This window comes from Vitis riparia, chromosome 9 (assembly GCF_004353265.1).
Source record: "Vitis riparia cultivar Riparia Gloire de Montpellier isolate 1030 chromosome 9, EGFV_Vit.rip_1.0, whole genome shotgun sequence".
In the NCBI taxonomy this organism is placed as follows: domain Eukaryota; kingdom Viridiplantae; phylum Streptophyta; class Magnoliopsida; order Vitales; family Vitaceae; genus Vitis; species Vitis riparia.
The window spans coordinates 8,595,780-8,667,868 of NC_048439.1; the positions used below are offsets into that span (position 1 = coordinate 8,595,780).

Consider the following 72,089-nt stretch of genomic DNA (forward strand, 5'->3'; position numbering starts at 1 on the left):
ATCATTTTGCATTCCATCCATCCTTTTGTTCAGAGTACTCTCTACTCTGTCAATTCTTTGATTAAGTTGAGCATTGATGCCTTTTTGTTCTCCAACAAAATCTCCCACTACCTTGCTGAGATTCAAAATTGCTTGTTCAAGACTTGAAGATTGCTGAGATGGTTGATCTGGCTGTTGGTACTGAGGTGCTCTAGGCTTCCATGAAAAATTTGGATGATTCCTCCAACTTGAGTTGTAAGTATTTCCATAGGGCGCATTGTTATTGGGCTTGAATTGTCCAACAACATTTGCTTGATCTCCAAATCTTTCTCTTTCAGCTGAAATTGTAGGGCATTCCTCCACCAAGTGTTCATAGGATTGACAATTAGGACAAAGCTTCACTTGCACTGGTGTTTCAGCAACAGCTTGCACTTCATGCATCTTTTTCAATTCCAGCTCCTCCAATCTTCTTGTCACAGCTGCAAACTTTGCTTTCGTATCATCCTCTTCTTTCAAGGTATACATCCCAGCCTTAGCATTGAAAGCACTAAGTTGAGACTTCATATTTCCCACTTCTCCTTTGATCGGTTCATCCCATCCCCGTGAAACTTCAGCCACATAATTCAAGAAATCCATAGCTTCCTCTGGATTTTTGCTCATAAAATCTCCTCCACACATTGTTTCCAGGAGTTGCTTCATTGAGGACGACATCCCATCATAAAAATAGCTCACCAATAGCCAAGTATCAAAACCATGGTGAGGACAAGCATTTATAGCTTCCATATATCTTTCCCAACACTCATAGAATTTCTCATCCTCTTTAGTTGAGAAGTTTGAAATTTGCCTTTTCAAGCCATTTGTTCTATGAGTGGGAAAAAATTTCTTAAGGAATTCAGCTTGTAAGTCAGTCCAAGTACGGATACTCCTTGGCCTTAAAGAATTAAGCCAAATTTTGGCTTTATCCTTTAAAGTAAAAGGAAATAACTTAAGCCTCATCAAATCGATGGAAGTTCCTCCCTCTTGGAATGTATTACAAACATCTTCAAATTCCTTGATATGTGCATAGGGATTCTCACTTTCCATCCCATGGAAAGTTGGTAGAAGTGGAACAATATACGGTCTGATCACTAGCTGCTCTGTAGGAGGCACTACACATGATGGTGCACTTATACGAGGTGGATGCATGCGGTCCCTCATTGATCTAAATTCATTGAGATTGTCTTGGCGACCTTGGTGACTATGCTGATCTTCAAGTGTAGCTTCTATGATATTCAAGCTCAATTCCAATTCCTTAGTATGAGGTGTATCACTTTTAACAAGCCTTCCTCCACTGCCACGTATCCACTTTGGCATATACAACTAGTATCTATCTGTAACTAAAATGAAAATAAAGGACAACAAAAGAAAACAGGGCTACAAAAACAAAATAAAACTAAGCTGAATTTAAAAGCTAAATTTAAATTATGAGTAAGTAGAAAAGAAAGAAAAAGAATTAATAAAGCAAAAGAAACGTTATCAAACTTGTGATGAAAATCACAAGTACTCTGAAATAGTATCACTATAAACTTGACACCTTCCCCGGCAACGGCGCCATTTGATTCATGCCTAATTGGTGTCTCAGCTGATTCGTGTCCAGCTGATGCTCCTTGATTGAGGGAGTAATCAACAAAATTTATAACCTATTACACCATGAACTAGGGTAGCAAAGAAAAAGCTACTATAGCATAGTGGCTCTAGGATCGTTCACTGGGAAGGGTATTCAAACTGAAAATGATACCAATTCAAAGTGAATTGGTGCTGTTTCATTTCAAGATTAGCTTAAGAAATAAAACACAAACTTTGATTGAAAAAGGTTTGGACTTAGATTAACAACACAGCAAGTAATGAAAATTACTTATGAAGAAAAACATTCCTTGGAGATTTAGGTTCACAGGGGAGGTTCTTCATGCAAAAACATAGCTCCGGTCAGTTGGTTCATTTCCTCGTATTAGAGAATTAACATAAAGTCAATTCTCTAACAGGTGCTTGTACAAATGCATCCCTTAATTGGATTTCAGCTCTAAATTTCTCTCACTGATGCAACTTGCAATGGTTCGAGCCTCTCACTTAGCCTTTACCATTCAAGGTGATCTTTAACCTTGGATTACCCGTCAAAAGCTCGCAAGAGATAACTAATGGATGTCTCCTTGGAGTCCAAAAGCTTACCAAGTGTTGGCTATTCTAGAAAATCCTACCTTCAAGTCACCTCCCAGAGGCTCGCAAGGGGTAAACTAGTGCATCTCCATGTATAGAGATCACTTGCCTTACCAATGTTGGCCCAGGTGACTCCAAGGCGTTTTAAGTTAACTAAAAATATAGAAACCATTCATGGGACACACTTTCTCTTCATTCATAGCTGAAACCACAAAGCTACTAATTCTTGCACTTGGAACCTTTCCCGGCAACCTTAGCTCCAAGGAACTAAAGGTTTAGTTACTCATTCTCTGGGGAAAGCTCCTCAGAGAGTGCATAACTTAGTAAATGAAAAATACAATCAAAGTGAGAAGGTAAGGCAGAGCTCAAGCTCTGTATTTTACTTCCTTTGAAACTTTTACAAAAGGTTCATCACCCTCAGAACAGGCTCCTCGGGCTCTATTTATATCAAAATTACATTAATAGCTATTACATGGATATTTAGCTTTTTTCCTAACTTAAAAGCTAAGGAATCCTATAATTGGTAGCTTACAAGGAGAATTTGGGAATTTAGACAACAAAAATCTGAAGAAAAATATCTCCAAGTGTCGGTTACAAATATCGGGAAGCACTAAGGACCATTTCGCAAGTGAAAATGAGGTCTGCAAAATTTCGCAAACACACAAAAAGGGCTGCGAAATCATTTCGCAGCAAATGGTTGATTCCGCACCGCTGCGAAGTTGGCTTTCATCTTGTGGTGTTTGGCTTCCATCGCGTCGTGAAACTTCAGGAGGAATTCCATAGCACTGTGCAAAAAGGCTGCGAAATCATTCCGCAACAAAAAGGTGATTTCGTAACACTTTGCAAAATTCTTCCTTCAGCTTGGAGTGATCAGCTTCCAATGGCTGTAACTCCATTTCAACTCCGAATTGCACACCATTTGAAGCATTGAATTGTTGACTTCCTAAGCTTTAAAATGACATATACCATACATAAATTGGACTTCGGGAAGTGCTCCAAAAGTGGCTGACATGACTGTCATCAAGAATGCTTCATGGCTGGTTTCTCTTTGCTTCCCTTCCTTGCATTCCGGATTTGCTTATGGCAAAGGACTTCAAAGCTTTGGTTCTTCATGCTTCTGAGTTTTCCATTGCTTTGCCAAGGATTCCAAATAACTCTCCTCAACCTCATATTGCTTTGGTGATCAAAAAGCTAACAAAAACACCAAAACTTACACAATTTGATTAGAATTGATTGCAAGGGGCCTTAACATGTTAATTGGGTTAAAAGGCACTAACTACTACTCAAAAGTGTTTAAAAGGATTAATTACAAGCTATCAAATAGCACTTTTTGAGTAGTAATCATTAATCAATGGCTTAAAATGACTTATTCCCAAATGACTTTGATCACAGTTCAAAAGTAGTCCATAAAAGTATTTTCTTGATTTTGAAAGTCAATCAAGAGCTTAAAGTGGCTTATTGTCGAATGATTTTGTCGAAATGCGAAGAACATGTGTGGTGTTAATTCTTTTGTGATTTTGTGATTTTTTGAACTTCTAGGAGATTTTGTGAAACTTTTTCTTCTTTGTGAAACCTTTTTTCCTCATGTGGAGTTGTTTTGTGGACCTTGTTTTCCTAATCTAGTTTTTTTGATCTCTTTTTTTTATTTGGATTTTCTGATTTCCCTCCCCTTTTTTCTTGAAGGAAGTCACCTCTATTTATAGGTGAAGATATGAAATTGAATTTTGAATTCCCAACATTTAGTTGCTTAATCCAAGGGATTTAGTTTCATGATTTTCACAACTTTTCTCCTTTGAGAGGTTTTACCAATAAGATAATAGTATTATTATTATTTTTTTAGTTGGAGATTAGTTTCCCTAGTTTTTTTAAAAACTTATCAATAAGAGAATATCGATTTTTTTTTTTTTAATTCTCTATTGATTTTAAGACCTAATTTCATAGTCTTCCAAAGTTGTGCCTTGTGTCCAATGAGCCATATATATATATGCCCCCACTTCATGGTGCACTACGTACATGTATCGTCATGTGTATGGGGTGGGTCTTGAAGTTAACTTTCATTTTTTTTTTCCAAAGAAATATTTTAATAGGAAGTCACTTTTTCTAAACACTATTATGTTTTCCTTCTTTCTTTATACTTTGTATCCTCTTTTAATTTGTCCTCCCTAGAGAAACTTGACTTGAACTCTCTTGGAGAACTCTTTCAATCTTTGGACGATTTTCCAAATTGTAAGTCTCACTCTATAATTTTTTTTGGTATGAAAATTATGTCATGGAGACCTATGATATGGATTGTGCCACAATGTTGAGTCCTATGGGATGTAAGCCATCCATGAAAATTTTACTATATATATATATATATATATATATCACTTGTATGGCCTCCATATATATATTTTTTTAAAACCTCATGAAAAGATCTTGCCATCCCTAAACATGTGTTGAACTTTATTACTTTTATGTCATATGCAGTTTAAGCTCATTCTAGCCAAGAGTGTCACTTGTCTTGATTTTGATCAAAGGGTGGTAAATGCATGGTCTTGAAACAAACTTTAATTGATGGTTGAAGATGACTTATTTTTAACCAAACTTGTAAAGATATTTCTTAAGTATTTTGAAGAACAAAAGAAGATATTTTGAATTCGTTTTGATTTTCAACCTTGAGGGTAAATAAATGACACTTTGTATTATGTTCTATATTCTTCTATAGACTTGTTACATAATTTACCATGCTTAGACTTGACTTCAATCCAAGGATGGTAAACACATGTTCTTGGAGAAAAGTTTAATTGAGAGTCAATAATGATTAGATCCTAATTAAACTTATAAATAATTTCCTTTAGTGTTTTGAAGAACTCGACTTTGTCTTCTTTGGCTTTGAAGGTGGATGAATGATACTTTTGTATTGTGTTTGATTTTTTCCATGGGCTTGGTGAAGAATGTTTGGAGTATGATCCTTTTTTTGAAGCTTGATTTTTTGGATTTGATTTTGATTTAAGGGTGATAAACACATGTTCTTGGAACAAAGTTTAATTAATAGTCAATGATGATTTGATTTTAAGTAAACTTATAAATAATTTCCTCGAGTGTTTTGAAGAACTCAACTTTGTCTTCTTTGACTTTGAAGGTAGATGAATGACACTTATGTATCATGTTTGATATTTTTCCACGAGCTTGGTGAAGAATATTTGAAGTTTAATCCTTGGTTTAAGAAGTTTGCCAACAAAGATTTTTTTTTTTCTTCATTTGGATTAAGTTCGATTTTTTGTTTTTGTTACTACAATTTAAGCTCTTGTAGGCTAGGAGCAATATTCACATTAGGCTCATGTTTTAAGGAGCATCACTACTTTTCAAACTTTTGTTGTATTAAACAATTGAAGTGTATCCATATGCTTCACCTTGTTTTCTGTTTGAACATTTGTAGTGATGCCTTGTTTGAATGATTTAGAATCCAACTTATGAGTGACTTTTGTCTAGTCTTGCTTACTTGAAAGAAAATTCTTTTTGTTTTTTGTTTTTTGGAGCATTATAGAGTGCTGAGGTTTGAAAATAACTGTAGTGAAATTTGATGTCACACTTTCTTCATCCTCATCGATGATGCTTTTGCACCCAATGCTATCTTCAATTTCTTCCATAAACATGTTTTTACTTTCATTTGTTTTTATAACAAGCTCTATGTCATGTGCTCATGTAGTCAACTCTTTGAAGGTATGGGGTTGTATCCCTTGGAAGATGTATAGAAGATCCCAATGCATGCCTTATATGCACATCTCCACAACCAACACCTCGAATAATCTATTCTTCCAATTAAGATTTAAGGAACGCTAATGATTGATATAGTAAACAATTGTCTCATCTTTCCATTGCTTGGTATTGGTAAGCTCCAGCATGCTTATAATTCGCCTAGTGCTATAGAAGCGATTGAGGAATTTGAGCTCCATTTGGTCCCAACTGTCAATGCACTTGGGTGCAAGGTCGATATACAAATCAAAGGCATTCCCTTAGAGGGATTAAATAAATTGTTTGACTAAGAGGTCACCCTCTGTACTTGCATTGTTGTAAGTTTCAATGAAATGGACAATGAGTTGCTTTAAATTTCCTTTTCCATTGAATGACTGGAACTTTGAAGGTTAATAATCCATAGGAATACGTAGGTTATCAATCCTCTTGGTGTAAGACTTAGAGTACATGGGTGTACTTTGTGAGGGTTTGCCATACTGTGCTTTAATGGTATTAGTGATCATGTCTTGAAGTTGTTGGACATATAACGACGCCATTAAGGTAGATTCAATAGTTTTCCCTTTGATTTGCACTAACTTAGATGCATGTGGTGCATCACTTAGAGACATAATTTTTGGAGAGTGAGTAAGTCCTTGGCATGACTCAACCATATTTTAAGCTTGTGCTTCAACCTTGTTCATGAAGGATGTTATTTGCAGATCTTTCTCCTTGATGGTCTTGATGAGTTTGGCGATTGCACGAGCTATATCAATTAATTGTTCTCTATAGATGTAGTGCCTATTGTCATTACTGGTATAGTCATTGTGAAGAAATAAGTAAAAGAGTCGGAATCATTAGAGGAGTTGTCTTTCTTTGACATCCTAGTTGGTGATCTAGAGTGTGAGTTAGTGCTGGAGTTGACATCGACAACAAAGTAGGGGGACTTATCCTTAGAGTCCTTTAGTGTTGAAAGATGTTTTTCCCAACTATGAGGACTTTGGCCTTTTTCCCCTAAAGAGGCTAAGGCGATGAACGGTTGGTAATTATTGCATGTCTCTTTTATCAAACAAGTGTGCTTGTAGCACGCTAGTTTTGCTGAAGGTGCAGTAGTTGATTTTGCTTTGCTATGAGTTGTGGGGCCTGTAGAGGTATTATGTGTCGTTTGAGTAATGACAATCTTGTTATCACTTTTGTTGACATACATAACTTGAGTATTTTTAGATGTCATCATTTTAGTAGTGATCAATTTCTTAGAGAAAGAAATGAGAGGCAAATAGGTCTCATTGGGTGTGCCAGAAATTTATATGCATAAATTTCGTGAAGTCCTGTAATGTAAACAAAACAATAAAAAAATATGTGAAACAAAAATTTATTAAAAGTAATAATTGTGGGGATATAATCTTTGTGGTAATATTTTTTTACAAAATAATATTTTCCTCTGATTTTTTTCACCTTGATCACAATTTGAAATATGACAATGAAAATGTTTCTTGATTTTGAAAGTCAATCGAGGGTCTAAATTGACTTATTCTTGAATGACTGTGATCATAATTTGAAAGTTGACGACGAAAGTGTTTTCTTGATTTTGAAAGTCAGTCGAGGGTTTAAAGTGACTTATTATTGAATGACTTTGTTGAAAGGCAAAGAATAAGTGTGTTGTTTTTATGTGATTTCTCGAGCTTGCTAGGAGATTTTGTGAAATTTTTTCTTCTTTGTGAAACCTCATTTCGTGCGTGGAGTGCTTTTGTGGAACTCATTTTCTTGATTCGCATTTTCTGATCATGTCTTTCTAATTTGGATTTTTTGATCTCCTTCTCCCATTTTCTTGAAGGAAGTCACCTTTATTTATAGGTGAAGATAGGAAATTGAATTTTGAATTCCTGATATTTTAGTTCCTTGACTTTCACAACTTTTCTTGTTCAGGAGGTTTTACCGACAAAATAATAGTAATATAATTATTTTATTATTATATATATATATTTTTAGTTGGAGATTAATTTCCCTTGTTTTTAAGGAAACTTATCAGTAAGAGAATAACTATTTTTTTAAAAAATTCCCTTTTGATTTGAAAACTTAATTTCATAGTCTTCCAAAATTGTGCCATGTGTCCAATGAGCCCAAATTTTGTTGAACCATGAAATTACAATTTTTGAAGACCAAGTTTAGTGGTAATTTAATCCCCTATTTTTATTTTTTATTTTTTATTTTATTTTATGCCTACAAAGATGTCTAAGTCCCTAAAAGCAAAAACATTGATTTAGTATTTAAGAGTACTAGGTAGCATTTTCCACAAGAAAATCCAAAAGGTTTAATATCATGATTTAACATAATATGCAAGGTTTAAAATTTTGAAACTAGAAGCCTGAATTAAAGAAAAGGTAATAGAGATTATTTGTATGCAAAATTATACAGTTGTATAAGTTTTAAAAGATCATTTTTGATTGAAAAACCCTACAAATTATCTCCTTTAACCTATGAGTTGAACTAGTAGCCCCTTTGGAATTAATATTGGACATTAGTGATAATTGTGCAAAAAAAGAAAAAAGAAAAAAGGAAGAATACAAGCTTATTCTCATCCAAAATAACAAGGCAAGGAAAATCAAAATGTGTAAGACTCAAGAAGAAGGAAGAAATTGAAAATATAACATGATGTATTAAAATGAGCATTGTGCATTTCAATACTTCATTTTGGTAGTAGAAAGGCTAGAACAAAATTATTCAATATAGAAGTTGTTGTTTAACTATTTTTCTATACAAAGCTAAGGTATAAAATTGGGAAGATGTTGTAAGGAGATTGTTGCTCTAACCAACACAAGATTAGTAGTATTGAATCACATTTCGATACATCCTTGTCAATCCAATATATGCATATACTTTTTGTTGTTGAAAAGAATAGTTCGATAAAAGGAAGGCTAGATTCAATAGAGTTTAGTAAAGGGAAATATCTGTCGAGTAGCATCAATTTAAGTTGTTGAGGACTGTAAAATGATTCCTTTATCAAGCTATATTGGAAGTTGAGATGTTGATGTAAGAAATTCGATATAAATTTACAAATTTGATATTTTGATATTTTGATATTTTAAAGTTCTATTGTGTTAGTTTTGGTATTTGAGACAATTGTGTATGACTCATTAATGTACATATATGTAGGAAATACTAGATAACTTCAATCCTAGACCTTGGATTAGTTAGGTGCCTGCAACTGATTAGGACTACTATACCCTAGTAATGGAAGCAACAAAAGTGTTGGAGAAATTACAGGTATAAAGCTGCAACTTAATGAAGAAAAGGCTACAGATATGATAGAGAGAAGCTAATTAATTTTATTCCATTTGAGATGAGATATTTATACAAGAAAAATAACAAAATCTTCCTATCTTTCCTGCATATTTATTTAGGCTGTTACACCTATTTTTGAAATTTAAAACAAACAGAATCATAACAAACTTGAGCTAATCTTCAGCAAAGACTAAGTCTTCAAGGATTGGAATCTGGAATGCCAACAACTGAACACTTCTCCTTGGCATCCGGATGACAAACACCTATCTTCTGCTTAAGAGCTTCAAACCTTTCCATTGGTAAAGGCTTTGTGAATATATATGCAAGTTGATTTTCAGAGGAACAATGAACAAGTAACACTTCATTGGATTGTTGAACTTCTCTAATAAAATGATACTTGATCTTTATATGCTTTGTTCGACCATGAAAGACCAGATTTTTCGAAATTGATACTGCAGAAATGTTGTCACACATAATGTTGGTTGCTTCAACTTGCTCTTGCCCCAAGTCTTTCAATATTTTTCTTAACCATAAAGCTTGATTTACAGCAGATGCAGCAGCAATGTATTCTGCCTCTGCTGTTGATTGGGCTGTGGTTTCTTGTTTCTTTGAGCTCCAAGTGAAACAACCTGAGCCTAGGGAGAATAAGTACCCTGAAGTACTTCTTGAATCATCAACACAACCTCCCCAATCGTTGTCGGAGTAGCCTAGCAGCTTCAAACCACCTTCTGCGGATTTTGAAAATTGAACTCCAAGATCAATTGTTCCTTTACTGTACCTTAATACTCTTTTAGCTGTTGAAAAATGTTTCTCACTTGGTGAGTGCATGAACCTGGAAAGCACACTAACAACAAACAGTATGTCAGGTCTGCTAGCTGTTAGGTATAAAAGGCTACCAATTAAGCTTCTATATAAGCCTTCATTTATTTTCTCGAAGTCGTCATCCTTGCTTAACTTCTCGCTGGTTGTCATACTTGCAATCTTGCATTTTAAAAATTTTCAGCATATCCATAGCATACTTCTGTTGGCATATGAAAATTCTTGAACATGACTGTATCACTTCCATTCCCAAAAAATACTTCATAACTCCAAGGTCGGTCATTTCAAAGACTTTGTTCATCTCATTCTTGAAGCTTTGAATTAACTTGGCCTGATTTCCTGTTACAAGCATGTCGTCTACATAAAGAGAGATTATTAAAAGCTGGACATCATCAGTTTTTACATACAAGGTTGCTTCACTCTGACTTCTAACAAAACCAAGTTTAGTCAGATGCTTGTCCATGGTTTCATACCAAGCCCTGGGGGCTTGTTTCAAGCCATACAATGCCTTCCTTAGAAGATATACATAGTCCTTTTTGCCTGGAGCCACAACCCCATCTGGTTGCTCTACATATATCTCTTCATCAACAAATCCATTTAAGAAGGTAGATTTAACATCTAACTGATGAATATGCCAAGAATTTTGAGCAGCAAGTACAAAAAGTAGCCTGATAGTGTCATACCTTGCCACAGGAGCAAAAGTCTCCTGATAATCAACACCATACTGTTGAGCATATCCCTTCACCACTAGCCTAGCTTTGTGCTTGCATGTCGAACCATCAGAATTGAGTTTTGTTTTGAAAACCCATTTTACTCCAATCACCTTGTGATTTTTGGGTCTCTCCACAAGCTGCCAGGTTTCATTCTTGTTAATCATCTTCAATTCTTCTTGCATTGCTCTCCTCCATGCTTCAGAATCTTTGGCTTCTACATAACTTGTTGGTTCAGTTATTGCTAAACTGCACCTTTGATAGATGTCCTCCAAGCTTCTTGTGCCCCTCACTGGAAAATCATCTACGGATTTAGAAGTTTGAAAATCTTCATGATTATTGAAGACGGCATCAGATTGTGCATCTTTTTTATTTTTCCAATCCCAAGTTGTCATTTCATCAACTTTTACATTCCTGCTCAAGACAACTTTGTTAGTTTGCAAACAGAATATTCTATAGCCCTTAGTTGATGTCCCATAGCCAATGAGAATGCCCTTCTGAGCTCTGCTATCCAGCTTGCTTCTTTTAGGTTTTGGTACATGATAATAGCATATGCTTCCAAATATTTTAAGATGATTAACAAAGGGCTTGACACCATACCATGCTTCATATGGTGTTTTGTTCTTCAAGGATTTTGTAGGCAATCTGTTCAGCAAATAGACAGAGGTGTTAACTGCCTCTGCCCAAAAATTACTTGGCATTTTTTTCTCAAATAGAAGACACCTGGCCATCTCCATTATAGTTCGATTCTTCCTCTCCGAGACACTATTTTGCTGTGGAGTGTATGGAGTTGTTAGCTGACGTTCGATGCCGGCAGTGCTACAAAACTCAACAAATTGATTGGAGGTATATTCCGTACCATTGTCGGACCTTAAGATTTTAATGCTCAAGTTGCTTTGATTTTCTACAAGGGCTTTGAATTGTTTGAAAACAAAGAAAACTTCATTCTTTAGTTTGATAAAATATACCCAACACATTCTGGTATAGTCATCTATAAAGAGAATGAAGTATTTGTTACCACTCAAAGAAGTTGTTTTCATGGGACCACAAACATCGGTGTGTATGAGTTGAAGCTTTTCAGTGGCTCTCCATGCTTGATTATTTTTTAATGGCAACCTTGCTTGTTTGCCTTGTTGACAAATCTCACATATTTGAGCTTCATTAGATACGTTTGGCATGCCTTCCACCAGCTCAAGTTTTTTTAGCTCTACTAAGCTCCTTTGGTTAGTGTCCAAACCGTTTATGCCATAGGTCTGAAACACTTTGAGTAACTCCAACATATGCATATTCAGTAGCATTCTCCCAATTGATGGCAAAACTCTTGCTTTTCATCTTCATACAAAGCAATTTCTCTCCATATGGATCAAAGATGATGCATTGGTTGTCTTTGAATTGTAGGGAATATTGGTTTTCAAGCATTTGACCTACACTCAATAGATTTTGACTAATATCAGGTACAAATAACACATCAGAGATGAGCTTGATACCTGAATTTGTTTTGACAGCAACCGTGCCCCTTCCCTTGACATCCACGTATCCACCATTGCCTACTTTCACCGTAGAGTTGTAGGTTTTGTCAAGGTCCTTGAATATTGTAGCATTGTGACACATGTGGTGTGTGCATCCACTATCAATGAGCTAAGCATTATAAGAGTCTTGACTTGAGAAACATGATGCTACAAAGAGTTTCTCCTCCTGCGAATCTGCATCAGCAACTTGTGCTTGCTGAAATTGAGGACCTTTATTTTTATATTTGCAGACTTTGGTAACATGCCCAAGCTGTTTGCAGTTGCCACATATTGCATCTGGCCTCCACCAACAGTATTTCTCTAGATGCGTAGTCTTCTTACAATGTGAGCAGGTTGGATATTTCTTTTGTTGGGCCCCTTCTTTGCTGCTATTCTCTCTGCTTTTATTTTTCTTCTTGCTGAACTGGTTTTTGTCTTTATTAGATTGTAGGGTCTGCATTTGAAAAGTACCTTTTGTGACGTTCTCTTGCCTCAAAGCTCTTCTTTGCTCTTGTGCTTGGAGTGCGTTCATTAGTTCAGCAAGTGAAATTTGTGAAAGGTCCCTAGATTCTTTAAGAGATGAAATCTTGGACTCAAACCTCTCAGGAAGTGTCACAAGAACCTTTTCCACGATCCTTGCATCAGGAAATTCTTCACCAAGCGACCTGATTTTGTTAACAATCAAAGCAATTCTGTCAGAATACTTGGTGATAGTTTCATTTTCTTGCATGGTTAGAGACTCGAAATCCCTTTTTAGATTCAGCACTTGCATTTGTTTGGTTCTATCACTTCCTTGATACTCCAATTTAAGCTTGTCCCAGGCTTCTTTGGCTGTCCTGCAATTCATAATTCTATGAAATATTGAGTCAACAACTGAATTTTGGATTAAAGTCTTAGCTTTAAAATTTTTGGTCTTTTTGTCAGTATGAGCTCTGATTTGTGCTAAGGTAGGATTCGCCGGAAGTGGAGCTATTGGTTCGTCTTCAGCTACAACTTCCCAAAGATCAAATGCTTCCAGGTACGTTTGCATCTTTACAGACCAAATTTGATAGTTTTCTCTCACAAAGATTTGAGGAGCTAACAAAGAGATGCTGCTGGTTGCCATTTTCTTGTGTGGTTTCAAATGGGTTATGAAGTGAACTTTCTTGGTTTTCTCTTAGAACACAGGTTCTGTAAGACCAACTGTGGCTCTGATACCACTTGTTGGAGAAATTACAGGTATAAAGCTGCAACTTAATGAAGAAAAGGCTACAGATATGATAGAGAGAAGCTGATGAATTTTATTCCATTTAAGATGAGATATTTATACAAGAAAAATAACAAAATCTTCCTATCTTTCCTGCATATTTATTTAGGCTGTTACACCTATTTTTGAAATTTAAAACAAACAGAATCATAACAAACTTGAGCTAATCTTCAGCAAAGACTAAGTCTTCAAGGATTGGAATCTGGAATGCCAACAACTGAACAAAAAGCAACAAAAGTAATAGAAGCAGACAAAACTTATTTTGGATTTAGATTTAAAGGTTTGGATGTGCTTACCTATATCTAGATGTTCCTAGCTAGATCAATTCCTGTTGGTGTAGAAACTTTAAGGTCGTGGAAGATTTCACAAATGCAATAATCTTCTACTTGATGACTCCTTGAATCCAAGACACTGAGATAGTGGAGATCTCATGGAAGGTAGTGTTAGAGACAATTCATGATTGTTAGATGCTCTAAAGTGTTCAATCTAAGTCTTAGAAAGAAGCGATGAAATAAAGAGAAGATAGCAAGTTAAAACGTAGGAGATAAAAAAATGATATGAATAAGTAGAAAGGCAATCTTACTTTTCAAAAGAAGGATTAATGAAAATACAAAAGAATGTCATAATTAACCGTTGCAAGGAGAGCATGAAACCTAATAATTATGGAAGTAATATGCTCACAAATTCATGATGAGTATCATTCCAAAATCTTAAATTTTCCTACCATAACTAAGTAAACGTGGCAAGTGTGTTGGATTATGATTGATTGTACGGGCCACTAAAGGGTTGAACAATCTCTCTATGACAAATGACGATAGGTGGCAAATTGGGCTTAGCCCATTTTACAAACAATGGGTAGCAAATTGAAGAACATGTGTCACAAAGTTCGTTCAACCAGCTGCATAGATAGGACAAAGTGCATGCTTGGGATTGCACTATAGAAGATGGTGTTTCATAATATCAATTGCAAATATGATGATTATCATATCATAGTGAGGTTAGCACTTTTACAGATAATTGTTGTATTTGTTTCACGTGGAGAGCGTTCCTTCCTTCTTTCAAGTTTGACTTTTCATCTCATTCATTGCAATAATTGAATGGCCCTAGTCTTCTTCAATATCCTATGGTAAAGTTTCTTTAAATTAACGAAGCGTTAACATCAACACAACAACTCTTACTCTTGTTAAGTGTTTTTGAAAACAGTTTTTAAAAACAAATTTTAAAAATAGATTTTTAATATTTTATAAAATAAAAGTCTGTTTAAAAATTTAAATTATTTTTAATTTATTTTTGATAACTTAAAATTTATTTTAAAAATAATTTTTATATCTAATGTTTTATTTTTTTATCATTTTACATGTTTATATAATTATTTTTTAAAATGGTTCTCAAAAAATAAGTAAAAATAGTAAGTAATAACTAAAAGATGTTATATGAAAATATCATATTTTTTATTCTTAATAACACAAAATAAAAAATAAATTTTGGTTATCAAACATATTTTCATAATTTTTTTTAACATAAAATTATTTTCGAAAACAGTTATCAAACAAGACATAAATATCTCATAATCAAAGGTTAATATTATAACACTTGTATGTTAATAGTGTAAACAAAAGGTTTAACTCAAAATGTTAATTATTTGTGAGCTTTGTAGATGCAATTGTAAAATTTTCAATAACATTTTACGAAGGAATGAGAATTTTAATATTTATTAGGTTTATTTAATTAATAGAGGAAAATTGACTTTTCTTTGCAAACATAAGATATAATTTTTTTGTTCAACAACTTTTTAATTCATGTCTCATTTCCCACACTTTTTCGATAACAAATACAAAAATGAGGTAGAAAACTTTAGAATATTATTTTGTCATCTCTCGACTTTCAAATTTCAATCGAGCATTCGTATTTACTATCGTCAACCAACCAACAATTTGTCACTGTATAAATTTCTCAAATGTGTCAGTGCCTTAACTCACTAGTCTCGTCCGAATCTCTCTCCCAACTCTTCAAGATGCTCTCCTTCCCTTCCTCAAAATCTTGTCCTATAGCAAAACCAGTGCCTCAACATCTTCGCTCATCTCTCTTAGATTCCTTTTGTGGATCCAAATCTCTCTCTTTCAACCCACAAACTGGATTCAATCTCCGCCCAAAATCTCTCCAAATCAAAGCCATGGAGGCCTCCCTAGACTACCACTTTGGAACCCAACTGCAAACCCATATCAAAACACCCACAAGCCTCAAAATTGCCATTATTGGGTTCGGCAATGTTGGCCAGTTTCACGCCAAAACCTTCGTCAGCCAGGGCCACACTGTCCTCGCTCACTCTCGCTCGGACAACTCCGACACCGCCGCAAAGCTCGGCGTTTCCTTCTTCAGCGACCCGCACGATCTCTGCGAGGAACACCCAGAAGTGGTGATGCTATGCACCTCGATCCTTTCGACAAAATCCGAGCTCGAATCGATCCCGTTTCAGAGACTGCGGCGTAGCACGCTATTTGTTGATGTTTTTTCGGTGAAAGAATTTCCCAGAAGCCTATTTGTCACGACCCAAATTCCGGGCAACCCAAAATTTGACCCGTGACCCCAGGTTCCTCCTATTCCACGTTGGCAGTCAACCAAAATACTCTGGATTTTTATTTTTATTTCATACATCCCACTAGAATTCTCATAAACTATAATATCTCAAAACTACTCAAAACAACAAGATTAAATAAATATTCATTATAATCCAAAATAAAAGTTCCTAATTAACAAATTAATCAAAATAAAGCTTCATAACAAATCCATGAGTCATAATTACTAAAACAAATCCCAAAATCCAAAAAGAAACACAATAACAAAAATGCCATGCTCCACTAGGCCGCTCCAGGAGCTTCCTGAAGTCCTCCCTGCCCCACCTATGGATCCTCAGGAGAGATATTTGCATCTAAAAGGGTGTAACAAGGAAGGGGTGAGCATTTCCACATTGCTCAGTAGGGTGCCTAACACCCAAGGGGTTAAGGGGATTACTAAGTTTCAAAGAATACTAAAAGAACACTTCAATACAAAATGAATGATTCAACAGTGTCAATCAATCACATAGTTTAATATATAATATTATACACAATTTCACAATATTCAACAATTACATGAATGCACATGAACGTGTGACACACAGTCATACAATGCACTATTTTTCTCGGACTTTCACCGAAGGATACGCGTCCGCACCCAAATACATTCCCCATTTGGAGTCTTCTCGAGGTAAACTTTTGGGTCTTTCACCCTAGGGATCTCTCTCCCTTCTTAGTTCGCCTCACACGGGCTTTCACTTTTCATCACTATTTTTTTTTTTTTCATTTCATACACTTTTCACAATTTTTTTTCCTTCATACAACCATGATGCAAATGAATGCCACAATTTCAATGTTCCTCAATAATTCAACAATCTCAACATTCCCCAATAATCCAATAAAATAATTTAACACATTAAAATTTCCGATAATATCCCAAATAAATATTCAAAAATTTGCATATCAAAAATCTTGAAATTTTACCACACTTACAAAAATTTTCAACCATTATAATAATTTCTAATATTCAAAATTAACTAACTTTCTACCATAAAAATTCCAAAAATTTTCTAACTAATGCCCAAAATTCACAAATCACTATTTGTAAATTAAACCCTAATTCCGGAATTTTTTTCAACCCTTCTAATAATTTTTAATATCCAAAATTAACTAACTTTTTACCTTAAAATTTCCGAAAATATTCTAACCAATGCCTAAAAATTCACAAATCATTATATTTGAAACTTAACCCAAATTTTGGAATTTTCCAACCCATCTAATAATTTTTTAACATTTCCAAACAATTAATTATCAATCAAAATCAATTTCCCGAAATTCCAAAATTTCCAAACAAATTCCAAATATTCTAGAAAAATTCATACAACACTCATAATTCCTAATTAACTCATAATGACAATATTTACAATTTTTTTTTCAAGGGAAAACCATAAAAATTTAAGTTTTAGGGTTAGGGTCCCCTACCACAGATATAAGAATTTAGCCGCTAAAAATACGATTGGCCACCGTAGGATTATTCCCCTCGTCGAGTAGAACACCCCCTCCAAATCTGAGCCGAAACAGAGGTCGTTTGACCACCCAAACGGCCGGTCAAAGCTCCGGCGAGGTGAGATTTGCTACAGTACCACCGCCCCCTTTCTCCCAGATCTGCTACTGTTCCCTTTTCCACTTAAGCCCATTTCTTTTCTTTTTAAATCACCCCACTTCTTTTCCTTTTAATCAGCCCACTCAAGCCCATTTCTCTTCCTTTTAATCAGCCCACTCAAGCCCAACCCAAGTTCAAAATAAACCCAATAACTAACTACCATTTTTCTTTTAAAACCCTATTTCATCTAAGCCCAAATTACTCCCTTTTCATTTCATTTTTTTTTTCTTTTCTCTTTAATTTTATAAAACACACAATTTAATATTTTTCTCAATTTTTATTAATAAGGAATTTAATTTAATTAATTATTATTATTATTATTTTAATTCTAATGAATTTTAATTAATTAACTTTTCATTTTCGTTTTCGTTTTTCTTTTCCGGAAATTCCCAATTACTCAAATCCTAAGAAATTTCCAACCTAAGGCTGACATGACATAAAATTTTCAACTCGTTTAATTGACCGACACAATAAAACGAAATTCACCAATCCGAAATTGACATGTGTTCTCCAAACACTTTTCTTTTGGACTTTTCAACCATCACACACAATAAGACTTTTCAAACTAAAAATGCTAACGTGGCATAAAATACCCGGTCATTACATCCTACCCCCCTAAAAGAAATTTCGTCCCGAAATTTAAACTAACTTACCTTAAAATTCGTAGAAGAGTTGCGGATAGTGTCGTCTCATTTCTTCCTCAGGTTCCCAAGTGGCTTCTTCTATCCCATGGTGTTGCCACCACACTTTGGCTGCAAGAATCACCTTGTTCCTGAACCTATGCTCTCCAACTTCCAGAATTCATAAAGGTTCCTCCACATAAGAAGTATTTTCACTAATCTGAACATCTTGCAAGTCCACTACCCAAGTTGGATCTGGAGTACACTTCCTTAGCATTGACACATGGAAAACATCATGCACAAGGGACAACTGTTGAGGCAAAATTAACTTGTATGCCACTGGGCCAACTCTCTTATCAATCTGAAATGGTCCCACAAACCTAGGGGCTAACTTCCCTTTCTTCCCAAATCGAAATATGCCTCTTTGAGGGGACACTTTTACAAACACCCAATCCCCTTCCTCAAACTCTAAGGGTCTTCTCCTTTTGTCTGCATAACTTTTCTGTCTATCTTGGGCAGTCTTAAGTTTTTCCTTGATGAGTTGTATCTTCTCTGTAGTCTCTTGGACAATCTCAGGTCCCAACAAACGACTTTCACCCATCTCTATCCAACACAAGGGCGATCTACAAGGTCTCCCATAGAGTGCTTCATAAGGTGCCATGCCAATACTAGTTTGGTAACTGTTGTTATAAGCAAACTCTGCCAAAAGTAAGTAATCTACCCAATTTCCACCAAAATCCAAAACACAAGCCCTTAACATGTCTTCTAAGATCTGGATCACTCTCTCTGATTGACCATTTGTCTGAGGGTAAAAAACGGTGCTAAAATTCAGTTGGGTGCCCAAAGCCCTTTGTAAACTCTACCAAAATTGAGAAGTAAACTTAGGATCCTTGTCAGACACTATAGATACAGGTATCCCATGCAATCTCACAATCTGCTGTATATACAACTTAGCCAAAGAGTTCATGGAATCAGTAGTTTTCATGGCTAGAAAATGAGCTGACTTAGTAAGACGGTCCACAATCACCCAAACTTCATTTTTCTTGCTTCTAGTTCTTGGCAATCCTATCACAAAGTCCATAGTGATATTATCCCACTTCCACTCAGGTATAGGTAAAGGTTGCAACAACCCTGCAGGCCTCTGGTGTTCAGTCTTCACTTGCTGACAAATCTGACAATTAGCTACAAACTGAGCAATATCTCTCTTCATCCCACTTCACCAAAACTGTCTCTTTAAGTCTTGATACATCTTGGTATTCCCAGGGTGGATGGTATACTTCGCCCTATGAGCATCTGCTAGAAGTTCATTTCTCAACTCCACATCTTTTGGCACACACAATCTCCCTTTGAACCTCACACTCCCATCTTCATACATAGACCAATTTTCATCTATTTCACCTGCTACCAAATGGGCTTTGACCATTTCTAAAAACTCATCTTGAACTTGGGCCTCCACTATTCTCTGGATAACCATTGGTCTAGCTGATATACCGTACAAGCATGGACCATGCCCTTCCAAACCAAGACATAATTCAAAATCCTCAATAACTGCATGCATCTCAAACTCTCTCAACTCCAAGCTAGACAACTGGCCAACACTCTTCCTACTCAAGGCATCTGCTACAACATTCGCCTTTCCTGGATGATAATGAAGAGCAAAATCATAATCTTCCAATGTCTCCATCCATCTCCTTTGCCTAGAGTTCAGATCCTTTTGAGTGAAAATATATTTCAAACTCTTGTGATCAGAGTACACCTCAAACTTCTCTCCATACAAATAGTGTCTTCAAGTCTTAAGGGTAAACACCACTGTTGCAAGCTCCAAATCATGTGTTGGATAATTCCGCTCATGCTGCTTTAACTGTCTTGAGGCATAAGCTACCACCTTGCCTTGCTGCATTAGCACACACCCTAGCCCCACTGTGGAAGCATCACAATAAATTGTAAACAACTCTCCACTAATAGGAGCAGTTAACACTGGAGCAGTGGTCAATTTTCGCTTCAATTTCTGGAAAGCATTCTCACACTCCTCATTCCAATCAAACTTCACCCCTTTTCTAGTCAACCAAGTCATTGGTGCTGCAATTCTGGAGAAGTCTTCCACAAACCTCCTATAATACCGAGCCAACCCCAAGAAACTTCTAACCTCAAATACATTGGTAGGCCTTTGCCACTCCTGTACAACTTCCACCTTTGAATGGTCTACTGCTATTCCTGCCTCAGAAACCACATGGCCTAAGAAGTTCACTTCAGTAAGCCAAAACTCACTTTTGTCCAACTTCCCATACAACTAATGTCTTCTCAAAGTTCCAAGGGTGGTCACCAAATGCTGCTTATGCTCCTCCAAACTCCTGGAGTAGATCAAGATGTCATCCACAAAGACAATCACAAACTAATCCAAGCAAGCACGAAATACCATGTTCATTAAATCCATGAAAGTAGTGGGGACATTAGTTAACCCAAAAGGCATGACTAAGAACTTATAATGCCCATATCTCGTTCTAAAAGCAGTTTTAGAAACATTTTCTTCCCTAACCCTTAATTGATGATACCCAGTTCTCAAGTTAATCTTACTAAAATACTTTGCACCCTTCAACTGATCAAACAAGTCATCTATTCTTGGAAGAGGATACTTGTTCTTTACAATAACTCTATTCAACTTCCTATAGTCAATACATAACCTTAGTGTGCCATCCTTCTTCTTCACAAACAACACTAGGGCTCCCCATGGCGATGTACTTGGACGAATAAAACCCTTACCCAACAATTCATCTAACTGAGTTTTCAATTCCTTCAACTCAAGAGGGGCCATCCTATAAGGGGATACTGAAATAGGATCAGTTCCTGGGTATACTTCAATAGAGAAATCAAACTCTCTATGAGGTGGTAAACCTGGTAACTCATCTGGGAATACATCCTGAAACTTCCTCACCACTGGAATTTCTGTAATGTCCTTCTGGGCTTTCTCCTTACCACGAAGGCAAGCTAGGAAATTTATTGATCCATTCCTCAACACATACTAATAACACGGATCGGACTGCGAAAAAGGCAAACTAACACACTTTCCTCCAACAAAGCAAACCTCAAATCCCTCTGGTAGACAAAATATTATCTTGCGGCGATGACAATCAATAACCGCTCTATACACTGTCAACCAATCCATTCCCAAGATAACATCATACCCAGTCATATCCAAAATCCTCAAATCCACATTTAGTGCTCTATCTACCAAGGTAATAACACACCCCTTGCATATTCTATCAACTCTAGAGTTCGTACCCATAGGGGACTCAATAAGTAACAAATTCTCTACCCTTTCCGATTTCAACCCCAATGCATTAGCACAAGATGCAGAAATGAAAGAATGAGTTGCACCAGTATCAAACAAAACACGCACCCAAGTACTATATACCAAAATCATACCTTCCACCAAAAGGGTGTCCTCCTCTGGCTCTGTTGGGGTCAAGGCAAAAACTCTCCCAGCTGTCTGCCTTCCCCTACCTCTAGCATTCGACCCCTGAGAAGAGCGGGTCTGACTCGTGGTAGTTGTCCTAGTTCCCTGCGCTGCTGGGGTAACTGTGGCATCTGGTGGTAAGGCAGCTGAAACTGAGGGGGTTGGAAAAGTACTACTGACTGTTGCTGAGAACTTCCCTGAGACTGAGGTTGAGCCTACTGTACACCCCGCAATGGGCAAGCCCTCCATAAATGGTCTCCCGCTCCACAACCATAACATACTCTGTTAGCAGCCACCCTCTGAGCACTCTGCTCACCTCTTGCATAGAATGAGGAATACCTCTCAGACTACTGAGTCCTCTGTCTCTGCTGCGGGCCCTGAGATCTCCCCTGGGAACTTTCTCCCATTCTTTGTTTCCCTTTTCTATCCCCCATTTGCTCCCGAATTTGGTTGGTCTCCTCAATATCCTGCTCCACCAACAAAGCCCTCTTAACCAACTCAGAATAATCCCTTATAGCCAGTGGGACTAATCTGTTCCTAATAGCAGGCCTTAACCCCTACTGGAAACTCCTAGCCTTTTCTCCTTCCTCACTGATCATCCCCAAAGCAAAACGAGACAACTCTGAGAAACGTGACTCATACTCCAGCACCGACATGGTTCCTTGGATGAGGTGCTCAAACTCCATCCTCTTGGCATGCTTAGCCACTTCCCCAAAATACTTGCCTAGGAAGATTCTCTCAAATTCTTCCCAAGTCATAACTTCAGTGTCATACACCCTTTTCATTGATTCCCACCAAAAATTAGCTTTGTCCACAAGCATATATGTTGCCAAACTTACCCTTCTTTCCTCAGGTATGTCCAGTCCCACTAGAATTCTTCTCATCCTCCTCAACCAATGCTCAGCTACTTCAGCACTAGGCTCTCCATTAAAAGATGGAGGCTGCATCACCATGAACCTCTTCATTGCTTCCATTTAGCTCATTACTGGCCTCTCAGTGCGGCTCCTCCTATGTGAGTGGTTTGAATCCTCATGGCCCTGGGTACCTCCTGCTCTCCTGGAACCCTGGCCTCTCATCAATTCAACAGTTTCTCTCAACTCTCTTCTTACTTCTCGGAGTTCTTCTCTTACTGTCTCCAACTTCTCATTCCTCTCTGATCTTCCTCCTCTGGTCCTTCCCGCCATTTCAAATTTAACAAACCCTAATTCAACCACATTACCAAGGTGAGCAAAAACAAATTTCACATGTACACACTTAGCAACTTCAACAATTATCAAAACTTTCACTTTCATACAATCACAATACATAATTTAATTTATCATCAACTCGCCAATTAACACATACAAAAATCATAACATTACAATACACACAAACACTCACAAACATTGACCCCAAGGTATTATCGCAACCTTGGCTCTGATACCACACTGTCACGACCCAAATTCCGGGCAACCCAAAATTTGACCCATGACCCCAGGTCAAAGGTTTGACCCTAAGGGTTCCTCCTATTCCACGTTGGCAGTCAACCAAAACACTCTGGATTTTTTTTTTCATACATCCCACTAGAATTCTCATAAACTATAATATCTCAAAACTACTCAAAACAACAAGATTAAATAAATATTCATTATAATCCAAAATAAAAGTTCCCAATTAACAAATTAATCAAAATAAAGCTTCATAACAAATCCATGAGTCAAAATTACTAAAACAAATCCCAAAATCCAAAAAGAAACACAATAACAAAAATGCCATGCTCCACTAGGCCGCTCCAGGAGCTTCCTGAAGTCCTCCCTACCCCACCTGTGGATCCTCAGGAGAGATATCTGCATCTAAAAAGGTGCAACAAGGAAGGGGTGAGCATTTCCACATTGCTCAGTAGGGTGCCTAACACCCAAGGGGTTAAGGGGATTACTAAGTTTCAAAGAATACTAAAAGGACACTTCAACACAAAATGAACGATTCAACAGTATCAATCAATCACATAGTTTAATATATAATATTATACACAATTTCACAATATTCAACAATTACATGAATGCACATGAACGTGTGACACACAGTCATACAATGCACTATTTTTCTCGGGCTTTCACCGAAGGAAACGCATCCGCACCCAAATACATTCCCCATTCGAAGTCTTCTCGAGGTAAACTTTTGGGTCTTTCACCCTAGGGATCTCTCTCCCTTCTTAGTTCGCCTCACACGGGCTTTCACTTTTCATCACTATTTTTTTTTCATTTCATACACTTTTCACAATTTTTTTTTTCTTCATACAACCATGATGCAAATGAATGCCACAATTTCAATGTTCCTCAATAATTCAACAATCTCAACATTCCCCAATAATCCAATAAAATAATTTCACACATTAAAATTTCCGATAATATCCCAAATAAATATTCAAAAATTTGCATATCAAAAATCTTGAATTTTACCACACTTACAAAAATTTTCAACCATTATAATAATTTCTAATATTCAAAATTAACTAACTTTCTACCATAAAAATTCCAAAAATTTTCTAACTAATGCCCAAAATTCACAAATCACTATTTGTAAATTAAACCCTAATTCCGGAATTTTTTTCAACCCTTCTAATAATTTTTAATATCCAAAATTAACTAACTTTTTACCCTAAAATTTCCGAAAATATTCTAACCAATGCCTAAAAATTCACAAATCATTATATTTGAAACTTAACCCAAATTTTGGAATTTTCCAACCCATCTAATAATTTTTTAACATTTCCAAACAATTAATTATCAATCAAAATCAATTTCCCGAAATTCCAAAATTTCCAAACAAATTCCAAATATTCTAGAAAAATTCATACAACACTCATAATTCCTAATTAACTCATAATGACAATATTTACAATTTTTTTTCAAGGGAAAAACATAAAAATTTAAGTTTTAGGGTTAGAGTCCCCTACCACAGATATAAGAATTCAGCCGCTAAAAATATGATTGGCCACCGTAGGATTATTTCCCTCGTCGAGTAGAACACCCCCTCCAAATCTGAGCCGAAACGGAGGTCGTTTGACCACCCAAACGGCCGGTCAAAGCTCCGGCGAGGTGAGATTTGCTACAGTGCCGCCGCCCCCTTTCTCCTAGATCTGCTACTGTTCCCTTTTCCACTTAAGCCCATTTATTTTCTTTTTAAATCAGCCCACTTCTTTTCCTTTTAATCAGCCCACTCAAGCCCATTTCTCTTCCTTTTAATCAGCCCACTCAAGCCCAACCCAAGTTCAAAATAAACCCAATAACTGACTACCATTTTTCTTTTAAAACCCTATTTCATCCAAGCCCAAATTACTCCCTTTTCATTTCATTTTTTTTTCTTTTCTCTTTAATTTTATAAAACACACAATTTAATATTTTTCTCAATTTTTATTGATAAGGAATTTAATTTAATTAATTATTATTATTATTATTTTAATTCTAATTAATTTTAATTAATTAACTTTTCATTTTCGTTTTCGTTTTTCTTTTTCGGAAATTCCCAATTACTCAAATCCTAAGAAATTTCCAACCTAAGGCTGACATGGCATAAAATTTTCAACTCGTTTAATTGACCGATACAATAAAACGAAATTCACCAATCCGAAATTGACACGTGTTCTCCAAACACTTTTCTTTTTGACTTTTCAACCATCACACACAATAAGACTTTTCAAACTAAAAATGCTAATGTGGCATAAAATACCCGGCCATTACACTATTTCTTGAAATCTTGCCTGAAGAGTTCAATATTCTCTGCACACACCCAATGTTCGGTTCGGAGAGAGGCAAAAAAGGGTGGGCAGGCCTTCCTTTCATGTACGATAAGGTCAGAATAGGAAACGATGATATTAGAATCTCAAGATGTGGAAGATTCTTGGATGTTTTTGCAAGAGAAGGATGCAGAATGGTGGAGATGAGCTGTGCAGATCACGACAAGTACGCAGCGGAGTCTCAGTTCATTACCCACACAATGGGGAGGATTTTAGAGAGATTCGGGTTGGAATCAAGTTCCATTAACACCAAAGGGTATGAAACATTGCTGAAATTGGTGGAGAACACAGCCAAGGACAGCTTTGATTTGTACTATGGGTTGTTCATGTACAATAGTAATGCCATGGAGCAGCTGGAGAAGTTGGAGTTGGCCTTTCAGTCTCTTAAGATGGAACTTTCTGGGGATTTGCAGAGTCTTTATTCAAGGCAGTTGTTTGAAGATGAAGGAGAGTGAGATGAGAGAAACGTGGCGCAAAAGCTGCTCCCTAATAGTGCTTTTGGAAACCACCTCTGACACTGGTGGTAGTGTTTATTTATCATTCTAAGCTGTTCATGTATGATGTACCATAATAATAAAACTCTTTTTTGTTGGTTTGTTTGTCCGTCATGCAATGGAGTTTATTGAAAACCAAATTTCATTTCTATGATTAATTATTTGTTAAGTTATACATATGCTAGGTTTAGTTACTAAAGGATTTTGGAGAAAATGGGTCGTTTTAGTTCCTAAAGGATTTTGGAGAAAACGTCTAAAAATAAAAAATAAGAAATGAATATCGCAAGTTCTCATCTCCAATCATATATGATATCCTTGGATTTTATATTCGATAGAGATGAAATTCAATAGATATAAAATCTTAAGGTAGTATATGAAGTTGGATATGTTATATTTGTATTTAGTTTGTAAAACAAATAAAAAAATGAAAATTTTTAAATCATTAGTTAATATATATATATATATATATATATATATATATATATATATATATATATATATAGTTAGTTAGTTAGTTAGTTAGTTTTTTTAACTGTAAATTTAATTTTTAATAATTTTTTTATTTTATAAAATAAGTAATAAAAGGAATACAAAAATTGATAAAACAAATAAATTTATAATATATGAAATATGCATATTTTATATCTTAACTTAGAATTAACACATCTCATCTAGAAGGGATATAAAGAAAAGGATGGATGACATATCTCTCCAATTATATTATCCTTTATTTTGTTGAACATAGAGATAAGTGATAAGATAATTTCTTTTATTTCTTTGCCAATTAAACATGGGATATAATATATTATTTCATTTTTTATCCTATATTATGCTATATTGACCAACCAAATATAACTTGAGAAGTTTGTTACAGAAATTTGTTAGCATATAAGAACTTGTGGGTGCTCATCTAGTTTCCCATATAGATGATTACATCAAATATGAAAAAGTATAGGGGTGCTAGAGACTCTATTCAAAGCTATTTGGTGCACCTAAAGAATAAAAGTTACACACCTAATTTGCACCTTACTTGGCACAGCTTAAAATTAAAAAAAAAAAAAAAAAATCTATCTCACCATAAAATTAAAAGACCAAGTGCACCTCAAAGAGAGAGTTGACGCAACAACAACAAAATTTCTTCATTTTTTTTTCTTTTTTTTATTTCCCTTTATTTTCACTTATTTTTTTGCATCAAAACCTCTTGATATTCACTATTAAAATTCCATTGAAATATAAAATTTAGAAACTTATTTTTAGTTGAAAATATAGATTTATATATCAAAGACAAAATTATACAACTCAAAGTCATGAACCTACAACTCAGGTTCTTAAATACAATAGTTGCTAAGATAGAGCCCTTAAAAAAAGATATGATATAATAAACTTTTAGATTTTATTATTTATAAATAAATTTTTAGTTCACTTTTATCTATTCTTATTTCATGCATTATACCTTGTAAGCATTCTAATTGACATCTCTTGCATTGTATGTGACTTGGCTGCATTAGGAGTTACATGGTAGATCCAAGTCACTGGTTCCTTGCTAGTAGATCACTTATTCACAACTAGTTTATGGGCTTAGGCAACCCATTAGAGGTTGTAGTATACTACCTCTTAATTGGAGGGATGACTAGTCTCAGATATCAGGATGGGTTTCCATGATAAGTGCACTAGTATGTATGGTTATATATTGAATAAGACCTACTATGAGTCATGAGATAAGACTATCAAGTTGTCATGGCTTCACCAAACTGCTTCATTGTGTTGTCTTTCAACCTTGAGAGAATATTGAGCTTGTGCTAAAGTTAGTAGTAGCTTTGACTTACCGGTGAGATCATAAACTGATAATATATTTTCTATGGATTGGGTCACTATTAATGGAAGTCAATAGTAATAGGTATTCTTAATAGAGACACCATGGTATCTTATGGAATTGAGACAAAGTGTCCCCTTGGGTGATCCTAAGGTATTGTGTTCATGTAAACTATGACCATAGTATTTTCTTAAGCGGAACTTGACATAAACTCTTAGAGAGCTAAGATATGTCAGTTGAACACATAATAAGAGGATTTGTAACTGAAGGATAGTAGAAGTAGTCTTAAAAGGCTTAGAGCTTTCACCTTGTTAGATTACAAACACTAGTTCATAAGGAGATCGTATATAATGGATAATAGGTTATGGACCCTAGCAATTAGTGTCTCATTATTATTTACATAGAGTATTGGAGTGCAATTGATTCTTTTTAGCAGGATGTTGAATCAACATCATAATTGGATTATGAGAGAGTTAATACCATTTTATGGGTCTTAATGGTCCTCACTCAAGCTCATATACCTTGATGGCACCATCTATAAGAGTTGGATTGACTATTGGTTCATTTTTATGCATAAGGGCATTTTGGTAATTACATAAAGTTGTAAAAGAGTTAGTGGATAAAGTCTCTGGATTGTACTAATTGATTCGTTAGAAGGCCTTATGGGATTAATTAATCAATTAAGACCAATATTGGGATAGACTGAGTGACCTAAACCCTTGATGGGCTTAAGTCACTTAAGCCACTTAGGAACCTTATAAATATGCCCTAGGGTAGGGTTACAAGTTAATCGTTTTCCATTATCTAGGGAGAAGAGAGAAACCTAGTCTCTATCCTCCCTAACCTTCCCAATGGTTGAGTACCAAGTCTAAGGTTGAGTCATTACAATAAAAGATCGTGGGTCTATGAGACTTTTTGTGATTACAATTAGATTCTTTTTTTAATGCAATTGATTTGGGAACATCTAAATCAAAGGTAAGCACACTAATCTTAACATCTAAATCTTGTTTTTATTTTTATTTTTATTTTTTTATATGTATGTTTCTACTATCCTTAGGATTTAGAGAAAACCTAGGAAGATTTGCATGTAGCTAACCTGATCTGGGTATAGGGAACATAGAGATTTGAGATTCCCTACGACTGGTATTAGAGCTATAGGTTAGCAATTGGATGTTAAAACCTTTCTAGGGTATGTTAATGGTGGCTTTTTTAGGGTATTTTATTTATCCTATGACCCTAGGGATAAATTATGTGCATGTTAATATGATGATTATATATTGTGATTTATTGGGATTAATGTAATCATTGGGATTCTAATTTACTTTTCCTACATGGGTTGTAAGCACCGTAAAGGGCATAGGATTTTTTGTTGTTATGTAAAAGTCCCATTTTTCTTAGACACCCCCAAATGCGAATGTGTCGCAAAATAGGTTTACGATTTATCCACATCTCCATATAAGTCAAAAGGTATTGACTTGGAAAGCACTAGGTTAAATAGGTAAGTTGCAGTCTCAGAGGCATATCCCTAAAAGATACAGGAATTGATGAGAAACCCATCTTGGATCTCACCATATCCATCAATGTTTGAATTCTTCTTTTTGCTACTCCATTTTTTTATGGAGTTCCAAGTGCACTCAACTGGGATATAACTTCATACTCCTTGAGAAAAGAATCAAAGTGGGTGGACATATACTCACCACCTCGATTGGCTCAAAGTGCCTTGATATGTTTACCTAACTAGTTTTCTAATTCTGCCTTAAATTCAATGAATTTTTCTAAGGCATCAAATTTCCTATGCATTAAGTAAATATATCTAAACTTAGAGTAATCATTTGTAAAGGTGATGAAGTACTCATACCCTCTCTTGGATGGACATTAAAAGACCCACACACGTTAGTATGCACTAACTCCAAGCACTTCTTGGCTTTATATCCTTTAACAATAAAGGGTCTCTTGATCATTTTACTTTTTAGACTAGATTCACAGACTAAAAGATCATTCAGAATCAAAAAGTGCAATATTCTAGACTCAACCAATTTTTGGATTATGTTTAGATTAATATATATGACCTAGGCATAACTACCAAAGTTGTGTTTGATTAGTGCTAGGTTCATTTCTTTTAAGTGAGATACAATTATTCTCATTACTTGATAGTAGTGATAATTGAGTCACACGATAAAAATTATCAACCAATTATCTTGAGCGTATAAATGGATGATTCCTTTTAATAATAACTTATTTATTGAAAAGGATTGAATAATTTAATTTACATAGACTAGAAACTGAAATCAAATTCTTTCTAAACTCAGGAACATAAGGACAATCTTTGAGTTCTATAATTCAATTATTCTCTAAGATAAGGTAATGTCTCATACTGCCTGCACATCCTCACATCAAAATCTATGGTCAGGAATATGTCCTTATCATTTAGTCTTTCTTTAGTTAAAACTCTTATAAAGAATTATAGATATGGTCACTGACCTTGGAATCTATCCACCATGAGTTGGTAGAATCCACCATTAAACATGATTAAACTAAAAGTGAATGAAATGTACCTTCATTTTTCTTTAGCTTGTTAGGGCTTTTCTTCTTTGAGTGACCCTTCTTGCTATAAAGGAAATACTTGTCCTTTCTTTTACTCTCACATTTCCCAGCTTTGGACTTTCCTTGTTTAGTGTACTCGAAATTTTTCTTTTTCTTCTTATTAAAAGAACTTGAAAAACTCTTGGCTATCATATGAACACCTTTAGGATCCTTGAGAATCCCCTTACCTATCTAAAGTTCCCTCATTAGTTCTAGCAAGCCCATTAACAACTTATTCATAGTATTGTTCAGCTTAAACTACCTGAAGGAATTTGAAAAGGTCTTTAAAGTCATATCAACCTAGGTTTCTTAATTGATCTTAACTCCAAGGATCTCCATGTCATTAAAGAATGCAAAGATACAAACCATATTATCTCTAATGAGAGTTCTTTTTGTCATCTTGGTGTTCACAATTATCTTAAGGGCAGGTTTTTTAATTGACTTGCCCCTATCACCAAACATTTCTTGCAAATTGAAGAGAATCTCATGAGTAGTAACAGTGGACATGTGTTATTGTTACAACACATTATCAAGAGACCTAAGTATAAAATAACAAGCCTTCTCTAGTTCATTTGCCCTTTGCCGCTTACAATGGGCATTTTTCTCTTCCTACATGGAATAGACAATGATTAACATACCTTTTTCATAGTGAGACCACTTTAGGTGATTCAACCACTTCACATTAACTAAGATCCTTGACATCTGTGTAACTAGGTGATGAGTTCCATGTTTAGGATTGGTCATTCCCACTATAAACATGTATTGTCTTTCCCACTAAGGATAGTCCACATTTCTAGATTCCTTATGTCACCCCATTTTCAAGATGACAATGCGCTCAAAATCAAGATGGACTTGATCATGGAATATATGGGCTTGCTTATGGCACTCTCGTACTCAATATTTTGGAATAAGAGACTTATTTTAATGTTGGTAATTTTCTCAAAATAAATTTTCTATGATGAGAATCTCCAAATTATTTATTTATTTCTAAATTGGAATATTTGTGCTCGTCTATTTTTGTAAAGATTAAAATAAGAGAATATTTCCTTAATTAAGAATATTTTAAATCCTTGAAGATCTCAAATTTTAGGAAACTTGGAAAAAAGATCTTCTAAGGATATTGTGAAAAAGAAAACTTGATTCTCTTATATTTCAAAACACCTTTTCATACATTTTTTTTTTTTTAATTTGGTAAACTTCCAATTTTGAATAAAACTTTTATTTGAAAATTACTTCTCATGAAAATTTTCTTTCCATAAGAAATTCCAAAACTACCATTTTAAAATTATTTTAATTAATTCCAAATTTCATGCAAAAACAATATCATGCTAAATAAAGAAATAAAATAAAATAATAAAAAAACTTTCTATGGCCTTAGGGATCCTGTTGCATATTTGGTAAGCTAAAATATTAGATTTTTTTTTTTAAATCTAAATATACCAAAAAATACTTGCAACAAAAACTAGGTTGATAAAATTACAAAAACCTTAAAATACCCAGAAAACCTTATAAACTATTGCTAGAGACACTCAAGCACTAGATGAAACATTGTAAGGGCACTTAGGCACTTGACAATTGCTCGAGCGGTTGAATAAGTGCTCAAGCATTGTCGCCACTAGTGCTATTCTGAGGGTGAATCAAACTCTCTTTGGTCACCTTTCCATCATAAAACTTACCTTTTTGGTTGGGGATCACCATAGATGCTCTGTGATTGGTTGGATTGCCTCAATGCTCTCAATGGGTTACATAGAATGATCAAATTGCAAACTTTTTACATTTGAAAAGCAAAAAACCTATGTTTTTTCAAACCAAAGCTTACAACCAATCTATGAAAATAAAAATAGGACTTTTACATTCTAATAAAAAAAAATCTTATACCCTTTATGGGGTTCACAACCCTTATAGAGAAACAAAATCAATCAATCAATCCATTTAACATCCAATATATGAATAATCAATAATCATTTGTTCATCCTTTTGGGCTATGGGATGAATAAACAAACCCTACAAAATAGTGGTTAGCACATCCTAGAAAGGTTACATCATGCTTTTTCCAAACCTAGGGCTCTGATACTAATTGTATGGAATCCTAGATTATTCCATTCCTTTACTTAGATCTAATTATATGCATCCAACTTTCCTAGGTCTACCACATCCTAGCAATAGAAGGAAAACAAGCATAAAATTTTTTCAAGGTTCTTTGATCTTTTTAATCTCTATGTAAAAGAATCTATGTATAGAGAAGTTAGGAAATCTAATTTATACATAGACTTTTTAATTTGAAAACAACTTTTTACCTTATCATAATATTTATTTTTAAATTAATTTTACTATTAAGTTTGAGATGCTGTAGTGAAGATCAAGCAAAATTACATAAAGATTTACATGATTTTAATGTAATTCAACTATACATATATTTACACACACACACACACACACACACACACACACACACACAAAGAGAGAGAGAGCTCCTTGTAAGTATATCATGAACTATGAGCTCTTATTCTATCAAGTGTCTTTTACTCTTTTCCACATCTCTTCCTACTTAATAAATATTTGATAGGATTGTCTCTATTTCATAACTTTTTCTATCTTATTTTCTAGAATTTTTATAGAGATATGTTTACCAACTTTCCTAATTTTACATGGATATATATTTTTATAAGAAATTTTCAATACATAAATTATTTTGTATAATATTCTTTTACCAAAAACTAATATATACCAAAGAATTTCAGATATTTAGTAGTACAACATATTATTTTTGCTACCTAAAAGTTAACTTTTACTTTTATTTCTATTCCAATTTTTTTTTTAAATCTATATCTAATTTTACGACCATTAAAAAGCACCTATCAATCATATCTAATTTCTAAATCTGAAACAAAAAATTTATTTAGTTAAAACTTTTTCATCCATAACCAAAAACTAAATAATTCATCCTACAACTCATTTCTAATTTTGTAATTTTCAAAAATATTCTTCTTCTCTCATTTCTCATGCATTTATTGTAACGGTTATTAAAGGAACACCTAGTAATCTTTATTCTTTGTTCAATACTAATCATATGGATTAATTAGTAGCATATCATTTTTCCAACACTCAACATCCAAAAATTAATTTATGTATAATTTCTATAAAGAGTGATGTGTAATAGGACATGATTACTAACACATTGAGAGTAGTTTTTTAAGGTTGAAAGTTTGACTTTTAATTATGTCCTTTCTTATAGTTTTCAGTGTTAGGGCTTCTTTAATTTATGTAGAACAATTATCCATAACCCTTATTCCCAACTCTTATAACATTATGATTTTGATAAATAAAGTAAATAATTAAGAAACCATACCTTGATCCATGAGATTTTGATCTTGAAGAATTTTTTTTTTTTTTTTTGTAGAGAAGAATAAATTAAAGAAACATGGTTTCTCTCTCCTCACCCTTTTAGTTTGATGTACATTTCTTGATGGAGAGAAAACTGTATATATATTGGGTAGAGAGATGACCAAAATTAAAATAAGGTTTCCTTATTTTTCGTATTCCATCAACGTGAACAGTTATTTAGAAAACATCTCCTCATCTGACCAATAAAATTTTAGCCCTTAATATTATTAATTACAATTATCTTTTAAGTTCAATAAAAGATAACTAATAATAAAATAAGCCTACCATAATTATCTTTTAAATTAAATAAAAGATAATTAATAATAAAATAAGCCACATGAGCCACATTAAAAGAAAAATCTAACATACTCCCACTTGGCCCATGTGGCATTATGACACTTTAATAATAAAACATGATATGCATAATATAAGCTAAATCCTTTCTTACATTGGTCACATAATAAATCATCATAAGCAAAACTAATAAGGATCATAGCGGTCATATGTCTTTATATTGACATAGTCCTTTCCATGTATCACATAGAACACCAGAACCAATAAAATGATTATGCTTAAACAAATTGAAACATCAATTTCTAAGTTTAAAAGGGTATCCAACTGTATAAAGTTTAGACAAAGAAACTAAATTTATGGAAGCAAAAGGAACATAAAGGGTCTGGAAAAGACATAAATGAAGTCCAATATCTCAAATCAAAAGATAAGTTCCAATGGCTTCAATTAGAGCTTTGACTCGATTCCCTATGAAGACAATTTTTTCATTTGGATTTATGGTTTGGGTCATAAGAAATCCCTACATCGTATTGGAAACATGAGTGGTACAACTAGAATTAATCCACCAAGTATTATAAGAACTTCTGCCAACTTTGATTTGAAACACATGAAAACACTAGACTTACCATTCTTTTCCAACCATGTCTTATGTTTTAGATGATCTTTTTAATAGCATCAAGGCTTTTTGAATAAATAACACTTATCATTCTTGTGTTCCTTGTTGTGGATTTGGGCAAATGACACATTAACCTTATGTAATCCTTGCTTGCCCTTTCCATTATTCTTTCCGAGTTTCTTTACAACTCCTTGTTGACCCATGAGATTAATTGAATGAATTTGTTTCTTTAGCCTAGACTCCTCTTGAATGAGCATATTATGTAATTCATGCACATTCCACTTAACCTTAATAGTATTGTAACCCATTTAGAATGGGACAAACTAAGAAGGCAAGGAGTTTATAATGAACTTCACAAGGAAGTTTTTATTCACTTCCATTCCAATGGATTTCAGTTCTGCTGCTACATTTGTCATCTCGTTGACATACTCATATATGGTACATGAACCATCAAACTTTATGGTGGTTAATGTACCTAATGACTTATCAATAGAGTCGGATTGAGATTGTTCTTCCACAAATTTCATATATTCATTTTTCAATCTTAGGAATTGTGGACTTGATGTTGTTTGCTACTATCATTTGAATTAACATTAGGCTAAGTCTTCTTAATCTTTCTCAAGTCGTATGGAAAGACCTCTGTTTTATGCTACTTGAATCAATAATAGTGCTAAATCAATATCTAGAACGCCTAGGTGAAACTGGACTTGTTCACACTACTTAGAGAAATTAAGCCCATTATACTTCAAAATAGATGAAGCTTGCGAATGAAGAGAAAAATTAGCAAATACTGCAAATACATAGAATGCCTATACATTAATGCTTTGAGTCATAAACTTAAACATATAATATAGATTTAGATATTAACATTAACATAAACGATAAATGTACATTGAAGTTCTCCTTTGGGTGATTCAACAATGTACAATAATAAACATAATTGATGCTTAAATTTATTTATTTATTTATAATTTACAATTATATATACTCTAACTTGACATGTTTGCTATCTTTGGATATACTAAACATATCAAATAAAATATATTAATTAACCACGATCATGTTCTTGACTATAAAATTAAGTAATTAAACTTTGGGCGATCCTTAAACATTTTATAATTAATAAACTTCAATATGCTCAGACAAAAACAAAAATATATACATATCATTATGTCATCTCATATATAGCATCACATAATTATGACCAGTTGAATTTTATTCAATTTGAGACCTATGAAAACTTTCTAATTTAGCCACTTTAGTGATTAACAAAATTATTCATACTATAGTTATCAAATTAAATAACATAAAGCTTTAGGTTTCTATCACTTTGGTGATTAACAAACCATTCATAATATCTATTCAAGTTGTGTGTGTGTGTGTCTATATATATATATATATATATATATATGTATGTATGTATGTATGTATGCATGTATGTATGTATATGTACACACACATCACTCAAAACTTTATGTATTCATTATCTAGCTATCACAGTAAAAGTGAAAACAAAAACCCATTCACATAATATATTGGTACATTATATATCATCCAATTCTCTTAACGATTTTATCGACAAATATGCATAAGGGAATCAAAAGGAGGATTTGAAACAAACTTAAAAATGATAAACAATAATATACAAAATAAATCACATCAACAATAATTATTGAATAGTCAATTAATCAAAAAACAAGGCATACAACCAATTTGCAAAGGTACGCCAACACAATTGAAGCAAAAAATATCAATAAATTCAATCCTTTTGTTAAAAGATTTGATATCATAAGAGAGAAACATAAAATAATCTTTGGAGGAAAATCACAAGTTTGTAAACCATGCGCTTTGTTACCACATGTTAGGGTTTTTTTCATTTGTGTAGAACAATTATGCATAACCCTAATTCCCAAGTCTTAGAACATTGTGATTTTGACAGATGAGGTAAATAATCAAGAAAACATACCTTGATCCATGAGATTCATCTTGAAGAGAAAGTTCTTTGCAAAGAAGAACAAATTAGAGAAACTTGGTTTATCTCTCTTGACCCCTTTAGTTTGACGTATGCTACTTGATAGAGAGAAAATTGCATATATTGGGTAGAGAGAGAACCAAATCTAAAATAAGGTCTCTTTATTTCTCATTTTCTATCAACATGGACGATTATTTAGAAAACGTTTCCTCAAAAAACCAATTAGATTTTAGTACTTAATATTATTAACCATAATTATCTTTTAAATTAAATAAAAGACAATTAATAATAAAATAAGTCCATTGAAAAATCGCAAGTCCAATAGGAAACACCTAGAGAGGGGTGGGAGGGTAGGGGTTGGGGGTGAATGGGTGATTTCAAAATTTTTCAATAAATATTAATATATTATACCCAATTCTTTTACTTTGCGAGGTGTTAGGAATAATCTTTTCTATTATATAGAATATCGAATATAAAAGATATAAACAATGAGACATAACATTTTTACGTGGAAAACCCCCACACTAACTGTGAAGATAAAAAAATAATGAGGTTTAAGACCTACTAGCTAATCTAAATCCATTATACGAAATTCAGTTACACAAATTTACTTGATCACTTTATTCTAAAGACTTACTCTTTAATACCTATAACTTGATTCACATCCACAATGCAACAACCCGCAATTGCTCCAGTGGATCATTTCAGCCTCATCAAAGGGATGAAGGTCTTCAAACCAAGATTCAAATATCAAATCTTTTAATGAGAGATCGAGATTAATGGTGTGACACTTTAGACTCTCTCAAGAAAACCTTTTCTAGAGAATGTGTGACCTCTTTTCAACCACTTGACGATCTTTGACCCTTTAGGGGTTAATAGGGAGGTATTTATAAGCAAAAACCTGAAGAGTCTCATATTTAAAAGGTTTCTCAATTGAAATTGTGTGAAAAACTCGATAGAATCTACATGACCGCTCAAGCCAATTTATCCACACTACCTTGGATGCTTGAACAATATGGCTTGCTTGAGTGGTCCTGAGTGCTTGAGTGCTTGAGTGCTCTAGGCCACTTGAGCAGTCCTGTTCTATTTCAAAAATCAATTTTAAATCATTTTAAATTCAAAACAAAACTTATTCTCTTAATACCTTAACAAAGCCTAATTTGCCACAAGCTAAACCTCTTTAAACATCCCTGTAACTTTCCAATTGGACAAACAACAACCTTTGATCTTCAATGGAGAGCAAGTCACTATTTAAAAAGACTTCTATGACCAAACATAAAAAAGAACAAAATTTCCAACATAAAAATAAGACTCAGTGTCCTAACACCCACCACAATTATTTTTTAAATTAAATAAAAGATAATTAATAATAAAATAAGCCATGTGGGCCACATTAAAAAAAAATCTAATATTTTCATTATTTCTTTTATTCTATTAATAGTAAAATCATAATTTTTATTATTTTATTAATAGTAAAATCCATCATGAAAGTGAAAAAAATTAACAGAGAGGTTACTTTTAACACATGTTGGTACAATTTTTTATTTTTTATTTTTTCAGTTTTGGAGATCAAAATGCTAACAAAAAAAAATTCAAATTTAGGGTTTCAAAATTTTGTTAAGTGGAAGCTATTTTTTCAAAAGTTTAAAATGGGAAGATAAACAAAATAACCTAAAATGCCTTAAAAAAATGCAAGATAATTTAACAAAAATGAATAGTAAAAATACGATATAAAATAATATTTGATAATATGATCTTACATATAATTAAAATTAATTATTACCTACTACTATCACTTGTAAAATTACATCATGAATTATAAAGAGGTAGACACTTTTTTTTTTTTTTTTTTATTAGAAACTAACATATTTTATTTCACTAATTATCAATTGATTATGGCATTTATAACATCATTTTAAAATAGAAAGTAGAGAAAAAATACGAAAAAATAATGATCAAATGCAATTTCATTATTCTCACTATTTTTTTTCCATCTATGTAAAAAAAATAGTAAATAAGATTCAGTCATTTTAATTAATTTCCTTTCCAGTTTCTCAATCAAGCATCATGAGTTCATAGTTAAAAGCTTTAGTATAATCAAAATAATCAATAATAGGTATGAAAGATAAACCAGAATATTCTAATTGAAGAGACCAATATAATCAAAAGTTTTAAGTTCATCTATAACCATGTTGAAATTAACAAAGATAGAACAACTAGATAAAAGAAGTAATCAATTCATCAAATGTGACATATACTATTGAAAACTCTATGGTTATGCTTGGTTCTTGGAAAGTATTAAAGAAAGAAAAAAATAATAAGAAAATGATTGTCTCATGTTTGTTTGTCTTATGGAAAATATTAAAAAAAATTAACATAATTAAAACTACATTGAAACTTATATATTTTCAAATTATATCGATGAGTTAAAATGAGTTTGAATTAGCTAATAGAAATAATTAATGACTTTAAATTTATTTGTATTCTTCTTCACTTTTTCTTTTCATTTATTTTTTTCTCTATTTTCTCTCCCTTGTATTTTTCCTTAAATTTTATGGGAACTAGTTTTACATTATTATTGACCTCAATAGAAAATGATTTTACAATAGGTTAACTCATTGAATAGAACAACAAGTCTATTCACATGTAACCTCAAGTCAATAAAAAAATGTATCCTATGATAAAAACCACTAGAAACAAGGTTTTATTTTTGTTTGAAATTCTAAAACTAGTAAATTCGTAGTATGCTTCTCTCTATGGTTCTCCATTTTGTCTTTTTACATTATAAAGTTAACTATATAAACGAAAAATAAAAATAAAAGAATGAAAATTTGAATGTTATAGTTAGAAGCATTTAACAAATGAATATTTTTGGAAACACATAGAAATTATAGTATCATACTACTAGCACAAACACAAAGAAATCGATATTAAGATAAGGAAAACATTTTCTTGCTTGACAATTTGGAATCAATTATACTCGTAAACTTGAGACCTAAGAACTACTTGTAATTACTATACTAAAGGTATGCCATTTTATTGAACTGAGGGTGGGCCATCACTTTCACACCTTGAGGTGTGCCATTTAAGTTCTTTTTAAGTGCACCAACTTGATTGCCTCATCTTAGACAGGGTGCCTACTTGCATTCTTCCTCATTCCTTTAGTTGATTTTGATGTTTTTCTTCTGCTTACTCTAGAACTTCAAAAGTTATCCAAAATTTACCTAAATACACTAAAAAAAAAAAAAATACATCAGTCCAAAAATTGAGGCCCTTAGGGACAATTTCTACTATGTGGTTGGTTTTAAGACTTAAATTCATGTAGATATGTTCAATTGATATATGAAAACTATAATTGATGATTATTAAAATTAAAATTTTGAGCATTACTTCACTATTTTTTAAATATATTCAATATTTTTTTAAACATATTCAACAAAAAATAAGTTTTTTAAGAAAAAAAAAAGTATAAAAACATTCGCTATCCATATCTTGTAATTACATCTACTTTTTTTTTTCATTTGTATTTTGATTTTGCTGTAACATAATAAATTAATTGCAATGTTTTTCATTCTCACATTCCATCATAATTAATATACATATAGTAAAAATCGTCATCGATGATTAATACAATTAATATGTTGAGAAATAATTACACTTATATTTGTTGTAAACCATATTCAATCAAAATAAATATTTTTGGAAAAAAAATGGACAAACATTTTGGTTTATTATAAAAAACAAAAATATAGGTAATATTATGAAAGAGAAAAGAATAATTCTCATTCATTTTCCATATATATTTCTCTATCTTAATCACAATTATCATTGTTCATTTGTAATATGATTCTATTGTAACATAATAAATGAATTGGGGTATTTGTTATTTCCATATTCAATTAAAGGTCATGAGTGCACACCTATTTAATCCCACGTTTCAACTCGATATAAACCTACCTCGAAAGGAACAGTATACCAAGGGGTATTAGTTTATTCAAAACATTATATCATTTCTTATTAAGGGCAATATGGAGGGAAGACAAGTTAAGGTTCTTTTAATTGTTGCTCTAGTATTAGGAATGCTTGCAAGGCAATCCACAGCCGGATTTCCGAGTTGCTATGCCAAATGCTTTGGTGAATGTATCATAACAAGCTTCAGTCCTGTCAAGTGCGCTCTTCAATGTTTGACATGCATAATAAATCCTTCAGGCTTGCAACCAAATTCTCATGACTATTGCAAGCTTGGTTGTGCGATGAATGCATGCACTAATATAAGCACTAGAGAAAATCCTGGTAATTCTCTTTCCTTTCCTTGTGCCTTGTATCAGTGTCTTTTTCCTTATATCTCATAAATTTTTGTTTCAATTTGTCAGCTGTGGCCGAGGTGACTAGTTGTGTAGACTCTTGCTCGGAGATGTGCACCACCGAATCTCCTTAGTCACTTAGAGGACTATGGTAGCCTTGTGTGTTCATTCAAGTGAATAAATGTAACTTTAATTGGCTAAACTACAATGTCTTTCTTACTTGAAAGGATTGAATAAGTAGTTTATAAAGTTACCAATCTTTTGTTTAATAAGTATTTGGTATTACAATTGTAAGCATCATCTAGTATATGATGATATTTGTTCACTTTATTTTGCTCAATATATACTTTATATTTTTATCTCTATCTATTTTTTTTCCCTTGTGACTATAATACTTGTAGAATGTTACAAATATTTATTTTTATAGGAAAATATCATATACTCTATTCAATAAGCTTTACCAATATTAATATGTACTAAAAAACATTTTGTGTTTATATGAAACTACTTAGGAGGGGGAAGGGGGTGAATCGACATTCCAAACAATTAACTTGAAAATTATTATTTTTTTATTCCAATTATTCAATTATAACCAATTTGTAATTAACCTCATGCATCATATATTCGATCATAGAGTAAGAAACATGATATAACATCAGAAAACTACTTAGTAACCACTAATCGTAAAAAAACCATGGATGATCTGTTGATTGCTAAACAGTTCACTAACTATGGGAAATGACTCACAATTTTACTTGATTTAGATGAACCTACATTTGTATTATAATTTTGCTATAACATAATGAATTGAAATGTTTTTCATTCTCATATTCCATGAAAGCATAAGAGCACACACTCATTTAATCTCATGTTTCAACTCCATATAAATCTACTCTTGAAAGAATATCATACCAAGGGGTACTAATTTATTCAAAACTTTATGCCATTTTTATAAAGTGAAAACACATTTTGAAACATAATTAATATACATATAGTGAAAATTGTAATAGATGATTAATACGATTAATATAGTGAACAATAATTACACTTAAATTTGTTGTAAAACATATTCAATTAAAATAAATATTTTTGTTTCAATTTGTCAAGTGAGGCTAAGTTGAATAGTTGCATTGACTCTTGTTCGGAGATGTGTGCCATGAAATTTCTTTAATTACTTAGAAGACCATGGTAGCATTGACTTCATTCAAGTGAATTATTGTAAACTCAACTAGCTAAACTACAATTAATGTATTTCTTACTTGAAGGATAGAATAAGTAGTTTATGAAGTTACTGGTTTTTTGTTCAATAAATAGTTGGTATTACAAATGTAAGCATCATCTAGTATATGATTATATTTGTTCACTTTATTTTACTCGATATGTTTTTTATATTTTTATCTTCATCTCATATTTTTTTTCCTTGTGACTATATTACTTGCAAAGTAATACAAATATTTATTTTTATAGGAAAATATAAGATACTCTCTTCAATAAGCTTTACCAAAAGGAATATATACTACAAAAAAAATAAAATTTTGTTGATATGAAACTACCTAGAGAGAGGAAGAGGTTGAATAGGTGGTCCAAACAATTAACTCTAACATTAAAGTTTTTCTTATTCAAATTATTCAATTACAACCAATTTGTAATTAATCTCATGAATTAGATATTCGATCGCACAGTAAGATACATGATATAACATGAGAAAACTATCCAATAACTGCTAGTTGTAAAAAACCACAAATGATCTCTTGATTGCTAAATAACCCATTATGAGAAATGACTCACAATTTTACTTGATTTAGATGCACCTACTCCTTAGGTCTTATACCATCAACACCTAAGCTACTTTTCACACCTCCCAATGCAACACTTCTTGGTCCTCCTTAGTGGATTCCTCAAAGCCCTTAATGAAATTTTGAAGTACGAGCCTCTAACTATTTTTATAGCTGAAAGATTGTTTCAAAATAGAACTTCAAAGGTTTAAGAGATGGAGATTCGAGATTTCAAAATAGCTATATCTTATGGGAGTTTTCTAATCCATTATTTTTTTAAAAACATATCTATTTGTGCTTAGAAAAACCTAAGATTTATTATAGAGATTTTTTCAAATTTAAAACATTCTAAAAGCTCTTTTAGAAAGAAAATCACAGTGAAAAATGAATTTGAAAAAAAAAAAAAAAAAGAATTGCACACCATTCCAAAACCAATGAACAAGGGGGGTTGGACGTCTCTTTTAGGAACTTGAATGCCTAAGGGTGAACTCTCCTATTTTGCAACTTTTTCAAGCTAATTTAATTAAAAAAAAGTCATATTCAATTAAAATAAGTTTTTGGGAAAAAAAAAAGAGGTAGAAAAACATTCATCTTCTATATCTTGTAAATACATTTACCTTTTTTATATTTGTATTATGATTTTGCTATAACATAATAAATGAATTGAAATGTTTTTGGTTCTCACATTCCATGAAAGCATAAGAGCACACACATATTTAATCTCATATTTCAACTCCATATAAATCTACCCTTGAAAGAATAGCATACCAAGGGGTACTAATTTATTCAAAATTTTATGTCATTGTTATAAAGTGAAAACATTTTGAAACATAATTAATATACATATAGTGAAAATTCTAATCGATGATTAGTAGAATTAATATGTTGAGCAATAATTAGACCTATATTTGTTGTAAATCATATTCAATTAAAATAAATATTTTTGGAAAAAGTGGACACACACAATTACCATAAATATTTCTCTACAGGTAATATTATCAAAGACAAAAGAATCATTCTCATTCATTTTCCATATATATTTTTGTATCTTAATCACAATTACCATTGATCATTTGTTATATGATTCTATTGTAACATAATAAATGAATTACGGTATTGTAGACCCTCCATTTTGTTCCCCAGTACATATCTTGATTAAGTACTCTTTTAATACTTTATAACAGTTTTTGGAGGCCAATCGTTACTCACATATCTTACCTCTTTGAGTCATTCTGGGTACTAGATACACATTTATGACAATTTGTTTAGACTTACTTAGACCCACTTAGGCACATCTAGGCATCTTTTACGCAAACTCACTTAGTCGCACTTCAGACCATTCCAATACATTTAGTTACACTTTAACTTAGTCGACTTGGTTGCATTGTAGGTGCACTTTAAATTAGTTAATTTATATATATATTCATTTTAACTTGAATTTTGGTAAGGTAATTTTTATTTTATTCATTATTTATTTATTTATTATTATTATTATTATTATTTTAGTAAATTAATTTTTTGAAATGTTTCAATATAATTTTTTAATGAATGAATTTTCGGTAAGTTATTATTATTATTATTATTATTATTTATTCATTTACTTTATGTTTTTATTTTTTATTTTATCCATTTTATTTTATTTTCATTATTTTAAAAATTTTATTTTATTTTATTTTATTTACTTAAAAAAATAAAAAATTAAATAAATAAAAATAAAAAAGAATGGAGAGGCACGGAAAAGAAAGAGGATGGGGAAGGAGGAACCGGTGGATTGCATGGGAAGAAAGGGATATTTTTTAAAAGAAGAGTGGTAAAAAAAAAAAAAAAAAAAAGAGGTTTCTTTGAAAAGGAGTCCTGGGGGAATTTTCAAAGGGTCTTGCATGGGAAAAACAAAGAAAAAAAGGAACGAGGAGGCTTGGAGAAAGAAAAGAAGAAAAGAAAAGTGGGCTTTCATCAAGGAGGTAACGTTTAGAGCAAGAAAGACAGCATCTCTCGCGGCTTTTCTCTTCGTCTGTTCAAATTTTTGTGTTTGGATTGGAGAGCCTGAAATTCTCGCGTTTGTAGGTTGCGGAACATAGATCAAGGAGAAACATGGAAGATGTCCTAACAGAGATTTCCCCCACCTTCGAGGTTTTTTTAAAAAGATCTCAACAACTTTACTCCTGGATCACCTCCACTTCCATCTCCAATCTTCTTATTTTCTAGTCTGGACAAGCCCCCTTCGTTCCTCCCTTCTCATCATTGCCATATCTTCTCCTTCTCTCTCTGTGTTCCACCATGTTGCCACAAAAATCCTAATTGGGACTCTCATTCTCCCTGAGATTCCCTTATCTGGAAACTCTATTGAACCATCTCTCAGAGACAAATCCTGCAATTTATATGCCCTTAATGATGTTGATAATCCAGTTCTCCTTGTCTCTGCTCAGTACTCTGTCAGTGCAGAGCGATCTCATGCTATTGCAAAGTTGCTGATTGTGAGCAGATTATTCCTGAGAGGGTTTTGATCATGGATTCAGTTCAAAGCCGGAACTTCCGTGGTAAGCTCTCTCCAGATGAGACATTTGCCTTCAAGCTGGAGACATCATTAGAAGGAAAAGAGCACAGTGATGGTTCCAGCAATTCACCGCTGTTGAAGGGTTTGGACTATTTCCCATCAGGAAGCATGGTAGATGGCTTGGCTGCTGCTCTGCTCAGTCGATGCCAGATGAGGAACATCAAAGGAACTCGATGCGTTTCATGGCCAGAGTTTGGTGGTTCTGGGGTGTCACTGGTTAAATCTATAATAAAGGAGGTCTTGCCTAGCTTGGAAATTAGTTTAACCAGTGATGAGGAGGATGAATACTCTAAGTTGGACCACATCAAGGATCATCCTTTTGACTCTGAATTGTATACCTGATGAACTACTTTCAAGGTTCTAACTTCCTCACTTCAAAGATTTTCTTCTTTCTTCTTATTTTTTTAGTTTTGATTTTGTTCTTTATTTTATAAATTTTCTAATGAGGCTGTGACCAAGGATGTTTCTGGGTCTGTCTATTGTTTGTGTCAAGGATGTAGAAATTTTTAAGAGAGATTGAAAATTGCATGTTTCTGGTAGTTCTATTCTGTTTCTTCCCTGTTCTCTGGCAAGTGGAGTTAAGAAGTTACAGCCAGTGACAATTCTATTAGGCCACCCACTTGTACTTGGCTGACGCAGCCGTCGCATTGTGGACAAGGCCCCCAAACATTGCATTTTCCATGTACTTGGAGCTTCCTCGATTATAAATATGGCACTATGAGTGGTAACATTTCCCATCGAGGTCTCCTCCGTTTCTGTTAATGCTCTATCAGAATTCAACAAAGTGCACATTGGGACCTACTGATTGTAAGGGTCATTATGAATGGATTTGGCCTTTTTTTATTGCTTGAAACAAAAGATGGCTGTTCTTAGATCAATACAAAACACAACTGTATGATTTTCCCTCTTTGGAACACCTGGAGAAAATCAATTTCATCCTCTTTACGGTATTGAGAGCCAGACCAAGGATACAGTCATACAGACCAGAAGGCATGCAGCCTTCTCAAGGGTAGGGATAAGAGTCCAACAACTAGAAGGGTGATTCTGAGGCAACTGAGAACCTCTCATTAGACAACCTGTGGAACCCCTGCCTATGTTGCTCCAGAGGTGATCAATAGGAAAGGCTATGATGGAGCCAAAGCTGATATGTAGTCATGTAAGGCCTGCAACTCAGAGCCATTTGACTGAATATTCATCACAAGGCTTACGCACACTTGTAGTTGCTGCTAGGGATCTCACTGATGAGGAACTTTCAGAGTGACAGTGCAAGTATGAAGATGCAAGCGCTTCATTGACTGATAGGTCTGTAAAACTTCGCCAAACAGCAGCTTTCATTGAATGCAAGTTAAATCTTCTTGGGGATACTAGGATGAGAATAAGGCTGCCACTTTGAACCTTCACTAAAAAAAAAGAAGGCTGCCACTTTAAGAATATGGCACCACCAGATTTTGTGGAAGGCATCGACACGTTTTGATGAGTTTGGAAGGCAACCATACCATGCAAAGAAGATGACAAGAAGCTGCCACTTTGAGGACGTCTCGGGATTTTCTTTTAGAACATACAGCTTATAAAGCATCCGATTGAAAGGATCAAGAGCGTTCTAACAGCAGCCCCTCTTACACGGTGAAAGGTAAGTTCTCTTTTAAAATTTTTGTTTTAGTTTAGTTTAATTTGTTCTATTAGCTTAGGTCCATTTATGATTTTTCATCATTAATTTAATCGATCCTTGGTGTTATAGTTCATGCTTTGATTTGGTTTGATCCCATTCTTTTAGTTTGAGTATTTCTTATATTTTTGGTAAATTGGCTTCTAGGTGATGCAGTTTTTGTTTTGAAATTTGTCTTGATTTATCTTAATTCGTTTTAGTTAGTTTAGAATTTTTCATTATAGGGCACTGTACTTCTGCATCTGTAAATTGGAATCTGATAACTTAGAAACCCTTTTAAATTTTTCTAACTATTCTATGGCATTCTAGACTCCTTGAACTTGATTTTAGAACATTTCTTGGGTCAAATATGGTTTTTCAATTAGGAGATATAAATCAATTTTTCAGAAGGTTCAGTTTTCACTCTGTTTTTTACATTCAGTCTTGTTTTACAAAATTAAATTACTAAAAAATATCTTAAATTTCTTTGAAAATTTTTAATTTAATTTTGACTTCTTAAATTTAATTTTTTTTAAATATTAATAAATAATTTCTGAAATGAAAGATATAATTTTTTATTCTTGCACCCACAGCATGAGTGCTCTTCTACAGCTGAGATATGTTTATTTATTTTTAAATATGTTATGAATGTGTTATCTCCTGTGATTATTTTTAATATAAAATAAACACATTAATATAGTTGTGTAAATTTTTTTATTATTTTAGGACATATAGAAGTTAATTTTAAAAATCCATTGTTGAATACCTTTAAAAGATGCTCTGTTCTAGCCCTATTATCATCATCATGAAATCTGGTACTAAATGAGGGCTGGTTAATTAATTTGGTCACTTAGTTGATAAACTAGACATATAGGAGATGTTCTCTAAAAATTTTCTTGATAAAACTTAACTTCTAGGTATTTGTTTTAGATTTATTTTTTACAGTCTTCTGATCTAATCGTTTGCTGACTTTTTTTGTGGAGTAATCCCTTTGTGAATAAATTTGTTATTGATTGGAATATAATCGACTAATTTGGACCATTGGATGTTTATCTAGACATGTTAAAGATGTTACCTAATTTTTATTTTGGTGAGATAACCTTTCTTGATATTTATTTGGAGTTTATTTTTTGAATCAATATTCTACCCTTTTAATAATATTTCCTTGGCTTTTGGTAATTTAGTCACTTTTGATCATGCTTGTGAACTTTCCTTGACTTGAGACATTCTAAGTGTATATATATAGGTTTAGTTTTTTTATTATTTATTATTCTTTAATTTTATCATTATTATTGGTGAGTTAACCTCATTTTTATAGAATCACTGACGTTGGCTACACAAGTACACTCTCTATCTTCCCATTCTAAAGTGTATATATATAGGTTTAGTTATTTTTTATTTTTCTTTAATCATATCATTATTATTGGTGAATTAACCTCATTTTTATAGAATCATTGACGATTGTTACAAAGGTACGCTCTCTATCTTCCCATTTTAAAGTTCCATGAATATGTATGTCATTAAGAACTATATCCTCGTTTGATATTGACTTTGGGTGTCTTGATGTTCATTTGATTTCCTTTGATAAAATTCAGGTTGAGTAACATAATACTTGAACTAACTTTGGTGTTTTATGATAGCATTTAAGTTATAGATCAAGGTATGCATATTATCCTTTCTTTATGATAGTGGTTTGAATCCTTGTTTGGCATGTTAGAATTAGTAGAGTTTTTTAGATCACCTTAACTTATCTAGGCATTTATAATCAACTGATTAATTGTCATATTTCCCTCAACTAAGCTAGTAGAGACCTTGTTAGGGCTTAGGGGGGTGCTATCTCTTTGGAGGTACTTTCTTGATAGGTAACTTGATCCCCAGACCCAGACTCAGGTTTTTTCGCAGACAGCTTTTCCAAAAAATTCAAGAGTCATTTTAGGGGTTTTGTTCTTAATTGTTTTCCCCTTTAAAAATAAATAAAAGTAAGTAGCGACTCCAACTTTTTATTAAAAAAAAAAAATCAGTTTTTCACTTTAATCAAAAGCGAGTCTATGCCAATCAAGTGGGAACGCATCGTGAAAAATACGGGGTCCATAGGTATTTTTTATTTTCATATTCAATTAAAGGCCATGAGTGTACACCTATTTAATCCCTTGTTTCAACTCGATATAAACCTACCTCGAAAGAAACAATATACCAAGGGGTATTAATCTATTCAAAACATTATATCATTGCTTATCAAGGGCAATATAGACGAAAGACAAGTTAAGATTCTCTCAATTGTTGCTTTGGTATTAGGAATGCTTGCAAGACAATCCACAGCTGGATTTCCAAGTTTTATGCCAAATGCTTTGGTGAATGTATCATAACAAGATTTAGTCCTCTCAAGTGTGGTTTTAAATGTATGAAATGCATAGTAGATCCTTCAAGCTTGCAACCAAATTCTTATTACTATTGCAAGCTTGGTTGTGCGATGAATGCATGCACTAATATAAGCACCAAACAAGATCTTGGTAATTCTCTTTCCTTGTGCTTTGTATTTGTGTGTTTTTCTTCTTATCTCATAAATTTTTGTTTCAATTTGTCAGTTGTGGCCAAGTTGACTAGCTGTGTAGACTCTTGCTCAAAGATGTGCACCACAAAATCTCCTTAGTCGCTTAGAAGACCATGGCAAGCTTGTGTGTTCATTCAATTGAATAAATGTAACCCCAATCAGCTAGACTACAATGTCTTTCTTACTTGAAAAAAAATTGAATAAGTAGTTTATGAAGTTACAAGTCTTGTTTAATAAGTAGTTGGTATTACAAATATGCTTGTTCATTTTATTTTGCTTGATATGTATTCTATATTTTTATCTCCATATCTATGTTAAAGTTTCTTTAAATTAACGAAGCGTTAACATCAACACAACGGCCCTTGTTAAGTGTTTTTGAAAACAGTTTTTAAAAATAGTTTTTAAATGTTTTATAAAATAAAAGTCTGTTTTGAAAATCTAAATTGTTTTTAACTTATTTTTTATATCTTAAAATTTATTTTAAAAATAATTTTTACATCTAATGTTTATTTTTTTTATCATTTTACATGTTTATATAATTATTTTTTAAAATAATCCTTAAAAAGCAAGTGAAAATAGTAGAAAATAACTAAAAAATGTTATATGAAAATATCACATTTTTTGTTCTTAAGAACACAAAATAAAAATAAATTTTGGTTATCAAACGTATTTTCCTAATTTTTTTTTAACATAAAACTATTCTCGAAAATAGTTACCAAATAAGATCTAAATATCTCATAATCAAAGGTTAATATTATAACACTTGTATGTTAATATTGTAAACAAAAGGTTTAACTCAAAATGTTAATTATTTGTGAGCTTTGTAGATGCAATTGTAAAATTTTCAATATCATTTTACGAAGGAATGAGATTTTTAATATTTATTAGGTTTATTTAATTAATAAAGGAAAAATGACTTTTCTTTGCAAACATAAGATATAATTTTTTTTGTTCAACAACTTTTTAATTCATGTCTCATTTCCCACACTTTTTCGATAACAAATACAAAAATGAGGTAGAAAACTTTGGAATATTATTTTGTCATCTCTCGACTTTCAAATTTCAATCGAGCATTCGTATTTACTATCGTCCACCAACCAACAATTTGTCACTCTATAAATTTCTCAAATGTGTCAGTGCCTTAACTCACTGGTCTCGTCCGAATCTCTCTCCCAACTCTTCAAGATGCTCTCCTTCCCTTCCTCAAAATCTTGTCCTATAGCAAAACCAGTGCCTCAACATCTTCGCTCATCTCTCTTAGATTCCTTTTGTGGATCCAAATCTCTCTCTTTCAACCCACAAACTGGATTCAATCTCCGCCCAATATCTCTTCAAATCAAAGCCATGGAGGCCTCCCTAGACTACCACTTTGGAACCCAACTGCAAATCCATATCAAAACACCCACAAGCCTCAAAATCGCCATTATTGGGTTCGGCAACGTCGACCAGTTTCTCGCCAAAGCCTTCGTCAGCCAAGGCCACACCGTCCTCGCCCACTCTCGCTCGGACCACTCCGACACCGCCGCAAAGCTCGGCGTTTCCTTCTTCAGCGACCCGCATGACCTCTGCGAGGAACACCCAGAAGTGGTGATGCTATGCATCTCGATCCTTTCGACAAAATCCGTGCTCGAATCGATCCCATTTGAGAGACTGCGGCGTAGTACGCTGTTTGTGGATGTTTTGTCGGTGAAAGAATTTCCCAGAAGCCTATTTCTCGAAATCTTGCCTGAAGAGTTCGATATCCTCTGCACACACCCAATGTTCGGTCCGGAGAGCGTCAAAAAAGGGTGGGCAGGCCTTCCTTTCATGTACGATAAGGTCAGAATCGGAAACGATGATATTAGAATCTCAAGATGTGGAAGATTCTTGGATGTTTTTGCAAGAGAAGGATGCAGAATGGTGGAGATGAGCTGTGCAGATCACGACAAGTACGCAGCGGAGTCTCAGTTCATTACCCACACAATGGGGAGGATTTTAGAGAGATTTGGGTTGTAATCAAGTTCCATTAACACCAAAGGGTATGAAACATTGCTGAAATTGATGGAGAACACAGCCAAGGACAGCTTCGATTTGTACTATGGGTTGTCCATGTACAATAGTAATGCCATGGAGCAGCTGGAGAAGTTGGAGTTGGCCTTTCAGTCTCTTAAGAGGGAACTTTCTGGGAATTTGCAGAGTCTTTATTCAAGGCAGTTGTTTGAAGACGAAGGAGAGTGAGATGAGAGAAACGTGGCGCAAAAGCTGCTCCCTAATAGTGCTTTTGGAAACCACCTCTGACACGGTGGTGTTTATTTATGGGACAATTGTGTTTTTAACCCATATATGATTCATAATTGAGATAAGATTCTCCAATCACCCATAATTGATGATAAGGATATGAGATAGTAATTGATAAAAATACCTATTTGACTTATTTTTGTCTTTATTCTACTAGTTGTCACTATTCTTTCTTATTTAACAATTTTTAAATTTTTCATTATATTTTAAAACTCTTTTATAAATAATTGAAAATTTAACATTATTTTTATTTTAAATTATAAATAAAAAAATTATATTAATGACTCAAAGACTATTTTGGAAAATACTTTCTAAAAAAAAATTAATTTAAATAAATAAAATTATCTTTTACATTTATTTTTATCTTTTACATTTTAGAAGTAAATAATTTAATTATTAAAATATCATTTAAAAATAAATATATTCACTATTTTAATTTTTTTATACTAAAAAGTATTTTAAAGTTTTTTTTTTTTTACTATTATAAAACAAAAAGTTTAATTTTTTTTTTAATCTTCTTTCTTCCTTATTTTAATAACTTTTTGAATATGACTTTTAGTAATAAGTTATATAAAATGTTACAAATTTGTTTACTAATGATTTTTTTTTAATGATTTGAATTAATTGAAAATTTATTAAAATAAGAAAAAGAAAAAGAAATAAAGAGGATGGATAGAGAGTTTTTATTTTAAGTACTCAATTAAAATGTTTTCATAAGACTTAATTTTATAAATGGATTATATCAATACATAGTAGAGATTGAATTTTTCTTATATAAAAGAGTTGAAAGATATATTTACTTATTTTAGATAAAAACAAGTAACTAAAAATTATACAGATTATATTTGAGTTTGGTTTTAAAATATTTTTCTAGTTTTTATTTTTTATTTTTAAAAATAAATTTTATTTTCTATGTTGTCTCTTTTTTAAAATACGTTTAATTAAAAAATGAAAACTATTTTTAAAAATAAAAATTGAAAACCTTGTTTGGTACTATTTTTTTATATGAAAAAAAAAATATTTATTCATTTATTGCGCCACTGTACAAGGAAATTCCAATACTTTCTCCAATAATTATATTTGGGGAAAAAAAATTTTGACATTAAGTCATCCACCATCTTCTCAACTAAACCATTAGAAATATGGTTAAACACTCCTACGTGGACATGGACACATAACTTAGGAGAGATATGAAATTTGTGTCATTGTACAAGGGTATTACACTAACTGTACAAGGGAAATGTACTAATTGTACAAATGTGTACAAGATTACCCTTTTTAAATTAATTTAATCAATTCTAAACCACTTTTTTTATTTTCCTTGTCACCCAAGGATTGTACATCTATGTCATGCATTTTATTTAACTCTCACATGGAAATTCTAATATTTTCCCCAATAATGATATTTAGGAAAAAAAAATTGATCCTAACTCATCCACCATTTTCTTAACCAGACCATTGAAAATATGACTAATACACCTACATGAACATGTAACTTATGAGAAATATGAAATTCGTGTCATTGTACAAGGGTATTACACTAACTGTATAAGGGAAATGTGCTAAGTGTACAAGGGTGTACAAGACTCCTAATAGGTTTTGTACAATTTTTAAACAACTTGAATTTGATATTAAGATGATTATTGATAGGTTTTTTTTTTCTTTTTTTTTTTTACCAAACTATGTCATTAAGACATTCCCTACAAAAATTAACACATAGGAAATAAAATTAAAATCAATCATGTTTGAATTGTTTATTATAAGTAAACTAAATGAAATATATATTTTTACTATTTTGCCTTTATAAACATAATTTCATTGTTATCAATAGAGATTAAAAATCATATTTAAATAGAATTAAAAATATAAAAAAACAATTTTTATTACATTTTTATTTTTTAAAATCATTAATTTAAATTATGAAATTAGTTTTAAAATTAAAAATATTTGTTGTAATTATAGTTTTGAAGATTTCATGATTTTTACCTTATTACTTTGAAAAAATTGCTTTAATAAGAAAATATTTATTTTAATGATTTTAAATATTTAAATCTTTATTAAAAAATATTTAGGATTAGTGTGGAGAGCAATTAGATAATTTTAGAATGGAGAAATTTTGAATATTTTGAAGACTTTAATTTTGGCCAATTACTCTATTTACACTTTCAAAATTATTGGAAGGTTGGTAAATTAGTATTAAAAATATTGTCTTCTTGATTAATATTATATATGCATGTGAGTGTTTACATTATTTTCAAAATAATAAACACCATCTATCTAATTTGCAAGTTAGAAAAAAAAAAATATATATTTTATGAGGTATTTAAAAAGTATTTATTATATGTTCTATAAATTTGAAAAAATATAATATTTGATGATATCTAATTTACAAGTTAGAACAAACAAATAATACTAATATTTTATGAGGTGTTTAAAAATTATTTAATATATATGAGAAATAATATAAGTTTGAAATAAAGAATCATATTTAAAATTATAATCATATTTATCAAATTTTTTACTAAGATTATCTTTAATTCTTTTAATATATTTATACTCATTTATTTAAAAAATGAAAAACTATTTTTTTTTTTTTTTGTAAACATGTTCTATTACCGTTCAAGTAAAAAAATTAGATAAGTTTGAAAGTCAATAAAAAAAATTAAATACCACTTTCAATAATTTTTAGATAAAATTTTATATAATATATTTTATTTGAAATTTAATTTCTAAAGTTTAACTAAAAAATTGTATTGACAAATTTCTTGTTGTGAGTCAAAATGCTTTGTATTCATCTATCTAGATAAGAAAAATTATTAATATAACATTAGAACTTCATATCTTAGTTATTTTTTTTCAATAAATTTATCTTTTTAAAAATTTTAAAATAAAAACATTAAAAATTAAAAAGCTAAAAGGATATATATATATATATATATATATATATATATATATATAATAAAGTGAAGTGATAGTCAATTTTTAAATTTTTTAAAATATAGTTAAAGTAGAAAATATAAAAAATAATTAAAAATAAGAGAAAAATATAAATGAAAGGGTAATATAAATTTAAAATAAAAAATGAAAATTAAACTAAAAGATAAATACAAAAAGATAAAAAAATATTGGATGAAAAATCCAAAATTTTTATCTTGCTTATAATAAGAGCAAAAATATTCAATATCTTTAAAAATGAAAAACAAAAAAAATTATTGCTTTTTATTTGACATAAAATAGAAATATAGATTGGAAGAAAAATAAAAAAAAATAGAAATGAGTAATACTTAATAGGGAATAGAAAAGAGAAAAAAAACACAAAAAAATTGAAATTCATCCTCACTTGTGCCTATGTAAGGGTTAAGGTATTTTAGGATTAATGAAAGACAATATCCTTCATCTTAATTTCATACTTTGTTTGCGTTTTGATCTTAAATATGCATGATATATGACCAAATGTTAATTTTTGGGCCCAACTGGGCCCAAAACACAATTCTCCCTTTATTTATAATCAAAGTTGTTCATGTATGATGTACCATAATAATAAAACTCTTTTTTGTTGGTTTGTTTGTCCGTCATGCAATGGAGTTAATTGAAAACCAAATTTCATTTTTATGATTAATTATTTGTTAAGTTATACATATGCTAGGTTTAGTTACTAAAGGATTTTGGAGAAAATGGGTCGTTTTAGTTCCTAAAAGATTTTGGAGAAAACGTCTCAAAATAAAAAATAGGAAATGAATATCGCAAGTTCTCATCTCCAATCATATATGATATCCTTGGATTTAATATTCGATAGAGATGAAATTCAATAGATATAAAATCTTAAGATAGTATATGAAGTTCGATATGCTATATTTGTAATTAGTTTGTAAAACAAATAAAGAAATGAAAATTTTTAAATCATTAGTTAATATATATATATAATATATATATATATATATATATATAATATATATATATATATATATATATATAGTTAGTAAGTAAGTTAGTTAGTTAGTTTTTTTATCTGTAAATTTAATTTTTAATAATTTTTTTATTTTATAAAATAAGTAATAAAAGGAATACAAAAAATTGATAAAACAAATAAATTTATGATATATGAAATATGCGTATTTTATATCTTAGCTTAGAATTAACACATCTCATCCAGAAGGGATATAAAGAAAAGGATGGATGACATATCTCTCTAATTATATCATCCTTTATTTTGTTGAACATAGAGATAAGTGATAAGATAATTTCTTTTATTTCTTTGCCAATTAAACATGGGATATAATATATCATTTCATTTTTTATCCTATATTATGCTATATTGACCAACCAAATATAACTTAAGAAGTTTGTTACGGAAATTTGTTAGCATATAAAAACTTGTGGATGCTCATCTAGTTTCCATATAGATGATTAGGTCAAATGTGAAAAAGTATAGGGTGCTAGAGACTCGATTCAAAGCTATTTGGTGCACCTAAAGAATAAAAGTTGCACACCTAGAGAGTATTTGGTGAATCAACTTAATAACTTAAATTGACTTAATAACTTAATTTAAGTTATTAAATAGATTAAGTACTAGTAAAATAACTTAATATTACAACTTAAAGTTAAAATGATTAAGTATCAAGTCCAAATAATTATCTTACTCTTAATCTTAATTTGTTTTGTCTTATTTGCTCACATCTAATGAGAATATATTTAACAACCATAACTCCAAATACATTATTCATTTTTTATAGTAATATATTTAGGTTACCTTATATATGTACAATACTTTAAGTATGAATGTTTAATAAACAAATTTATTGCTTAAGATTAATGAAAATTAATATTAATTAAAATGAATGATGATAAATATTAATTACAACTAATGAGGGTAAATATGTTAATTTGATAACTTTAAATAGATTTTAAGTTCATTTTATCAAACAAGTACTTAAACTAAAAAATAAATAAAAAAATTAAGTTAACAACTTAAGAATAATTTAACTTAAAGTCAATTTAAGTCATTAAGTAATAAGTATTAAGTTTTACTAAACACATATCTATAAAGTAGCTTAAGTTGCTCACCCATGGAATAACTTAAGTTGTGCACCACTAGATTAGCTTACCCTATCACACTTGATGTAACTCATTTTAAAAAAAGGTTGTTGTGCCACTAATTTGCACCTTACTTGGCACACCATAAAATTTAAAAAAAAAAAAAAAAATCTATCTCACCATAAATTTAAAAGACCGAGTGCACCTCAAAGAGAGAGTTGACACACCAACAACAAAATTTCTTCATTTTTTTTCTTTTTTTTTCATTTTCCCTTATTTTCACTTATTTTTTTGCATCAAAACCTCTTGAAATTCACTATTAAAATTCCATTGAAATATAAACTTTAGAAACTTATTTTTAGTTGAAAATATAGATTTATATATCAAAGACAAAATTATACAACTCAAAGTTATGAACCTACAACTCAGGTTCTTAAATACAATAGTTGCTAAGATAGAGCCCTTAAAAAAACGATATGATATAATAAACTTTTAGATTTTATTATTTATAAATAAATTTTTAGTTCACTTTTATCTATTCTTATTCCATGCATTATACCTTGTAAGCATTCTAATTGACATCTCTTGCATTGTATGTGACTTGGGTGCATTAGGAGTTACATGGTAGATCCAAGTCACTGGTTCCTTGCAAGTAGATCACTTATTCACAACTAGTGTATGGGCTTAGGCAACCCATTAGAGGCTGTAGTATACTACCTCCTAATTGGAGGGATGACTAGTCTCGAATATCAGGATGGGTTTACATGATAAGTGCACTAGTATGTATGGTTATACATTGAATAAGACCTACTATGAGTCATGAGATAAGACTATCAAGTTGTCATGGCTTCACCAAACTACTTTATTGTGTTGTCTTTCAACCTTGAGAGAATATTGAGCTTGTGCTAAAGTTAGTAGTAGCTTTAACTTACCGGTGAGATCGTAAACTGATCATATATTTTCTATGGATTGGGTCACTATTAATGGAAGTCAATAGTAATAGGTATTCTTAATAGAGACACCATGGTATCTTATGGGATTGAGACAAAGTGTCCCCTTGGGTGATCCTAAAGTATTGTGTTCATGTAAACTATGATCATAGTATTTTTTTAAGTGGAACTTGACATAAACTCTTAGAGAGCTAAGATATGTCAGTTGAACACATAATAAGAGGATTTGTAACTTAAGGATAGTAGAAGTAGTCTTAAAAGGCTGAGAGCTTTCACCTTGTTAGATTACAGACACTAGTTCATAAGGAGATCGTATATAATGGATAATAGGTTATGGACCCTAGCAATTAGTGTCTCATTATTATTTACATAGGGTATTGGAGTGCGATTTATTCTTTTTAGCAGGATGTTGAATCAACTTCATAATTGGATTATGAGAGAGCTAATACCACTTTATGGGTCTTAATGGTCCTCGCTCAAGCTCATATACTTTGATGGCACAATCTATAAGAGTTGGATTGACTATTAGTTCATTTTTATGCATAAGGGCATTTTGGTAATTACATAAAGTTGTATAAGAGTTAGTGGATAAAGTCTTTGGATTGTACTAATTGATTAATTAGAAGGCCCTATGCGATTAATTAATCAATTAAGACCAATTTTGGGAGAGACTAAGTGACCTAAACCCTTGATGGGCTTAAGTCACTTAAGCCAGTTAGGAGCCTTTATAAATATGCCCTTAAGGGGTAAGGTTACAAGTTAATCGTTTTCCATATCTAGGAAGAAGAGAGTAACCTAGTCTCTATCCTCCCTAACCTTCCAATGGTTGAGTACCAAGTGTAAGGTTGAGTCATTAGGATAGAAGATCGTGGGTCTATGAGACTTTTTGTGATTCAATTAGATTCTTTTTTGAATGCAATTGATTTGGGAACATCTAAATCAAAGGTAAGCACACTAATCTTAACATCTAAATCTTGTTTTTATTTTTATTTTTATTTTTTTATATGCATGTTTCTACTATCCTTAGGATTTAGAGAAAGCCTAGGAAGATTTGCATGTAGCTAACCTGATCCGGGTATAGGGAACAGAGAGATTTGAGATTCCCTACAACTGGTATTAGAGCTATAGGTTAGCAATTGGATGTTAGAACCTTTCTAGGGTATGTTAATGGTGGCTTTTTTAGGGTATTTTATTTATCCTATGACCTTAGGGATAAATTATGTGCATGTTAATATGATGATTATATATTGTGATTATCATTACGATTGTTATTGGGATTAATGTAATCATTGGGATTCTAATTTACTTTTCCTAGATGGGTTGTAAGCACCATAAAGGGCATAGGATTTTTTGTTGTTATGTAAAAGTCCCATTTTTCTTAGACACCCCCAAATGTGAATGTGTCACAAAATAGGTTTACGATTTATCCACATCTCCATAGGAGTCAAAAGGTACTGACTTGGAAAGCACTAGGTTAAATAGGTAAGTTGCAGTCTCAGAGGCATATCCTTAAAAGATACAAGAATTGATGAGAAACCCATCTTGGATCTCACCATATCCATCAATGTTTGGTTTCTTCTTTTTGCTACTCCATTTTTTTATGGAGTTCCAAGTGCACTCAACTGGGATATAACTTCATACTCCTTGAGAAAAGAATCAAAGTGGGTGGACATATACTCACCACCTCGATTGGATCAAAGTGCCTTGATATGTTTACCTAACTAGTTTTCTAATTCCGCCTTAAATTCAATGAATTTTTCTAAGGCATCAAATTTCCTATGCATTAAGTAAATATATCTAAACTTAGAGTAATCATTTGTAAAGGTGATGAAGTACTCATACCCTCTCTTGCATGGACATTAAAAGACTCACACACGTTAGTATGCACTAACTCCAAGCACTTCTTGCTTTATATGCTTTAACAATAAAGGGTCTCTTGATCATCTTACTTTTTAGACTAGACTCACAAACTGAAAGATCATTCAGAATCAAAAAGTGCAATATTCTAGACTCAACCAATTTTTGGATTATGTTTAGATTAATATGACCTAGGCATAACTACCAAAGTTGTGTTTGATTAGTGCTAGGTTCATTTCTTTTAAGTGAGATGAAATTATTCTCATTACTTGATATTAGTGATAATTGAGTCACACGATAAAAATTATCAAACAATTATCTTGAGCATATAAATGGATGATTCCTTTTAATAATAACTTATTTATTGAAAAGGATTGAATAATTTAATTTACATAAACTAGAAACTGAAATCAAATTCTTTCTAAACTCAGGAACATAAGGACAATCTTTGAGTTCTATAATTCAATTGTCCTCTAAGATTGTCCTCTAAACTCCTAAGGTGTCTCATACTGCCTGCACATCTTCACATCAAAATCTATAGTCAGGTATGGTCAAGAGCCCCTTATCATTTAGTCTTTCTTTAGTTAAAACTCTTGTAAAGAATTACAGATATGGTCAGCGACCTTGGAATCTATCCACCATGAGTTGGTAGAATCCACCATTAAACATGATTCAACTAAAAGTGAATGAAATGTACCTTCATTTTTCTTTAGGTGGTTAGGGCATTCCTTCTTTGAGTGACCCTTCTTGCTATAAAAGAAATACTTGTCCTTTCTTTTACTCTCATATTTCCCAGCTTTGGACTTTCCTTGTTTAGTGTCCTTGAAATTTTTCTTTTTCTTCTTATTAAAAGAACTTGAAAAACTCTTGGCTATCATATGAACACCTTTAGGATCCTTGAGAATCCCCTCACCTATCTAAAGTTCCCTCATTAGTTCTAGCAAGCTCATTAACAACTTATTCATAGTATTGTTGAGCTTAAACTACCTAAAGGAATTTGAAAAGGTCTTTAAAATCATATCAACCTAGGTTTCTTAATTGATCTTAACCTCAAGGATCTCCATCTCATTAAAGAATGCAAAGATACAAATCATATTATCTCTAATGAGAGTTCTTTTTGTCATCTTGGTGTTCATAATTATCTTAAGGGCGGGTTTTTTAATTGACTTGCCCCTATCACCAAACATTTCTTGCAAATTGAAGAGAATCTCATGAGTAGTAACAGTGGACATGTGTTATTGTTACAACACATTATCAAGAGACCTAAGTATAAAATAACAAGCCTTCTCATTTGCCCTTTGCAGCTTAGAATGGGCATTTTTCTCTTCCTACATGGAATAGACAATGATTAACATACCTTTTTCACAATGAGACCACTTTAGGTGATTCAACCACTTCATATATAAGTTAAGTACGTAACTAAGATCCTTGACATCTGTGTAACCAGGTGATGAGTTCCATGTTTAGGATTGGTCATTCCCACTATAAACATGTATTGTCTTTTCCACTAAGGATAGTCCACATTTCTAGATTCCTTATGTCACCCCATTTTCAAGATGACAGTGCGCTCAAAATCAAGATGGACTTGATCATGGAAGATATGGGCTTGCTTATGGCACTCTCATACTTAATAATTTGGGATAAGAGACTTATTTTAATGTTGGTAATTTTCTCAAAATAAATTTCCTATGATGAGAATCTCCAAATTCTTTATTTATTTCTAAATTGGAATATTTGTGCTCATCTATTTTTGTATTGATTAAAATAAGAGAATATTTCCTTAATTAAGAATATTTTAAATCCTTGAAGATCTCAAATTTTAGGAAACTTGGAAAAAATATCTTCTAAGGATATTGTGAAAAAGAAAACTTGATTCTCTTATATTTCAAAACATCTTTTCATACAATTTTTTTTTTTAATTTGGTAAAATTCCAATTTTGAATAAAACTTTTATTTGAAAATTACTTCTCATGAAAATTTACTTTCCATAAGAAATTCCAAAACTACAATTTTTAAATTATTTTTATTAATTCCAAATTTCATGCAAAAACAATACCATGCTAAATAAAGAAATAAAATAAAATAACAAAAAAACTTTCTATGGCCTTAGGGATCCTGTTGCATATTTGGTAAGTTAAAATATTAGATTTTTTTAAAATCTAAATATACCAAAAAATACTTGCAACAAAAACTAGGTTGATAAAAATGACAAAAACCCTAAAATGCCCAAAAAAAAACCTTATAAACTATTGCTAGAGACACTCAGGCACTAGATGAAACATTGTAAGGGCACTTAGGCACTTGACAATTGCTCGAGCGGTTGAATTAGTGCTCAAGCGTTGTTGCCACTAGTGCTATTCTAAGGGTGAATCAAACTCTCTTTGGTCACCTTTCGTAAAACTTACCTTTTTGGTTGGGGATCACCATAGATGCTCTATGACTAGTTGGATGCCTCAATGCTCTCAATGGGTTACATAAAATGATCAAATTGCAAACTTTTTACATTTGAAAAGCAAAAAACCTATGTTTCTTCAAACCAAAGCTTACAACCAATCTATGAAAATAAAAATAGGACTTTTACATTCTAACAAATAAATAAATAAATCTTATACCCCTCATGAGGTTCACAACCCTTATAAAGAAACAAAATCGATCAATCAATCCATTTAACATTCAATATATGAATAATTAATAATCATTTGTTCATCCTTTTGGGCCATGGGATGAATAAACAAACCCTACAAAATAGTGGTTAGCACATCCTAGAAAGGTTACATCATGTTTTTTCCAAACCTAGGGCTCTGATACTAATTGTATGGAATCCTAGATTATTCAATTCCTTGACCTTAGATCTAATTATATGCATGCAACATTCCTAGGTCTACCACATCCTAGCAATAGAAGGAAAACAAGCATAAAAGTTTTTTGAGGTTCTTTGATCTTTTTAATCTCTATGTAAAAGAATCTATGTATAGAGAAGTTAGGAAATCTAATTTATACACAGACTTTTTAATTTGAAAACAAATTTTTACCTTATCATAATATTTATTTTTAAATTAATTTTACAATTAAGTTTGAGATGCTATAGTGAAGATCAAGCAAAATTACATAACGATTTACATGATTTTAATGTAATTCAACTATATATATATAGAAAGAGAGAGAGAGAAAGAGAGAGAGAGAGCTCCTTGTAAGTATATCATGAACTATGAGCTCTTATTCTATCAAGTGTCTTTTACTCTTTTCCACATCTCTTCCTACTTAATAAATATTTTATAGGCTTGTCTCTATTTCATAACTTTTTCTATCTCATTTTCTAGATTTTTTATAGAGATATGTTTACCAACTTTCCTAATTTTACATGGATATCTATTTTTATAAGAAATTTTCAATACATAAATTATTTTGTATAATATTCTTTTACCAAAAAATAACATATACCAAAGAATTTCAGATATTTAGTAGTACAACATATTATTTTTGCTACCTAAAAGTTAACTTTTACTTCCATTTCTATTCCAATTTTTTTTAAAATCTATATCTAATTTTACGACCATTAAAAAGCACCTATCAATCATATCTAATTTCTAAATCCGAAAAAAAAAATTATTTAGTTAAAACTTTTTCATCCATAACCAAAAACTAAATAATTCATCCTACAACTCATTTCTAATTTTGTAATTTGCAAAAATATTCTTCTTCTCTCATTTTTCACGCATTTATTGTAACGGTTATTAAAGGAACACCTAGTAATCTTTATTCTTTGTTCAATACTAATCATATGGATTAATTAGTAGCATATCATTTTTCCAACACTCAACATCCAAAAATTAATTTATGTCAAATTTCTATAAAGAGTGATGTGTAATAGCACATGATTACTAACACATTGAGAGTAGTTTTTTAAGGTTACAAGTTTGACTTTTAATTATGTCCTTTCTTATAGTTTTCAGTGTTAGGGTTTCTTTAATTTATGTAGAACAATTATGCATAACCCTTATTCCCAACTGTTAGAACATTATGGTTTTGATAAATAAAGTAAATAATTAAGAAAACATACCTTGATCCATGAGATTGATCTTGAAAATTTTTTTTTGCAGAGAAGAATAAATTAAAGAAACTTGGTTTCTCTCTCCTCACCCTTTTAGTTTGATGTACATTTATTGATGGAGAGAAAACTGTATATATATTAGGTAGAGAGATGACCAAAATTAAAATAAGGTTTCCTTATTTTTCATATTCCATCAACGTGAACAGTTATTTAGAAAACATCTCCTCAACTGACCAATAAAATTTTAGCCCTTAATATTATTAATTACAATTATCTTTTAAGTTTAATAAAAGATAACTAATAATAAAATAAGCCTACCATAATTATCTTTTAAATTAAATATAAGATAATTAATAATAAAATAAGCCACATGGGCCACATTAAAAAGAAAAATCTAACATTCTCCCACTTGGCCCATGTGGCATTATCACAGTTTAATAATAAAACACGATATGGATAATATAAGCTAAATCCTTTCTTACATTGGTCACATATTAAATCATCATTAGGCAAAACTAATAAGGATCATAGCAGTCATATGTCTTTATATTGACATAGTCCTTTCCATGTATCACATAGAACACTAGAACCAATAAAATGATTATGCTTCAACAAATTGAAACATCCATTTCTAAGTTTAAAAGGGTATCCAACTGTATAAAGTTTAGACAAAGAAGCTAAATTTATGGAAGCAAAAGGAACATAAAGGGTCTAGAAAAGACATAAATGAAGTCCAATATCTAAAATCAAAAGATAAGTTTAATGGCTTCAATTAGAGCTTTGACTCGATTCCCTATGAAGACAAATTTTTCATTTGGATTTATAGTTTGGGTCATAAGAAATCCCTACATCGTATTGGAAACATGAGTGGTACAACTAGAATTAATCCACCAAGTATTATAAGGAACTTCTGCCAACTTTGATTTGAAACACATGAAAACACTAGACTTACCATTCTTTTCCAACCATGTCTTTTAGATGATCTTTTTAATAGCATCAAGGCTTTTTGCATAAATAACACTTATCATTCTTGTGTTCCTTCTTGTGGATTTGGGCAAATGACACATTAACCTTATGCAATCCTGCTTGCCCTTTCCATTCTTCTTTCCGAGTTTCTTTCCAACTCCTTGTTGACCCATGAGATTAATTGAATGAATCCTTTGTTGCTTTAGCCTAGACTCCTCTTGAATGAGCATATTATGTAATTCATGCACATTCCACTTAACCTTAATAGTATTGTAACCCATTTAGAATGGGGCATACTAAGAAGGCAAGGAGTTTATAATGAACTACACAAAGAAGCTTTTATTCACTTCCATTCCAATGGATTTCAGTTCTGCTGCTACATTTGTCATCTCGTTGACATGCTCATATATGGTACATGAACCATCAAACTTTATGGTGGTTAATGTACCTAATGACTTATCAATAGAGTCAGATTGAGATTGTTCTTCCACAAATTTCATATATTCATTTTTCAATCTTAGGAATTGTGGACTTGATGTTGTTTGCTACTATTATTTGAATTAACATTAGGCTAAGTCTGCTTAATTTTTCTCAAGTCGTATGGAAAGACTTTTGTTTTATGCTACTTGAATCAGTAATAGTGCTAAATCAAGATCCAGAACGCCTAGGTGAAACTGGACTTGTTCACACTACTTAGAGAAATTAAGCCCATTATACTTCAAAATAGACGAAGCTTGCGAATGAAGAGAAAAAAGTAGCAAATACTGCAAATACATAGAATGCCCATACATTAATGCTTTGAGTCATAAACTCAAACACATAATATAGATTTAGATATTAACATTAACATAAACGATAAATGTACATTGAAGTTCTCCTTTGGGTGATTCAACAATGTATAATAATAAACATAATTGATGCTTAAATTTATTTATTTATAATTTACAATTATATATACTCTAACTTGATATGTTTGCTATCTTTGGATATACTAAACATATCAAATAAAATATATTAATTAACCACAATCATGTTCTTGACTATAAAATTAACTAATTAAACTTTGGGCGATCCTTAAACATTTTGTAATTAATAAACTTCAATATGCTCAGAGAAAAACAAAAATATATACATATCATTATGTCATCTCATATATAGCATCACATAATTATGATCAGTTGAATTTTATTCAATTTGAGACCTATGAAAACTTTCTAATTTAGCCACTTTAGTGATTAACAAAATTATTCATACTATAGATATCAAATTAAAAAGTTATAACAATTTAATAGACATAAAGCTTTAGGTTTCTATCACTTTGGTGATTAACAAACCATTCATAATATCTATTCAAGTTGTGTGTGTGTGTGTGGTGTGTGTGTGTGTGTGTATATATAGATATATGTATGTATGTATGCATGTATGTATGTATGTATGTATGTATGTATGTATGTATGTATGTATGTATGTATGTATGTATGTATGTATGTATATGTACACACACATCACTCAAAACTTTATGTATTCATTATAGTGACACAACAAAATAAAACAAAAACCCATTCACATAAAATATTGGTACATTATATATCATCCAATTCTCTTAATGATTTTATTGACAATTATGTAAGGGAATCAAAAGGAGGATTTGAAACAAACTTAAAAAATGATAAACAATAATATACAAAATAAATCACATCAACAATAATTATTGAATAGTCAATTAATCAAAAAGCAAGGCATACAACCAATTTGCAAAGGTACGCCAACACAATTGAAGCAAAAAATATCAATAAATTCGATCATTTTGTTAAAAGATTTGATATCATAAGAGAGAAACATAAAATAATCTTCGGAGGAAAATCACAAGTTTGTAAACCATGCACTCTGATACCACATGTTAGGGATTTTTAAATTTATATAGAACAATTATGCATTACCCTAATTCCCAAGTCTTAGAACATTGTGATTTTGACAGATAAGGTAAATAATCAAGAAAACATACCTTGATCCATGAGATTCATCTTGAAGAGAAAGTTCTTTGCAAAGAAGAACAAATTAAAGAAACTTGGTTTATCTCTCTTCACCCTTTTAGTTTGATGTATGCTGCTTGATAGAGAGAAAATTATATATATTGGGTAAAGAGATGACCAAATCTAAATTAAGGTCTCTTTATTTCTCATTTTCTATCAACATGGACGATTATTTAGAAAACGTTTCCTCAAAAAACCAATTGGATTTTAGTACTTAATATTATTAACCATAATTATCTTTTAAATTAAATAAAAGACAATTAATAATAAAATAAGTCCACCAAAAAATCGCAAGTCCAATAGGAAACACCTAGAAAAGGGTGGGAGGGTAGGGGTTGGGGGTGAATGGGTGATTTCAAAATTTTCAATAAATATTAATATATTATACCCAATTCTTTTACTTTGAGAGGTGTTAGGAATAATCTTTTCTATTATATAGAATATCAAATATAAAAGATATAGACAATGAGACACAACATTTTTACTTGGAAAACCCCCACACTAACTGTGGAGATAAAAAAAATAATGAGGTTTAAGACCTACTAGCTAATCTAAATCCATTATACGAAATTCAGTTACATAAATTTACCTGATCGCTTTATTCTAAAGACTTACTCTCCAATACCTATAACTTGATTCACATCCACAATGCAACAACCCTCAATTGCTCCAATGGATCATTTCAGCCTCATCGAAGGGATGAAGGTCTTCAAACCAAGATTCAAATATCAAATATTTTAATGAGAGATCGAGATTAATGGTGTGACACTTTAGACTCTCTCAAGCAAACCTTTTCTAGAGAATGTGTGACCTCTTTTCAACCACTTGACGATCTTTGACCCTTTAGGGGTTAATAGGGAGGTATTTATAAGCAAAAACCTGAAGAGTCTCGGATTTAGAAGGTTTCTCAATTGAAATTGTGTGAAAAACTCGACATAATCTGCATGACCGCTCAAGCCAATTTACCCACACCGCCTTGGATGCTTGAACAGTATGGCTCGCTTGAGTGGTCATGAGCGCTTGAGTGCTCTAGGCCACTTGAGCGGTCTTGTTCTATTTCAAAAATCAATTTTAAATCATTTTAAATTCAAAACAAAACTTATTCTCTTAATACCTCAACATCCTAATTTTCCACAAGCTAAACCTCTTTAGACATCCTTGTAACTTTCCAGTTGGACAAACAAAAACCTTTGATCTTCAATGGAGAGCAAGTCACTATTTAAAAAGACTTCTATGACCAAACATAAAAATGAACAAAATTTCCAACATAAAAATAAGACTTAGTGTCCTAACACCCACCACAATTTTTTTTAAATTAAATAAAAGATAATTAATAATAAAATAAGCCATGTGGGCCACATTAAAAAAAATCTAATATTTACGCTACCTTAGCCATTTACAACTACATAGTATTTTCATTATTTATTTTATTCTATTAATAGTAAAATCATAATTTTTATGATTTTATTAATAGTAAAATTCATCATGAAAGTGAAAAAAATTAACAGAGAGGTTACTTTTAACACATGTTGGTACAATTTTTTATTTTTTATTTTTCCAGTTTTGGAGATCAAAATGCTAACAAAAAATAAATAAATAAATCAAATTTGGGGTTTCAAAATTTTGTTAAGTGGAAGCTATTTTTAAAAAAGTTTAAAATGGGAAGATAAACAAAATAACCTAAAATGCCTTAAAAAAATGCAAGATAATTTAACAAAAATGAATAGTAAAAATACGATATAAAATAATATTTGATAATATAATCTTACATATAATTAAAATTAATTATTACCTACTACTATCACTTGTAAAATTACATCATGAATTATAAAGAGGTAGACACTTTTTTTTTATTAGAAACTAACATATTTTATTTCACTAATTATCAATTGATTATGGCATTTATAACATCATTTTAAAATAGAAAGTAGAGAAAAAAAACGAAAAAATAATGATCAAATGCAATTTCATTATTCTCACTATTTTTTTTTTCCATCTATGTTAAAAAAAATAGTAAATAAGATTCAGTCATTTTAATTAATTTTCTTTCCAGTTTCTCAATCTAGCATCATGAGTTCATAGTTAAAACCTTTAGTATAATAAAAATAATTAATAATAGGTATGAAAGATAAACCAGAATATTCTAATTGAAGAGACCAATATAATCAAAAGTTTTAAGTTCATCTATAACCATGTTGAAATTAACAAAGATAGAACAACTAGATAAAAGAAGTAATCAATTCATCAAATGTGACATATACTATTGAAAACTCTATGGTTATGCTTGGTTCTTGGAAAGTATTAAAGAAATAAAAAAATAATAAGAAAATGATTGTCTCATGTTTGTTTGTCTTGTGGAAAATATTAAAAAAAATTTAACATAATTAAAACTACATTGAAACTTATATATTTTCAAATTATATCGATGAGTTAAAATGAGTTTGAATTAGCTAATAGAAATAATTAATGACTTCAAATTTATTTGTATTCTTCTTCACTTTTTCTTTTCATTTATTTTTTCTCTATTTTCTTTCCCTTGTATTTTTCGTTAAATTTTATGGGAACTAGTTTTACATTATTATTGACCTCAATAGAAAATGATTTTACAATAGGTTAACTCATTGAATAGAACAAGAAGTCTATTCACATGTAACCTCAAGTCAATAAAAAAATGTAGCCTATGATAAAAACCACTAGAAACAAGGTTTTATTTTTGTTTGAAATTCTAAAACTAGTAAATTCGTAGTATGCTTCTCTCTATGGTTCTCCATTTTGTCTTTTTACATTATAAAGTTAACTATATAAACGAAAAATAAAAATAAAAGAATGAAAATTTGAATGTTATAGTTAGAAGCATTTAACAAATGAATATTTTTGGAAACACATAGAAATTATAGTATCATACTACTAGCACAAACACAAAGAAATCGATATTAAGATAAGGAAAACATTTTCTTGCTTGACAATTTGGAATCAATTATACTCGTAAACTTGAGACCTAAGAACTACTTGTAATTACTATACTAAAGGTATGCCATTTTATTGAACTGAGGGTGGGCCATCACTTTCACACCTTGAGGTGTGCCATTTAAGTTCTTTTTAAGTGCACCAACTTGATTGCCTCATCTTAGACAGGGTGCCTACTTGCATTCTTCCTCATTCCTTTAGTTGATTTTGATGTTTTTCTTCTGCTTACTCTAGAACTTCAAAAGTTATCCAAAATTTACCTAAATACACTAAAAAAAAAAAAATACATCAGTCCAAAAATTGAGGCCCTTAGGGACAATTTCTACTATGTGGTTGGTTTTAAGACATAAATTCATGTAGATATGTTCAATTGATATATGAAAACTATAATTGATGATTATTAAAATTAAAATTTTGAGCATTACTTCACTATTTTTTAAATATATTCAATATTTTTTAAAACATATTCAATAAAAAATAAGTTTTTCAAGAAAAAATAAGTATAAAAACATTCGCTATCCATATCTTGTAATTACATCTACTTTTTTTTTCATTTGTATTTTGATTTTGCTATAACATAATAAATTAATTGCAATGTTTTTCATTCTCACATTCCATCATAATTAATATACATATAGTAAAAATCGTCATCGATGATTAATACAATTAATACGTTGAGAAATAATTACACTTATATTTGTTGTAAACCATATTCAATCAAAATAAATATTTTTGGAAAAAAAATGGACAAACATTTTGGTTTATTATAAAAAACAAAAATATAGGTAATATTATGAAAGAGAAAAGAATAATTCTCATTCATTTTCCATATATATTTCTCTATCTTAATCACAGTTATCATTGTTCATTTGTAATATGATTCTATTGTAACATAATAAATGAATTAGGGTATTTGTTATTTCCATATTCAATTAAAGGTCATGAGTGCACACCTATTTAATCCCACGTTTCAACTCGATATAAACCTACCTCGAAAGGAACTGTATACCAAGGGGTATTAGTTTATTCAAAACATTATATCATTTCTTATTAAGGGCAATATGGAGGGAAGACAAGTTAAGGTTCTTTTAATTGTTGCTCTAGTATTAGGAATGCTTGCAAGGCAATCCACAGCCGGATTTCCGAGTTGCTATGGAAAATGCTTTGGTGAATGTATCATAACAAGCTTCAGTCCTATCAAGTGCGCTCTTCAATGTTTGACATGCATAATAAATCCTTCAGGCTTGCAACCAAATTCTCATGACTATTGCAAGCTTGGTTGTGCGATGAATGCATGCACTAATATAAGCACTAGAGAAAATCCTGGTAATTCTCTTTCCTTTCCTTGTGCCTTGTATCAGTGTCTTTTTCCTTATATCTCATAAATTTTTGTTTCAATTTGTCAGCTGTGGCCGAGGTGACTAGTTGTGTAAACTCTTGCTCGGAGATGTGCACCACCGAATCTCCTTAGTCACTTAGAGGACTATGGTAGCCTTGTGTGTTCATTCAAGTGAATAAATGTAACTTTAATTGGCTAAACTACAATGTCTTTCTTACTTGAAAGGATTGAATAAGTAGTTTATAAAGTTACCAATCTTTTGTTTAATAAGTATTTGGTATTACAATTGTAAGCATCATCTAGTGTATGATGATATTTGTTCACTTTATTTTGCTCAATATATACTTTATATTTTTATCTCTATCTCTTTTTTTTCCCCTTGTGACTATAATACTTGTAGAATGTTACAAATATTTATTTTTATAGGAAAATATCATATACTCTATTCAATAAGCTTTACCAATATTAATATGTACTAAAAAACATTTTGTGTTTATATGAAACTACTTAGGAGGGGGAAGGGGGTGAATCGACATTCCAAACAATTAACTTGAAAATTATTTTTTTTTATTCCAATTATTCAATTATAACCAATTTGTAATTAACCTCACGCATCATATATTCGATCACAGAGTAAGAAACATGATATAACATCAGAAAACTACTTAGTAACCACTAATCGTAAAAAAACCATGGATGATCTGTTGATTGCTAAACAGTTCACTAACTATGGGAAATGACTCACAATTTTACTTGATTTAGATGAACCTACATTTGTATTATAATTTTGCTATAACATAATGAATTGAATTGTTTTTCATTCTCATATTCCATGAAAGCATAAGAGCACACACTCATTTAATCTCATGTTTCAACTCCATATAAATCTACTCTTGAAAGAATATCATACCAAGGGGTACTAATTTATTCAAAACTTTATGCCATTTTTATAAAGTGAAAACACATTTGAAACATAATTAATATACATATAGTGAAAATTGTAATAGATGATTAATAAAATTAATATATTGAACAATAATTACACTTAAATTTGTTGTAAAACATATTCAATTAAAATAAATATTTTTGTTTCAATTTTTCAAGTGAGGCTAAGT

At 31.6% G+C, this 72,089-nt stretch overlaps 3 protein-coding genes and 2 pseudogenes across 3 annotated transcripts; 4 read left to right on the forward strand and 1 right to left on the reverse strand.

Annotated features, from left to right (window-relative positions):
- Positions 1–15,441: 15,441 nt before the first annotated feature.
- Positions 15,442–19,471, forward strand: LOC117921766 (arogenate dehydrogenase 2, chloroplastic-like). The gene is made up of 2 exons (XM_034839725.1): positions 15,442–15,993; positions 19,403–19,471. Exons 1-2 carry the CDS (start codon positions 15,466–15,468, stop codon positions 19,469–19,471), a joined length of 597 nt encoding a protein of 198 aa, XP_034695616.1. The 5' UTR covers positions 15,442–15,465.
- Positions 19,472–20,075: 604 nt separating this feature from the next.
- On the reverse strand, positions 20,076–22,717 carry LOC117921767. Its single transcript, XM_034839726.1, has 6 exons — positions 22,305–22,717; positions 22,083–22,210; positions 21,713–21,961; positions 21,372–21,514; positions 21,050–21,308; positions 20,076–20,503 (listed from the first exon to the last, which is right to left on the reverse strand). The coding sequence occupies exons 1-6, from the start codon at positions 22,715–22,717 to the stop codon at positions 20,076–20,078; spliced, it is 1,620 nt and encodes a 539-aa protein (XP_034695617.1).
- A 2,753-nt stretch (positions 22,718–25,470) lies between these two features.
- On the forward strand, positions 25,471–26,126 carry LOC117922154 (arogenate dehydrogenase 2, chloroplastic-like). The gene has a single exon (XM_034840187.1). The coding sequence runs from the start codon at positions 25,515–25,517 to the stop codon at positions 25,971–25,973; it is 459 nt and encodes a 152-aa protein (XP_034696078.1). The 5' UTR covers positions 25,471–25,514; the 3' UTR covers positions 25,974–26,126.
- Positions 26,127–44,688: 18,562 nt separating this feature from the next.
- On the forward strand, positions 44,689–45,765 carry LOC117922153 (annotated as a pseudogene).
- A 4,894-nt stretch (positions 45,766–50,659) lies between these two features.
- On the forward strand, positions 50,660–51,869 carry LOC117922152 (annotated as a pseudogene).
- The last annotated feature ends 20,220 nt before the right edge of the window (positions 51,870–72,089 follow it).

Bases quoted from the DNA above. Each gene is read 5' to 3' on its own strand.
- LOC117922154 (XM_034840187.1), top strand. From the start codon at position 25,515: ATGTTCGGTTCGGAGAGAGGCAAAAAAGGGTGGGCAGGCCTTCCTTTC.
- LOC117921767 (XM_034839726.1), bottom strand. From the start codon at position 22,717: ATGGAAGCAATGAAGAGGTTCATGGTGATGCAGCCTCCATCTTTTAAT. The intron at 22,211-22,304 runs GTAGGGGTTAAG...TTGGTGGAGCAG, and splicing joins GAAAAGGCTAGGAGTTTCCA to GATATTGAGGAGACCAACCA. The intron at 20,504-21,049 runs GTAAGGGTTTTA...TTTCTGAGGCAG, and splicing joins TCAGTTAGATGAATTGTTGG to GAATAGCAGTAGACCATTCA.
- LOC117921766 (XM_034839725.1), top strand. From the start codon at position 15,466: ATGCTCTCCTTCCCTTCCTCAAAATCTTGTCCTATAGCAAAACCAGTG. The intron at 15,994-19,402 runs GTCACGACCCAA...ACTCAGGTATAG, and splicing joins AATTTCCCAGAAGCCTATTT to GTAAAGGTTGCAACAACCCT.